Below are 72,089 nucleotides of genomic sequence, written 5' to 3'. Positions count from 1 at the left end.
CCAGCTATCACCTCAGGTACCAAATAACTACGTACCGACCCGACCTGCTTACTATCTGCCACACCAGCCTGATATGCGACCACCATTTACTCTCTACGACCCCAACCAAGCCTATCAATACACCTATAACCAACCGTGGAACCCGACCGATGACATGAACTGGAACCCCTATCCAGATTGATATAGTTCCGTTGGTGATTTCTATGATTTTTATCTTTTTATTATTGTTTAAACATATAATATTGTGATACTTTTATGTAAGTTTTAACATTTTTATTATGTTGTACTAATATTTCATATTTGATTTGAAAGTGGGATGTTAAGTCCCATTTCAAATTACCATGCATGTTATTATTTGTATGTATGTATGCATATTGTCAATTGTACACAACAGAGTAAAACAGCGAACTTTCAAAGACTGGCATTAAGTTCAGCAAAAGCTACTAATTTTGACGATAAAACGAAAAACAAATATGATGTAACAACAAGACGGAATGAACAAATGATGTACACCATTTATCATTCAACAAACAAACGCCAGTATGTTTGGAAACTTTGGTAAAATTTAATCATTTTTCTATGCTAATCACCCTCAATAATTTAAATTGTACTGATTTCTTGCAAATGAGGGCATTGCAAGATCTTAAGTGTGGGAAGGGGTTAAATTCTTTCAGAATTTTGAAAATTTTTTTGGTTACCATTAAAAATACTAGTAACGCAGTAGTTGTATTAGAATCTAGTGCTCTCTGATAATAAAGAATAGCCCTAGTCTTATATACTGACTACCCAATTCTAGTAAAAATTTTCAAAATTTTCAACTAAATGAACTCAAAATTATGTTTATACATATTTATAAACGATAAAACTAGGTGTTAACACCGAAATTATTGTTACCTCGTAAAGGACATAAATTGAGAAACAACTCAAAATGTTAGAACTCATTTAAAAAGGAATAGAGGAAAATAAAAAGGAAAAGAAAGGAAAATAAAAGCCAAGTGTGGGAAAAATTTATCAAGTTATTTAGAATATATGTCACATATTTTTGTACAAATAATTGAAGATACTTTTGTTTTGGACGATATTAATCAGTTTTACCCAGTTTATTGTAATATAAATGAAATTTAAAAGGAAGTAAAGTCTTCCGAGAGAAAAATACATGCGCTTCTTGATTTAGGTCAGGAAGTTGTCGTCCAGACCAGTTGTAGAGTCTACGAAAAACCTTGAAAAGTTTTCTCGAAAATCAGCTGGAAATTCACGGACCTCAGCATCAAACAGGGTCGCCAAGTGGTCAGACTTATCCTAACCATGAGAGGATCTGTCTCGTACAATGGGGGACACCGTGCAAATTAGCTTATAAGACTAATGAATCAGATCCCCAGAAAGGATAATCTCCTTAAAGATCAAAAATCAGCTTTTAAGACTGATATTACTCAATCCTTGAGATTGACCTTAAAGATTGAGAATTCAAACTCATGGAATTCGATGATATCTAAACTCGAGCTTGAACGAGAAAATATTTTGATCAAAATAAAACCGATTTGTTTTCTGAAAACCCATTTTCAATGCGTTCATTACCATTGAACGTAAAATCCTAGGAATTCACCTAGAATTCATTAGGTCACCTGAACCAAATCGGGTGTCAACCGTAAGAATGGTGGTTGCATAGCATGGTTGAAGACAGGATCGTGTGCCAGATCGAAAAATTACAGGGTGATCTTTACTATTGCTCCTACAAAGGATAGTAATTGCATCCGACACGATATAGACCATAATCAAAAGCATGTCACGGGACATTGCCTTAACAGTTGCTTGTTCAACACTTTCCTTTACAACCGGACGGTAGTTTACCGAAAGGTAATATACGGAGCAAGTAAACTGGACGTGTTGCTTTCCCAATACAAGGTTAGCAAGTGGGTGATACAAAACCATAAGTTTTGAGCTAAAATTTTCAAATCTGAAACCCACAAAACCCACAAAAACATTTTGCAAACACCGGTGAAGGGTTATTCCTGAAAACTTATCTAGGGTAAAAGCTAGATTGAATTTTCAAAAAGATCAAATATTTTCATAAAGATCCAATTTCCTTAAAGGATCTAAATTTTCATAGTCATGTGGGACTGTAAACCACAATGTTACGACCATTGTTCATACCGCCGTATAGAAATCACTGATGTATAAAGTGTGAAGAATAAAGAAGTGATTCTAGTTTTTTTTTTATTTTATTTCAAGACTATATTGCTTGAGGACAAGCAACACTCAAATGTGGGAATATTTGATAATGCTAAAAACGAACATATATTTCATAGCATTATCCCTCAAGAAAGACAAGCTTTTAGTTACAATTGTTCTATTTACAAGTGATATTCGTTTAAATAATAAAAGGGTGAAGACAAAAGACAGATTTGATGAATTGAAGACGCAAACGACCAAAAAGCTAAAAAGTACAAAGTACAATCAAAGTGGTTCAAATTATTGATGAGAAACGTCTAAAAATTACAAGAGTACGAGCCGTGAAACACAAAGTACAAGATATTAAATTGTACAAAGGACGTTCGAAAATCCAGAACCGGGACCAGAGTCAACTCTCAACACGCGACGCAACGAACTAAAAATTACAAGTCAACTATACACATGAATATAATATAATATATAATTAATTCTTAACATTATATATATATATATATATATATATATATATATATATATATATATATATATATATATATATATATATATATTATATATTAAAACCGTCGGCAAACTAAAAAACAAAGGATTGTGAGCTGGACAGAGGGGCCATGCGATCGCATGGCTTCTGTGCTATATCCCCATGCGATCGCATGGTGAACAGTAATTTGAATTTAGCTTATAAAAAGTCGGGTTCTGATCGAGCAAAAACACATCTTTTTCTAATCTCTCACACACGATATATATATATATATATATATATATATATATATATATATATATATATATATATATATATATATATATTATAATTTTAATTTTAATTTAAGATTAATAATAATAAGGTTATGTTAGCGAATGTTGTAAGTGTGTAAGTCGAAATTCTGTCCGTGTCACGCTACGCTATTAATACTCATTGTAAGTTACGTTCAACCTTTTTAAATTAATGTCTCGTAGCTAAGTTATTATTATGCTTATTTAAATCGAAGTAATCGTGATGTTAGGATAAATATTAAAGACGGGGTAATTGGGGTTTGGACCATAATTGGGGTTTGGACAAAAGAACGACACTTGTGGAAATTGGACTATGGGCTATTAATGGACTTTATATTTGTTTAAATGAATGATAGTTCGTTAATTTTATATAGAGATTTACAATTTGACGTATCCATAAATAACCATATACACTCGATCAGACACGATGGGCGGGATATTTATAAGTACTAATAATCGTTCATTTAACCGGACACGGGAATTGATTAATAGTCAATGGACTCATTAAAACAGGGCTGGATTACATGCAAGGACACTTAGTGTAATTGATAATAAAGTATTAAACCTTATTACAGTTTAAGTCCCCAATTAGTTGGAATATTTGACTTCGGATATAAGGATAATTTGACGAGGACATTCGCACTTTATATTTATGACTGATGGACTGTTATGGACAAAAACCAGATGGACATATCGAATAATCCAGGACAAAGGACAATTAACCCATGGTAATAAATTAAAATCAACACGTCAAACATCATGATTACGGAAGTTTAAATAAGCATAATTCCTTTATTTCATATTTCATCGCATTTTTATTTACTGTCATTTTATTTATTACATTTTTATTTATCGCACTTTTTAATTATCGTAATTTTATTTACCGTCATTTTATTTATCGCACTTTAATTTATCGCATTTTAATTATCGTCATTTACTTTACGCTTTAAATTAAGTTATTTTTATTTTTAATATTTTACATTAGGTTTTAATTGCGACTTAAATTTTAAAATCGACAAACCGGTCATTAAATGGTAAAAACCCCATTTTATAATAATAATAATAATAATACTACTTATATATATATATATATATATATATATATATATATATATATATATATATATATATATATATATATATATATATATATATATATATATATTTATGCAAATATAGTTTTAAAAATATAGCGTTAAACTTGGCTAGCTCCCTGTGGAACGAACCGGACTTACTAAAAACTATACTACTGTACGATTAGGTACACTGCCTATAAAGTGTTGTAGCAAGGTTTAGGTATATCCACTCTATAAATAAATAAATAACTTGTGTAAAATTGTATCGTATTTAATAGTATTTCGCAATAAAAATATAACTATTTTGTACCCCTCCGCTTTAACATCAATCATCAAGATACAAGGGAGGTTTAAGATGAAATCGAGTGGCAAGCTTGAAGATATTTTTAGTTTCATATGTTATAATCAATATTTTAATTCATTTTAGTTGTCCAATGTTGACAGTCCACAGTTAACAGTCCACAATTTGTAGTTCAACAATTCATAAAGTTTAATATATAATATTCGAATTAATTAATACATATCGTGACCGGTGTACATGTCTCAGACTCGATCACAACTCAAATTATATATATTATTATAGAATCAACCTCAACCCTGTATAGCTAACTCGATCATTATTGCATATAGAGTGTCTATGGTTATTTCAAATAATATATATAGATGCGTCGATATGATATGTCAAAACCTTGTATACGTGTCCCGATATTTGAAGTGCGTAAAATAAATTACAGAAATTATATGACGATAAATAAAATTGCGAGAGTATAAATTGCGATAATTAAATTGTGATAAATAAAATGTAACCAGTTAGCTAGGAACAGTTAGCTAGGAACAATTAGCGTGGATTCTTAACAAAGTTTTTCTCATATTTAATTTGTTTGTTTCTAACAAATTTTATTTTGTCCAACGTTTTCTTCATTATGCCACTTGTTGGATTCTGATAGGTCAAAATCCCAATATGAAATTGAATGAAAATGATTATTCTGCGGTGAACGGATATGTATATCGGTGGTTGTAAGTAGGATAGTAAATGACTATTGAATCAGCTTCGAAGAATTTACAGTGTAATTTATTAATGTGAAATCCAAATATTCCTCGGGTATTACCTACCCGTTAAAATATTTTTACCATTAACAGTTTGTACGAAAGAATTTTTAATTACAATCTTTATGAAAACATATATACATATATATTTTCTTCAGATGAAATCATGAATTTAATGAGTTAATATGATAATAAACTCATTTGGTTTACGGTTAGAACTAGAGTACATAATCTCTAAAACATTAGAGATTACATAATCGCCATGAAGAACGAAGATAATTGATGTAGAACGATACGTAGAATGATGATTATACTTGAGGTACAGAATGAGATGTTGAGGCATGGATTGTTGATGGTACTGGTGCTGTTATCGATGGTACTGTTGGTGCCGGTGATGTTGTTGAAGCTGGTACGTTTTGCACCATATTTTCCAAGGCTACAACTCGGGCGCGAAGCTCGTTGTCTTATTAATCCGGGATGGTTGTCGGTTCGGACGAGCGGATGAATAAGATTCAGAATTTGAGATAGTATATAATTATGGCGAGATATTCGGGAAATGAGGGTGAAAATGGTGTTTCGAATTGGTTCTCCGGTGAGTGCTTCAGGTTCATCACCAAGAGAAATTTGGTTGATGTAAAGTATCGCCTTCTTCTCATCTTCATTGATTAAATCGACTAAGAACTCATCAGATGAATTGGGGGTGGATGATTGGTTGATTCATTCTGGTGACACTGCTTTCGGAGCTTAGGTGAAACTCCATATCGGAATAGCTGTCGGAATCCGAGGAATTCGAACTGATTGAGGGATTCATCTCGTATGATCAGATGAAGGTAATTCGATAAGAAATAGATTATAAGATATAGATTAGTACCCTGCAATACATAATTTACATATGCATATATAATACTAAAATTCAATAAGTTACGGAGGAATCTATGAAAGCTGTCAGACAAAGGTAATAATAACATATACGCTAAGATATGAATTTATCTATACACTGTCTATGTAATAGAGGTAGTAAGACGTGTCTAGACTTTAAGGATGATAAGCAAATAATTTTTGACACTAAATGATAAGCAAAACTTTTGGCATGCAGACACGGTCGAAGTCCAGACCCACTAATGCATCTAAAGTATCAGTTAGACACACTAATGCAAGACCTGGTTCGCTAAGACCACCGCTCTGATACCAACTGAAAGGACCCGTCCTAATCCATCTGGACGAATACATTACATTTGGTTACATCGCGAGGTACTTGACCTCTATATGATACATTTTACAAACATTGCATTCGTTTTTTAAAAGACAAACTTTCATTACATTGACAGTTGACGGCATGCATACCATTTCATAATATATCCAACTATAATTGACTTAGTTATAATCTTGATGAACTCGACGACTCGAATGCAACGTCTTTGAAATATGCCATGAATGACTCCAAGTAATATCTTTAAAATGAGCAAATGCACAGTGGAAGATTTCTTTAATACCTGAGAATAAACATGCTTTAAAGTGTCAACCAAAAGGTTGGTGAGTTCATTAGTTTATCATAATCAATCATTTTCATCATTTTAATAGACCACAAGATTTTTATTTCCATTTCTCATAAATATACGTCCCATGCATAGAGACAAAAATAATCATTCATATGGTGAACACCTGGTAACCGACATTAACAAGATGCATATAAGAATATCCCCTATCATTCCGGGAAATCCATCGGACATGATAAAAAAACGTATTCGAAGTACTAAAGCATCCGGTACTTTGAATGAGGTTCGTTAGGCCCAATAGATCTATCTTTAGGATTCATGTCAATTAGTAGATCGGTTTACTAATTCTTAGGCTACCAAGCAAAAAGGGGCATATTCGGCTTCGACCATTCACCCATATAATGTAGTTTCAATTACTTGTGTCTATTTCGTAAAACTTTTATAAAAACGCATGTATTCTCAGTCCCAAAAATATATATTGCAAAAGCATTTAAAAAGGGAGTAATGAAACTCACAATACTGTATTTTGTAGTAAAAATACATATGATGATATTAAACAATGCAGGGTTGGCCTCGGATTCACGAACCTATATCATTTATATTTATTAATATACATAATGGTAATCGAACAAATATATTTATAAGTTTATTAGTTATATCCTTTTTATATTAAATATATATATGTTTCATATATTCATTTTGTACATAAAAAGATATTTAAATTTTTGTTAAGTGATATGTATTAAATATATTTATATAAATATCATTTTATTTGTTAAAGTAGTATTTTAAGATAATATTTTAAGTGATGACAATAATAATGATAATAATAGTACTAATATTAATAATAATGATAATAGTATTAATAATTCTATAAATGATAATATAAATGATAATTTTATAACAAATCTCATAATAATGATTATAATAGTAGTTTTTAATAAAGTGAATAATTTAATAGTAATGGTAATGAAAATAATGATTTTGATAATAATACCTAATAGTTAATAATAATAATAATAATTATAACAATCATATTATTAGTGGTAATCTTAATGATAATACTTTTGTTAATAAAAAAAAATTCTAAATGTTACTAATACTAATATCAATGGTGATTATAATAGTTTATATTATTTTCATATCAACAATAAAAATAATAATCCTAATCATAATAATAATGTTAATATTGATAAAAATAATAATAATAAAATATATAAAATTTTAATAGTGATAGCAATAATAATAAAATAAAAAGGTTGTATTATTTTTACAACTAAAACACTAATTTTGATAATAAAAAAAATTATGCTAATAATACTTATTAATAAATATATTAATGTTAATAATAGTAATAATAATTATAATACTTATAATAATAACAATAATAATAATAATAAAAATAATTATATAATACAACATTTGAAGAAACAAGCATTTAAAAGAAAAGCCACTGCCCGAACTCGAACCCGCGACCCCTCGGTCTTACACAACACGCCTAACCATAGCTCTGCTAGTTGCTTTTCTGATTTATTCTATACCTAGAATTTATTTAACCCGTATTACTCATCAGTTCTATTTCAGCCCAACCTTAATTTAGTTGGGTCTTGGCCCAACTTCACTTAATCGGCCCCATTACCACAAACAGCCCAACTGCAACTCACAGTCAAATAACCAAGCTAAATTCACTTATTGAATTCAATAGGCCCAAGTAGAAAATGGCAGACCAATCAACACCACACTTACGGCCCAACATGTTGCTCCAGTCCAATCTACAGGTTGGTTGCTGTTAGTTAAAAAAAATAACGCTGCAAGCTAGGATCGAACCCAGGACCTATTGTTTAACAAACCGTCACCAAACCACTGAACTATTCGTTACTTTTTAATTTGATTAGCACGATAAAATATTTTAACATATTAATGCCTGCTGCCTTCTTCTTAATACACAACCCAATTAACATCTTCATCGTTATATCATCATCATATTTATCAAAAACATCATCATCAATTCATAATCATCGTTCATCATTTCATCTTCATCACCTCTTCATCATTGATTAACAATATAAAATCATCATCATAGCCATGTTTCATTATCCTAATTGTAATAGACAAGTTACCGACAACTAATCTATAATACTTTGTATATTTAAATAACTCATAAGTATCATCTACTTACAGCTCATCATCAATCCTTATTACTATATTTATCATCTTTACGCGTAATTATCATCTTTTCATTGTTATGATTCAGGAATTAGAAACAAAAAATAAGCAGCATGCAGTTGAGCTCGAGCAAAAGAAAATATTCGGCCCACTTAACAAGTTCAAGGATCAAACTAAAATCTTAACTAGTCTATTAGTAATTTGATAAGCCCAATTAGGAAATTGATCCATAAGCCCACTAAAACTTTCCGTTATAGTTTAAATACAGAAATATTTAGATCGAGTTGTTAGTATTCATCACTCACCAAAACGTCATGGCTTACCTTCATCTTCACTGTTGTAATCATTATCATCAACATCACGTAACACTTCAACATCATTATTCGTTCTTCATATTCATTGACACTATTCATCGTCATTTTAAATGGGTTTTGATGTCTTTGAGTTTTTAAACAACAAAAAGAAACAATTTAATAGTAGTAGAAAAGACAGCTGTAGTGGACGGTTTTTGGGGTTATTTCTCATCTGCAAATAGCAGTTAACAGTGATGGTGATGTGGTGTTTTGAGTGGTTATTGACTGTAAGCAGAAACAGAATCCAGCGGTTGGCAGTTCCATGTGTTAAATCCCAAAACAGAAACAGATGTAGTAGGAAAAAATAAGTGCAGGTGGTTCATTTTTGTGGTGGTTCCAGGAGATCATGGTGGCGGTTTAGAAGTAGAGAGGAAGAGAAATAGAGAGAAGGATTTATATGATGGTTAGTGGTTCGATGGTGATGGTTATGGTGGTTATGGGTGGCCGGTGGCGATGGAGGTTGCGGACTAGGTGATGGTGGTCCGATTAGCAAGAAATCAACGAAGGTGTGCGTTTGTTCTTGAAGGTTTAATTCTCTGTATGCATAAATGTACATAGATATATAGAATTGATTATGGCATAAAGTATTATTATATTAATCATACAACAGTAATTTACATAATCTCGTGACTACATTTGGCTATATATTACCGACACTTTTAAAGGGTATTATATTGTACTCCGTTGTTAATCAGTGGCGGATAAAAGTGTTCAGAAAAATCCCAAATTTTTAGATTAACTATATTTATTTATTTTGGTCATTATGGTATAAAATTCAGTCCTTAATTTAATAAATAAAAATTATATCAACTGTCCCTCTCATTTATGGGTAAAATATAAAAAGTGTTAAAATTAAATAATTAGATCTTAAATATACTTTTAATAAGCCTATAACTTATATAACTCAATTTCGGATCACCTTTTATTTTAAAATCATATAAGTTCATTTTTAACTTAATTAATAACCATCAAGATGATAAACGAGTGCTACGAGCGTTTGTTAAATAAATTTTAAATTATATATAAACAATGTACTCTTCATATATAGATAGATTTATAGTAATGTCATGTATTATTTTATTTACACAAATAAACTAACTCATATAAGTTTCTATTTCAAATTAATATATATATATATATATATATATATATATATATATATATATATATATATATATATATTTATTTATTTATTTATTTATTTATTTATTTATTTATTTACAGATAATGGTTCGTGAATCATCGGAAATAGTCGAAGGTCAAATAGATATCTGAAACAGTTCAAAATTTTTGAGATTTAGTTTAACAGACTTTGCTTATCGTGTCAAAACATATAAAGATTAAGTATAAATTTGGTCAGAAATTTCCGGGTCGTCACAACTTAGTGTAATGTATGTCCTAGTATTGTCTTAGGATCATCATTGCAAAGTGTATGAGTCTTGTAACTTCAATTAGTAGAAGCATAGGCTAGCTTAGTGATCTACTTCCTTAAAGGGACTTAGGAAGTTGTTTAATCTTATTTGAATATTGATACTTATCCAAGGTGAAGACAAGTTGATCTAGGTTGGAGTTGGTCTTTCAAAGGGATATAAAGATTAGATTTGTTGTCTACCAAAAAAGTTGAAGACTTGTAAATCGGATTTTGACGACCTGGAAATTTCTGACCAAATTTAAACTTAATCTTTATATGAATTCGACACGATAAGCAAAGTATGTAATGTTAAGTCTCAAAATTTTTGAACTGTTTCATATATTCAATTGACCTTCAACTGTTTCCGACGATTCACGTGTGACGACCCGAAAATATTCGATCAAATTTAAACTTATTCTTTATATGATTTTGACACGATAAGCAAAATCTGTAATGTTGAGTCTCAAAAAGTTGTGGAACTATATTCATGTATTCATATAACCTTTGACTATTCTCAATGATTCACAAACTATTACATGTAAATAAATAAATACATATATACTTAAATATATATATATATATATATATATATATAATAATTTGAAATATAGATTGATACATATATACTTAAATATATATATATATATATAATAATTTGAAATATAGATTGATATAATGTATGATTTAAATTATAAAATGATATAGGAGATAATAAAATTTATTATTAAAATAAATCTATATATATATATATATATACATAAAAATTATATTAAATATATATTTTGTGATTTCGAAGTTATTTAGTAAACAACGGTAACGCTCGATTGTCATATTAATTGACCATAAACGAGTTAAAAAGAAACTTATGTGATTTTAAAATAAACGGTAATTCAAAAATGAGTTTTATAAATTTTAGACTTAATAATAATATATGAAGAACTTGTTTGTCAAATTTTAAAACTTTTTATTTTACTTGGGGGTTGGGAGTGAATAATTAATGTAATTTTTATTTAATAATTAATAATCGAATTTTATACCATAATGACAAAAATAAATAAATATGATTAATTTAAAAATATAGAATTTTTCTGAAGACTTTTAGCCGCCACCAACTAACAACGGAGTACGATACACTATTTCCTAAAAAATGTGTCGGTAGGAGAAGACAATAAATAGGGTATCTTTTCAATTCTCCTTTTCAAGTATCACATGAATTACTGTTATAGTTATATTATAATTATTAATAATTATTAGATTATTTTTTTAATTATAATAGATAATAGATGCATATATCTGTCTTCTATATATATATATATATATATATATATATATATATATATATATATATATATATATATATATATATATATATATATATATATATATATATATATATTACGAAACACATATATGATAGGCAAAAACACCCGATCTCTGCCCACCGTTTACAGCAACCACCGGCCACCACCTGACCGCCGTCACCTGCAATAACCACCGCCATCTCCGGCTATCTCCTCCATCAACCACGTTCGAACACCAATCACCACCGTGAAACACCACCATCTAACTATCATCTCGATCCTTCCCTCTCTATCTCTCTTCCCCTCTACATTTCTCAATCAATCACCACCACCACTGCAAACAACAACCGAACATTTCACCACCACTAAAACATCAACCATCACCACGTACCGCAACACCGTCAACCTGCTGCTACTTCGCTGTATTTTTTTATTTCTGTTGTCATTACAATAACGGAGATGATGATGATTCATTAACTTTGTTGCTTCGCTTAATTTTCTGTTCCTACTGGATTACAACTCACAAGGAAGCTGTATGTTTTCTGTTTCGGTTCAAGAACCACCCATATTTTTTTTATTCTATAACGATGACGTGAAGGATGAGGATAAACAAATGTATAACTTTTGTTTCTTGGTAGGTCTCACATCCCACTAACTCTTAATAAAAAGAAAAGAAAGAAAACATGTGTATGCTTAGATGGTGATAGGTTAACTTCGCTGGGTACAAACTGATCGATGGTATCATGTTATTTAATTCGGATGATAATTTATTCTTTGGGCTTATTCTATTCTAGGGTTTGGGCTTGTGAGGGAATTTTGGGCCTACGCAAGAACTAAAGCCCACCTGACCATATCTAAGGTCCAACGTATAACACTAGCAATTGTTACGAAATTTTGATGATAAATGGTGATCGACGTGAGAGTGATGAGGGTTATAGTACACGATGATCATAATGGCGATTATGTTATGATAGGTGATGGTAACAATGATGAACATGATAATTAAGAGAATGAATCGAAAAGATAAGTTAATAAGTAATAATGATTATGATCACGAAGTGTTATGTTGATCGTATGTCATAGATGATGATGATGGTATTATGATCGTAAAGAATGAATGACGAGATGATATTAAGATGAAGATGATGATCATGAATAAATGAAGATGTTATACGAAGAGGAACTATGATGATCATGATTCAAGATAAGGGTGATGATGTATTATACGGGTTATATATTATTAATAGTAACATTAAATTTGAAAAATCAAAGACAGCTGAATGGTTTGTGTGGGTGTCAGTATAGCGAGAGGTCATGGGTTCAATCCCTGACTGGAGCATTTTTTCTGAAAACAAAATAATGGGTATGAAAAAGAAAACAGTCGTGTTAGTCATAAGGATGTATTCCGTATATTTATTCAGAGAAACGGAATTGGAGCATTGGTTTAGGGTGTTGGCGGTATTCGGGAGGTCGCGAGTTCGAGTCCTGGCAGAGACAGTTTTATATTTTTTTTGGAGCTTATACTCTTAAGGTTCGTGAATCCGATGCCAACCCTGCACTTGTTCAATGTTGTCATATGTATTTTTACTACAAAATACAGTATAGTGAGTTCATTTGATTCCCTTTTACTCTTTACATTTTTGGAACTGAGAATACATGCGCTACTTTTACAACTGCTTTATTAAATGCTTTTGAAATATATTTTGAACTGTGAATACATGAAATACTTTTATAAATGTTTGACGAGATAGACACAAGCAAAACATTCCTCGAATGAATTATGTGGACGTGATAATTGCCACCATTGAATTATGTGGACGTGATAATTGCCACAATTGATATGAATATTTTTCCCCTGATTATTATTGCTTGGTAACCAAAGAATTTTGGAACATCACTAATTTTGAGAATTAGTGCACGCCTAATTGACGCGAATCCTAAAGGTAGCTACCGGGTTTAACACCTCCACCCAGAATGTTCACTAGACGGAAGGGCTAGTGGACGTGGTGTTTAGTACTTCGAAGTTTATATGATTATTATACAGACGAGATGTTCTGTTTTGGGGATATTATTATGCGCATTATATGTTAAGGTCGGTTACCAAGCCAAGCTATGAAAGCAATGAAAAGTGAATGTTATGTATCGAGAGAATGATTTTATACACAGGTTATGTGTATGTTATTTTTGTGCACGAGATATGTGTACGGTTACTAAGATTTATGAAAGATGATTTCGTATACGAGAAAGGTGTACTGTATTTAAAAGATATCGCAAGTACATTACAGGTGTAGTGACCCGAACTTTTCCATGTTTATATATATTAATTGAGATTGATATTTACATGATTAAATGTTTCCAACATGTTAAGCAATCAAACTTGTTAAGACTTGATTAATTGAAATATGTTTCATATAGACAATTGACCACCCAAGTTGACCGGTGATTCACGAACGTTAAAACTTGTAAAAACTATATGATGACATATATATGGATATATATATAGTTAACATATCATTAAGTATATTAACAATGAACTACATATGTAAAAACAAGACTACTAACTTAATGATTTTTAAACGAGACATATATGTAACGATTATCGTTGTAAAGACATTTAATATATATATATATATCATATTAAGAGATATTCATACATGATAATATCATGATAATATAATAATTTAAAATCTCATTTGATATTATAAACATTGGGTTAACAACATTTAACAAGATCGTTAACCTAAAGGTTTCAAAACAACACTTACATGTAACGACTAACGATGACTTAACGACTCAGTTAAAATGTATATACATGTAGTGTTTTAATATGTATTTATACACTTTTGAAAGACTTCAATACACTTATCAAAATACTTCTACTTAACAAAAATGCTTACAATTACATCCTCGTTCAGTTTCATCAACAATTCTACTCGTATGCACCCGTATTCGTACTCGTACAATACACAGCTTTTAGATGTATGTACTATTGGTATATACACTCCAATGATCAGCTCTTAGCAGCCCATGTGAGTCACCTAACACATGTGAGAACCATCATTTGGCAACTAGCATGAAATATCTCATAAAATTACAAAAATATGAGTAATCATTCATGACTTATTTACATGAAAACAAAATTACATATCCTTTATATCTAATCCATACACCAACGACCAAAAACACCTACAAACACTTTCATTCTTCAATTTTCTTCATCTAATTGATCTCTCTCAAGTTCTATCTTCAAGTTCTAAGTGTTCTTCATAAATTCTACAAGTTCTAGTAACATAAAATCAAGAATACTTTCAAGTTTGCTAGCTCACTTCCAATCTTGTAAGGTGATCATCCAACCTCAAGAAATCTTTGTTTCTTACAGTAGGTTATCATTCGAATACAAGTTAATAATCATATTCAAACTTTGGTTCCATTTCTATAACTATAACAATCTTATTTCAAGTGATGATCTAACTTGAACTTGTTTTCGTGTCATGATTCTGCTTCAAGAACTTCGAGCCATCCAAGGATCCGTTGAAGCTAGATCCATTTTTCTATTTTCCGGTAGGTTTATCCAAGGAACTTAAGGTAGTAATGATGTTCATAACATCATTCGATTCATACATATAAAGCTATCTTATTCGAAGGTTTAAACTTGTAATCACTAGAACATAGTTTAGTTAATTCTAAACTTGTTCGCAAATAAAAGTTAATCTTTCTAACTTGACTTTTAAAATCAACTAAACACATGTTCTATATCTATATGATATGCTAACTTAATGATTTAAAACCTGGAAACACGAAAAACACCGTAAAATCGGATTTACGCCGTCGTAGTAACACCGCGGGCTGTTTTGGGTTAGTTAATTAAAAACTATGATAAACTTTGATTTAAAAGTTGTTATTCTGAGAAAATGATTTTTATTATGAACATGAAACTATATCCAAAAATTATGGTTAAACTCAAAGTGGAAGTATGTTTTCTAAAATGGTCATCTAGACGTCGTTCTTTCGACGGAAATGACTACCTCTTTCAAAAACGACTTGTAACTTATTTTTCCGATTATAAACCTATAATTTTTCTGTTTAGATTCATAAAATAGAGTTCAATATGAAACCATAGCAATTTTATTCACTCAAAACGGATTTAAAATGAAGAAGTTATGGGTAAAACAAGATTGGATAATTTTTCTCATTTTAGCTACGTGAAAATTGGTAACAAATCTATTCCAACCATAACTTAATCAACTTGTATTGTATATTATGTAATCTTGAGATACCATAGACACGTATACAATGTTTCAACCTATCATGTCGACACATCTATATATATTTCGGAACAACCATAGACACTCTATATGTGAATGTTGGAGTTAGCTATACAGGGTTGAGGTTGATTCCAAAATATATATAGTTTGAGTTGTGATCAATACTGAGATACGTATACACTGGGTCGTGGATTGATTCAAGATAATATTTATCGATTTATTTATGTACATCTAACTGTGGACAACTAGTTGTAGGTTACTAACGAGGACAGCTGACTTAATAAACTTAAAACATCAAAATATATTAAAAGTGTTGTAAATATATTTTGAACATACTTTGATATATATGTATATATTGTTATAGGTTCGTGAATCAACCAGTGGCCAAGTCTTACTTCCCGACGAAGTAAAAATCTGTGAAAGTGAGTTATAGTCCCACTTTTAAAATCTAATATTTTTGGGATGAGAATACATGCAGGTTTTATAAATGATTTACAAAATAGACACAAGTACGTGAAACTACATTCTATGGTTGAATTATCGAAATCTAATATGCCCCTTTTTATAAAGTCTGGTAATCTAAGAATTAGGGAACAGACACCCTAATTGACGCGAATCCTAAAGATAGATCTATTGGGCCTAACAAACCCCATCCAAAGTACCGGATGCTTTAGTACTTCGAAATTTATATCATATCCGAAGGGTGTCCCAGAATGATGGGGATATTCTTATATATGCATCTTGTTAATGTCGGTTACCAGGTGTTCACCATATGAATGATTTTTATCTCTATGTATGGGATGTGTATTGAAATATGAAATCTTGTGGTCTATTGTTACGATTTGATATATATAGGTTAAACCTATAACTCACCAACATTTTTGTTGACGTTTAAAGCATGTTTATTCTCAGGTGAATACTAAGAGCTTCCGCTGTTGCATACTAAAATAAGGACAAGATTTGGAGTCCATGTTTGTATGATATTGTGTAAAAACTGCATTTAAGAAACTGATTTCGATGTAACATATTTGTATTGTAAACCATTATGTAATGGTCGTGTGTAAACAGGATATTTTAGATTATTATTATTTGATAATCTACGTAAAGCTTTTTAAACCTTTATTTATGAAATAAAGGTTATGATTTGTTTTAAAAATGAATGCAGTCTTTGAAAAACGTCTCATATAGAGGTCAAAACCTCGCAACGAAATCAATTAATATGGAACGTTTTTAATCAATAAGAACGGGACATTTCAGTTGGTATCCGAGCGTTGGTCTTAGAGAACCATAATTTTGCATTAGTGTGTCTTATCGAGTTTGTTAGGATGCATTAGTGAGTCTGGACTTCGATCGTGTTTACTTGAAAAATGATTGCTTAACAAATTTTGTTGGAAACTATATATTTTTAACATGTGAATATTATGTGATATATTAATCTCTTAACGCGTTTGATATTATGTGATAGATGTCTACCTCTAGAACAAGTCCCATTGACTCACCTAATAATAATGAAGAGTCAAATGTAAATTGGAATGATTCGTGGACTGATTCACAAGTTCCCGAAGAGGAACCGGAAGAAGAGTCGGAACCGGAAGAAGAATCGGAACCGGAAGAAGAGTCGGAACCGGAAGAAGAATCGGAACCGGAAGAAGAATCGGAACCGGATGAAGAAATAGAACCGGTGGGGGAAATAATAAAACGGTTAAGTAAAAGAAAATCCTCAACCAACCGACCAAGGTTAATTATGGTCAATGGTGTTTCCGCTAAGGAAGCAAAATATTGGGAGGATTACCAATTCTCCGATGAATCGAATTCCGACGAGAATTCTGATGATGTTATAGAAATTACCCCAACTGAATTTAAAAAGGCAAAAGAAAATAATAAGGGAAAGGGCATAAAAATAGAGAAATCTAATTCCAACCCCGATGAACTTTATATGTATCGTCAACCCCCGAAGTCCTTAAGTTGTAACAATGACCCGGGAACCTCTAAACCACCAGGTTTTTCTAAACCAATGTGGAAAACGACGGCTCGTATTAGGGGAACATCATATATCCCTAGAAATTTGGCAAAACGAACCAAAACCGAAGAAGAAGAAACAAGTGAGTCGGAATAAGATAGTTGTATTCGTGTGGTGTAATATATGTAATATAGTGTGCTTATGCTTTATGATATATGTAAAAATTGCTTGTATTAATAAGTATTTTTTTTATGAATCTAATTCTTGTCTATTTTACAGTATAAAAACACAAAATGGATAGACAACCCAATATTTTAAGAGACCTACCCGGAGACATGATTGATGAAATCTTGTCTAGAGTCGGTCAGAATTCTTTGGCACAACTATTTAAGGCGAGATCAGTTTGTAAGACATTCGAAGAACGTTCCAAGAATGCCTTGGTTTATAAAAGGCTTTCGTTCGAAAGATGGGGGATATCACATTGGGAAATCCATAAGTTACGATGTGTTTACTTTGACGCATATATTGCGGGGAACCTAAATGCTATTTTACGCAATGGGTTAAGAAATTATTTTGACTCAGTATATCCGAATATTGGACTTCGTGATTTAGAAAAAGCGGCTAACATGCAACATAAAGAAGCATGTTATGCTTATGGATTAGTAATGTTCGCTTCTCACCAAAGTGAGAACAAGAACATCGGGCTACAACTATTAAACAAAACATTCCCATAAGTGACGGAGTCGGTAATTGGGGTAAGAAATGAGGTTTTTAGATTGTTACGGGACTGTTGGACATTACGTAACCCTCGTCCCTTTGACGACGTTACAACACACTGTCTTATCAACGGCCATAACGGTTATGTTCCACAAGACCAAGGATGGGAAGTAATCCTAGTAAAACCAGAATGCATGACTTGTTTCTGGACGTATGAATTACGTGTCTTTATTGCCTTTGCTGAACGACTTGTGTACTAGCTAGAATTATCTTCACAACCATCTTGTATCAAATTTATTGTGTGCTATATTTCATGCTATATGTAAAATAAGCGGTAGTGTAAGTTTGTAAAATATTGTGTAAAAGTTTGAACGCAAAATATTATTATAATCAGTTTTTCATATAGAATTGTAGTAGTTGAATTGTATATTAGCTACTAAGTATGAACTTAACGGGTAGGTACTACCCGAATTTAAACTTATAAAACGCTAATATGAAGAAAAAGCTTTTATAAATGAGTTCATATTATGCTACGAAATACTATTAACTACTCTTAATATTCTGTATGATTAACTTGTTCTATTTGACTATTTTGAAGGAAATGGCACCAACTACTCGACACACCGTGAATATGAATGAAGAGGAATTCCGTACTTTTCTAGCTTCAAACATAGCCGCAGTACAGGCTGCGCTACATACCAACAATAACCTTGGATCTAGCAGTACAGGAAATCGTGTAGGATGCACCTACAAAGAATTCACTGCCTGCAAACCTTTGGAATTTGATGGAACCGAAGGACCGATCGGATTGAAACGGTGGACCGAGAAGGTCGAATCGGTGTTTGCCATAAGTAAGTGTACTGAATAGGACAAAGTGAAGTACGCTACGCATACCTTCACAGGTTCTGCGTTAACATGGTGGAATACGTATCTAGAGCAAGTGGGACAAGACGATGCGTACGCACTACCGTGGTCAGCATTCAAGCACTTGATGAACGAGAAGTACCATCCCAGAACCGAGGTCAATAAGCTCAAGACAGAACTTAGAGGGTTACGAACTCAAGGATTTGATATTACCACGTACGAAAGACGATTCACAGAATTGTGCCTATTGTGTTCGGGAGCATTCGAAGATGAGGAAGAGAAGATCGACGCGTTTGTGAAAGGATTACCGGAAAGAATCCAAGAAGATATAAGTTCACACGAGCCCGCCTCCATACAACAGGCATGTAGAATGGCTCACAAACTAGTGAACCAGATTGAAGAAAGAATTAAAGAACAGACTGCTGAAGAGGCCAATGTAAAGCAAGTCAAAAGAAAGTGGGAGGAAAACGGTGATAAGAATTACCAATACAACAACAACAGCAATTACAACAATAATCGCAACAATTATCCCAACAATCGCAACATCAATCGCAACTACAAAAAATGGCCCAACAACAACAACAACAACAACAACAACAATAACTACAACAATCATCCCAACAACAATAATAACCGCAACAACAACAACAATCAGAAACAGCTATGCCAAAGGTGTGAAAAGTATCACTCGGGGTTCTGCACCAAATTTTGCAACAAGTGTAAAAGAAATGGTCATAGCGCAGTGAAGTGTGAGGTCTACGGACCAGGGGTTAATAGAACGAAAGGAACAAATGGTGTCGGAACGAGTAATGGCGGAGCAAGTAGTGTCGGAGCAAGTTATGCCAATGTAGTTTGTTATAAATGTGGAAAACCGGGCCACATTATTAGAAATTGCCCGAACCAGGAGAACACGAATGGACAAGGCCGCGGAAGAGTTTTCAATATTAATGCGGCAGAGGCACAGGAAGACCCGAAGCTTGTTACGGGTACGTTTCTTATTGACAATAAATCTGCTTACGTTTTATTTGATTCGGGTGCGGATAGAAGCTATATGAGTAGAGATTTTTGTGCTAAATTAAGTTGTCCATTGACGCCTTTGGATAGTAAATTTTTACTCGAATTAGCAAATGGTAAATTAATTTCAGCAGATAATATATGTCGGAATCGAGAAATTAAACTGGTTAGCGAAACATTTAAGATTGATTTGATACCAGTAGAGTTAGGAAGTTTTGATGTGATAATCGGTATGAACTGGTTGAAAGAAGTGAAAGCAGAGATCGTTTGTTACAAAAATGCAATTCGCATTATACGAGAAAAAGGAAAACCCTTAATGGTGTACGAAGAAAAGGGCAACACGAAGCTACATCTTATTAGTATTTTGAAGGCACAAAAACTAATAATAAAAGGTTGCTATGCTGTTCTAGCACACGTCGAGAAAGTACAAACTGAAGAAAAGAGCGTCAATGATGTTCCCATTGCAAAAGATTTTCCCGATGTATTTCCGAAAGAATTACCGGGATTACCCCCACATCGATCCGTTGAATTTCAAATAGATCTTGTACCAGGAGCTGCACCAATAGCTCGTGCTCCTTACAGACTCGCACCCAGCGAGATGAAAGAACTGCAAAGCCAATTACAAGAACTTTTAGAGCGTGGTTTCATTCGACCAAGCACATCACCGTGGGGAGCTCCTGTTTTGTTTGTCAAGAAGAAAGATGGTACATTCAGGTTGTGTATCAACTACTGAGAGTTGAACAAACTTACCATCAAGAACCGCTACCCACTACCGAGAATCAACGACTTATTTGATCAATTACAAGGCTCGTCTGTTTATTCAAAGATTGACTTACATTCCGGGTATCATCAAATGCGGGTGAAAGAAGATGATATTCCAAAGACTGCTTTCAGAACATGTTACGGTCATTACGAGTTTATGGTCATGCCGTTTGGTTTAACTAATGCACCAGCTGTGTTCATGGACCTTATGAACCGAGTGTATGGGCCATATCTTGACAAGTTTGTCATTGTTTTCATCGATGACATACTTATTTACTCAAAGAATGATCAAGAGCACGAAGAACATTTGAGAAAAGTGCTAGAAGTATTGAGGAAAGAAAAACTGTACGCTAAGTTTTCAAAGTGTGCATTTTGGTTGGAAGAAGTTCAATTCCTCGGTCACATAGTGAACAAAGAAGGTATCCATGTGGACCCGGCAAAGATCGAAACCATTGAAAAGTGGGAAACCCCAAAAACTCCGAAGCATATACCTCAATTTTTAGGATTGGCTGGTTACTATAGAAGATTCATCCAAGATTTCTCTAAAATAGCAAAATCCTTGACTGCATTAACGCATAAAGGGAAGAAATTTGAATGGAAGGATGAACAAGAGAAGGCGTTTCAATTATTGAAGAAAAAGCTAACTACGGCACCTATATTGTCATTTCCTGAAGGGAATGATGATTTTGTGATTTATTGTGACGCATCAAAGCAAGGTCTCGGTTGTGTATTAATGCAACGGACGAAGTTGATTGCTTATGCGTCTAGACAATTGAAGATTCACGAGCAAAATTATACGACGCATGATTTGGAATTAGGCGCGGTTGTTTTTGCATTAAAGACTTAGAGGCACTACTTATATGGGGTCAAAAGTATTATATATACCGACCACAAAAGTCTTCAACACATATTTAATCAGAAACAACTGAATATGAGGCAGCGTAGGTGGATTGAATTGTTGAATGATTACGACTTTGAGATTCGTTACCACCCGGGGAAGGCAAATGTGGTAGCCGATGCCTTGAGCAGGAAGGACAGAGAACCCATTCGAGTAAAATCTATGAATATAATGATTCATAATAACCTTACTACTCAAATAAAGGAGGCGCAGCAAGGAGTTTTAAAAGAGGGAAATTTAAAGGATGAAATACCCAAAGGATCGGAGAAGCATCTTAATATTCGGGAAGACGGAACCCGGTATAGGACTGAAAGGATTTGGGTACCAAAATTTGGAGATATGAGAGAAATGGTACTTAGAGAAGCTCATAAAACCAGATACTCAATACATCCTGGAACGAGGAAGATGTACAAGGATCTTAAGAAACATTTTTGGTGGCCGGGTATGAAAGCCGATGTTGCTAAATATGTAGGAGAATGTTTGACGTGTTCTAAGGTCAAAGATGACCATCAGAAACCATCAGGTCTACTTCAACAACCCGAAATCCCGGAATGGAAATGGGAAAACATTACCATGGATTTCATCACTAAATTGCCAAGGACTGCAAGTGGTTTTGATACTATTTGGGTAATAGTTGATCGTCTCACCAAATCAGCACACTTCCTGCCAATAAGAGAAGATGACAAGATGGAGAAGTTAGCACGACTGTATTTGAAGGAAGTCGTCTCCAGACATGGAATACCAATCTCTATTATCTCTGATAGGGATGGCAGATTTATTTCAAGATTCTGGCAGACATTACAGCAAGCATTAGGAACTCGTCTAGACATGAGTACTGCCTATCATCCACAAACTGATGGGCAGAGCGAAAGGATGATACAAACGCTTGAAGACATGCTACGAGCATGTGTTATTGATTTCGGAAACAGTTGGGATCGACATCTACCGTTAGCAGAATTTTCCTACAACAACAGCTACCATTCAAGCATTGAGATGGCGCCGTTTGAAGCACTTTATGGTAGAAAGTGCAGGTCTCCGATTTGTTGGAGTGAAGTGGGGGATAGACAGATTACGGGTCCGGAGATTATACAAGAAACTACCGAGAAGATCATCCAAATTCAACAACGGTTGAAAACCTCCCAAAGTCGTCAAAAGAGCTACGCTGACATTAAAAGAAAAGATATAGAATTTGAAATTGGAGAGATGGTCATGCTTAAAGTTGCACCTTGGAAAGGCGTTGTTCGATTTGGTAAACGAGGGAAATTAAATCCAAGGTATATTGGACCATTCAAGATTATTCATCGTGTCGGACAAGTAGCTTACCGACTTGAGTTACCTCAACAACTCGCGGCTGTACATAACACTTTCCACGTCTCGAATTTGAAGAAATGTTTTGCTAAAGAAGATCTCACTATTCCGTTAGATGAAATCCAAATCAACGAAAAACTTCAATTCATCGAAGAACCCGTCGAAATAATGGATCGTGAGGTTAAAAGACTTAAGCAAAACAAGATACCAATTGTTAAGGTTCGATGGAATGCTCGTAGAGGACCCGAGTTCACCTGGGAGTGTGAAGATCAGATGAAGAAGAAATACCCGCATCTATTTCCAGAAGATTCGTCAACACCTTCAACAGCTTAAAATTTCGGGACGAAATTTATTTAACGGGTAGGTACTGTAGTGACCCGAACTTTTCCATGTTTATATATATTAATTGAGATTGATATTTACATGATTAAATGTTTCCAACATGTTAAGCAATCAAACTTGTTAAGACTTGATTAATTAAAATATGTTTCATATAGACAATTGACCACCCAAGTTGACCGGTGATTCACGAACGTTAAAACTTGTAAAAACTATATGATGACATATATATGGATATATATATAGTTAACATGATACTATGATAAGTAAACATATCATTAAGTATATTAACAATGAACTACATATGTAAAAACAAGACTACTAACTTAATGATTTTTAAACGAGACATATATGTAACGATTATCGTTGTAAAGACATTTAATGTATATATATCATATTAAGAGATATTCATACATGATAATATCATGATAATATAATAATTTAAAATTTCATTTGATATTATAAACATTGGGTTAACAACATTTAACAAGATCGTTAACCTAAAGGTTTCAAAACAACACTTACATGTAACGACTAACGATGACTTAACGACTCAGTTAAAATGTATATACATGTAGTGTTTTAATATGTATTTATACACTTTTGAAAGACTTCAATACACTTATCAAAATACTTCTACTTAACAAAAATGCTTACAATTACATCCTCGTTCAGTTTCATCAACAATTCTACTCGTATGCACCCGTATTCGTACTCGTACAATACACAGCTTTTAGATGTATGTACTATTGGTATATACACTCCAATGATCAGCTCTTAGCAGCCCATGTGAGTCACCTAACACATGTGGGAATCATCATTTGGCAACTAGCATGAAATATCTCATAAAATTACAAAAATATGAGTAATCATTCATGACTTATTTACATGAAAACAAAATTACATATCCTTTATATCTAATCCATACACCAACGACCAAAAACACCTACAAACACTTTCATTCTTCAATTTTCTTCATCTAATTTATCTCTCTCAAGTTCTATCTTCAAGTTCTAAGTGTTCTTCATAAATTCTACAAGTTCTAGTGACATAAAATCAAGAATACTTTCAAGTTTGCTAGCTCACTTCCAATCTTGTAAGGTGATCATCCAACCTCAAGAAATCTTTGTTTCTTACAGTAGGTTATCATTCTAATACAAGGTAATAATCATATTCGAACTTTGGTTCCATTTCTATAACTATAACAATCTTATTTCAAGTGATGATCTTACTTGAACTTGTTTTCATGTTATGATTCTGCTTCAAGAACTTCGAGCCATCCAAGGATCCGTTGAAGCTAGATCCATTTTTCTCTTTTCCAGTAGGTTTATCCAAGGAACTTAAGGTAGTAATGATGTTCATAACATCATTCGATTCATACATATAAAGCTATCTTATTCGAAGGTTTAAACTTGTAATCACTAGAACATAGTTTAGTTAATTCTAAACTTGTTCGCAAATAAAAGTTAATCCTTCTAAATTGAATTTTAAAATCAACTAAACACATGTTCTATATCTATATGATATGCTAACTTCATGATTTAAAACCTGGAAACACGAAAAACACCGTAAAATCGGATTTACGCCGTCGTAGTAACACCGCGGGCTGTTTTGGGTTAGTTAATTAAAAACTATGATAAACTTTGATTTAAAAGTTGTTATTATGAGAAAATGATTTTTATTATGAACATGAAACTATATCCAAAAATTATGGTTAAACTCAAAGTGGAAGTATGTTTTCTAAAATGGTCATCTAGACGTCGTTCTTTCGACTGAAATGACTACCTCTTTAAAAAATGACTTGTAACTTATTTTTCTGATTATAAACCTATAATTTTTCTGTTTAGATTCATAAAATAGAGTTCAATATGAAACCATAGCAATTTGATTCACTCAAAACGGATTTAAAATGAAGAAGTTATGGGTAAAACAAGATTGGATAATTTTTCTCATTTTAGCTACGTGAAAATTGGTAACAAATCTATTCCAACCATAACTTAATCAACTTGTATTGTATATTATGTAATCTTGAGATACCATAGACACGTATACAATGTTTTGACCTATCATGTCGACACATCTATATATATTTCGGAACAACCATAGACACTCTATATGTGAATGTTGAAGTTAGCTATACAGGGTTGAGGTTGATTCCAAAATATATATAGTTTGAGTTGTGATCAATACTGAGATACGTATACACTGGGTCGTGGATTGATTCAAGATAATATTTATCGATTTATTTCTGTACATCTAACTGTGGACAACTAGTTGTAGGTTACTAACGAGGACAGCTGACTTAATAAACTTAAAACATCAAAATATATTAAAAGTGTTGTAAATATATTTTGAACATACTTTGATATATATGTATATATTGTTATAGGTTCGTGAATCAACCAGTGGCCAAGTCTTACTTCCTGACGAAGTAAAAATCTGTAAAAGTGAGTTATAGTCCCACTTTTAAAATCTAATATTTTTGGGATGAGAATACATGCAGGTTTTATAAATGATTTACAAAATAGACACAAGTACGTGAAACTACATTCTATGGTTGAATTATCGAAATCGAATATGCCCCTTTTTATTAAGTCTGGTAATCTAAGAATTAGGGAACAGACACCCTAATTGACGCGAATCCTAAAGATAGATCTATTGGGCCTAACAAACCCCATCCAAAGTACCGGATGCTTTAGTACTTCAAAATTTATATCATATCCGAAGGGTGTCCCGGAATGATGGGGATATTCTTATATATGCATCTTGTTAATGTCGGTTACCAGGTGTTCACCATATGAATGATTTTTATCTCTATGTATGGGATGTGTATTGAAATATGAAATCTTGTGGTCTATTGTTACGATTTGATATATATAGGTTAAACCTATAACTCACCAACATTTTTGTTGACGTTTAAAGCATGTTTATTCTCAGGTGAATACTAAGAGCTTCCGTTGTTGCATACTAAAATAAGGACAAGATTTGGAGTCCAAGTTTGTATGATATTGTGTAAAAACTGCATTTAAGAAACTGATTTCGATGTAACATATTTGTATTGTAAACCATTATGTAATGGTCGTGTGTAAACAGGATATTTTAGATTATCATTATTTGATAATCTACGTAAAGCTTTTAAACCTTTATTTATGAAATAAAGGTTATGGTTTGTTTTAAAAATGAATGCAGTCTTTGAAAAACGTCTCATATAGAGGTCAAAACCTCGCAACGAAATCAATTAATATGGAACGTTTTTAATCAATAAGAACGGGACATTTCAACATGTGGATATAGGATTCGGGCCCATTTGTACCATGGAGCATTTAAATCTTGTGGTCTATCAAAATGATGAATTCTATTGTTTTATGATAAACCTATGAACTCACCAACCCTTTTGGTTGACACTTGAAAGTATGTTTATTCTCAGGTATGAAAGAAATTCTTCCGCTGTGCATTTGCTCATTTTAGAGATATTACTTGGAGTCATTCATGACATATTTCAAAAGACGTTGCATTCGAGTCATTGAGTTCATCAAGATTATTATTAAGTCATTCATAGTTGGATATATTAGGAAATGGTATGCATACCGTCAACTTTTGATGTAATGAAAGTTTGTCTTTTAAAAACGAATGCAATGTTTGTAAAATGTATCATATAGAGGTCAAGTACCTCGCGATGTAACCAAATGTAATGTATTCGTCCGGATGGATTAGGACGGGTCGTTAGATCACGAACAACTAATTGTAAATATATATGTGTGTGTATATATATATATATATATATATATACATGGTAATTGGAATTATAATTTGTAATATTATATGTTGTAATATATATATATATATATATATATATATATATATATATATATATATATATATATATATATAAGTAAGTAATAAATATTAAAGATTCAATATATTATATAATTGGTAAATAGTAATAAATTGTAATATATTAAGTCTAGTTACAAGTTTGAATGTAATTATCATTACTTTCATTATTATTATCAATAGTAATATTAATATTAAAATCAGTATTATTAATATTATTATTTTTAATATACAACATATAGATATGAAATTTTTATATATAAATTGTTATAGTATTATTATTACTAAATCTTATTATTATCATTAATAATATTAGTATTATTATAATTAATATTATTATCAATATTATTAACTATTATTAATCTCAATATATAATATATGGATATGAAGTGTGATAAATATAAATTGTTATAACATTATTATTACTAATATTATATTCATTAATATTATTAGTAATATTATAATTAACATTATTATTATTATTATTATTAATATTATTGTTATAAATCTTATAGATATTATTATTATCAATAATATTATTATTTTTATAAATGGTTATTAATATTTAATATTACTTATAATATTAAGAGTATTAATATTATAGTATTAATAGTATTAATATATTTATACTTGTTAATTATCAAAATTTACAAATTATATATATATATATATATATATATATATATATATATATATATATATATATATATATATATATATATACAGTTATATGAACAGGTATATAAATGCAAATATATATATAAATACATATACATATACAAAATACAGTAAAATATATATAAATACAGATAATTACATATTTATACATATAGGAATCAAAATCAGTTTCCTATCATTATCTAAACTGTGTAATTTGTCTGCTAAGATATCTGTAAATTGTACGAATCAGATTGCTATCACTCTCAGCTCCATTTTTTTTCCTGTCTTCTTGCTCTTATCGTAATTCTGTGTCGACATCTCTTTTGGCTATAAAACAATCAACAATCTTTTCATATTGGAAGAAGTCCTTCGAGTTACCCCACCATCGATATCAATTATATGAATTCATTTTTATCTGGAAATAAAGAAACAGAAAATTTGTACGAAAAGTGTTAGCTTTCACTGTCTATTAAATTATTTTTCCTATCCTTTTTCTTCATGGTTGAAATTTCCTGTCCTTCCTGTCTGATTCTTGTTACACGTCTAAATCGCTTCACAATGCAAACAAATTGATCATATCAACTTCACTAAGCTCAATTATACGATTATTAACATCATATAAGGCTATTCCCTTCTACAATTCGAAAAGAAAAATGAGAAAATACAAAGGAACCAAAACCATTTTCTCTCTAAAATTTGATCATGAACCACCCGCATTGATTCATCATCTTTCGAACCCACTTTCTTTCCTGTGTTATAATTCAAACAAACACCCGAACCTCACTTCAATAATATATAAACATATACATATACATACGTATAGAAACACGAACCTTTCTCTTGCGTTCTGTTCGAATACCACCAGCTTTACAAATCTCAAAACACCACTTTTATTTCCGTTTCACGATACACGAATCTCTTTTTCTGTTTCCCGTTTCTATTCCAGTGAACCACTAAACCGCCACCTTATAACTTCCGGCCACCATTATCATCCAAAGCTCCTACATTATTAAGTAATAGTCACCATCTAATCTCCTTATAAATTACTACACTTCAACCGTGACAAGCATCATTGTTCTTCGGTTTACTGGTCTTATCTTTTCCTTCGAACCATCATTTTTTTTTGCTGAAAACCGTCAACCAGAATGCCAGCGAATGCTTTAAGTGTGGTTCGCTATGTAATAAGGTATATATAAATAAACCTTTGATTATAGTAAACAATATAAAAAGTCACTTTTGAATTGATTAAGGGATTGATTGAGAAGTGGCAGACAAAAGCAATTGCTTTCTTGAAAACTAGTACATTAATATATTATATGGGGTATATGATAGAGATACAAAAGTGGTTGTAATCATATAAAAAAAATTTCGAATAGCTTATGGAAGTGGGGCAGTTAAATTATTCGGCCGACATTTAGTAAACTTGAATTGGAATTGTTTCGGACGGTCGAAATTATGAGGATTAATGGAATATGACTCAGGATGAGCTGGTAAACGAATTCTTTTATCACTAGCATTGGGCCGATTAGGATTTAACTAAATTTACATAATGGGATTTGATTTTTGGGCTTAATGATTTTAATACTTGGGTCGTGATCTATGTTGTGTGGTTGGGCCGAGAGATATGTCCTTGTTTTGGGCCGTAAGAGTGTGGCTTTCATGGCAGCCATTCTTGTTTCTTGTACGAGGTAAATGATAACACTTTAAGGTGTTGATTAAGGATAGATATAATTAGGTGATGATAGATATTATGTTAGATGATTTCATAAAATAATGATAGTGATGAATAGAGTATTGGTTAAGGATGTTATCGGGTTAGCGGGACGTCGCGGGTTCAATCCCGAACTTGAGCATATCTTTTTAAGAGCTATTCCTTTGAGGTAGTTATTACTAATACTCTTATTATTATTATTATTATTATTATTATTATTATTATTATTATTATTATTATTATTATTATTATTATTATTATTATTATTATTATTTCATTATCATTATTATTGTTATTATTATTATTATTATTTATTATTGATTGTTATTAAGTAGTTAATATTATTACCAAAATTAGAAATAAGATTATTAGTATAATTAATATTATTATCATTTTTATTAAAATTATTAGTATTACTAACATTATTATTATTACTACTACTATTATTTTTACCATTCTTATTATTAAAATCATTATTATTATTATTATTATTATTATTGTTAGATTTATCATGATTTTTAGTATTATTTTTATCAATATTATTATTAGTATTATTAATATATCAAATAAAGATTTTTTTCTATATAAAAATATATTTATGACATAAATCATGACTATATTAATATTTTAGTAATAAATATTAACTACCTAGTTAAAGTATATAAAAATAAATATATCTAATTAAGTTATTAATGAAACATTAAAATAACAACTATATCACTAATAATACATAAATTTATTCGATTATCATAATATGTGTTAATATATATACATGATATAGGTTCATGAATCCGAGGCCAACCCTGCATTGTTCAGTATCGTCGTATGCATATTTTTACTACAAAATATCGTACCGTGAGTTTCATTTGCTCCCTTTTTAAATGCTTTTGCAATATATATTTTTGGGACTGTGAATACATGCGCTACTTTTATAAATGCTTTACGAAATAGACACAAGTAATCGAAACTACATTCTATGGTCGGATTATCGAATCGAATATCACCCCTTTTAGCTTGGTAGCCTAAGAATTAGGGAACAGACACCCTAGTTGACGCGAATCCTAAAGGTATATCTACACGCACTAACTCCCCCCATACTGGAAAATGGTATGCTTTAGTACTTCGAGTTTATATTATACAGACGAGTTTCTGTTTGGGGATATTCTATATGCATTATGTTAATGTCGGTTACCAGGTGTTCAATCCATATGAATGATTTTTAAACACTTGCGAGTGTATGATTATTGAATAAAGGAAATCTTGTGGTCTATTAAAATTATGAAAATGATTGATTACGATAAACTAATGAACTCACCAACCTTTTGGTTGACATTTTAAAGCATGTTTATTCTCAGGTTTGAAAGAAATCTTCCGCTGTGCATTTGCTCATTTAGAGATATTACTTGGAGTCATTCATGACATATTTCAAAAGACGTTGCATTCAAGTCGTTGAGTTCAGTAAAGATTATGATTAAGTAAATGACCGATTAGTTGGATATTATGAGATGGTATGCATGCCTGTCAGCTTTCGATGTAATGAAAGTTTGTCTTTTAAAACGAATGCAATGTTTGTAAAATGTATCATATAGAGGTCAAATACCTTGCAATGTAATCATATGTTATTGTATTCGTTCTTATGGATTAGGACGGGTCTTTACACGGATCTCCACCGAGTTTGGAGAAAAGTGCTTAGTGAAGCAAGAAATCCCGATTAATGTAATCGATGAGTGGATTAAGGTGGATTAGTTAACATCCACCCGAACCACTATAAATCCTTGTATTTATGTTCTTTACATTACTTTACGTATCATTTAGAACATACACATCACACACATCAAGTTTGAGTTGAATTAGTTGATCATAGTTAATCAAATTTGGTGATCAATCGAAAAAGTATTAAAAACGTATCAAGTAACTATTCACCACCCTCTAGTTATTTACATTCCCGTTGATACATTGCATTTAATTACGTAATTCATGCTTTGATATAAATAAAAGATTTTTAAATAGAAAATCTAAAAACAAAAATCTAATAAAATTAAATCCATACGAATCAATATTATATGTTGATACAGATTTAAATCAAAATATGTATTATTATTATTATTATTATTATTATTATTATTATTATTATTATTATTATAATATTATTATTATATTATTATTATTATTATTATTATTATTATTATTATTATATGATTATTTATATTTATGTTAATTATTATTATTATTATTACTAGTTAAAGACCCGCGTTTATTAAAAAACAAATTATATAAATGAACATTGGAGCTATTATGATAGAATCGATTAATCTTGTAATCGAAAAGTTAAATGATGAATTGCAAATAAATTATATAATAGTAATAAAATCAAAATTTAATACTTATGAACCACAAAAATCTAATTCAAGTTCCTAAATGTGTTAAAACAAATGTATATGAATGAACATTCAAATGTACATAAAATATAAGATAAATATAACTTGTTAGAAACCTCAAATGTTATAAAGTACCGGTACAATTAAGGATGTCAGTAGTGAGATGAAGTGATAAAAAACAGTGTTTCCAACTCATTGGATGTAATAAAATAAATAACATTACCCGAGGCACCAAGCCTCCGCATGAGCTCGATACATTTAATGTAACAACCCGTCCCACATCGGCTACATATTGAAAGTATTGGTCCCTTATAAGCTTAGAGTTGTGGCTAATTAGTATCTCCTACCATAGTTTTAGTTGTTAACCTGAAGATACCCGGTTAGTCTACTGCTTTATCTTATGAGGGGCGATTGTGTCTCGGGTTGTGATGAGCACCCGGCTCGTGCATCTCTTAGGGCCGATTTGAGGGTCGTTTCATTTGGTATCAGAGCCATAGGCCTCTCGGGATGTGACAGACACTCGGTTCGTGCATCTCCTGAGGTATCCTCACAGGGTGTGACGCGCACGATGCTCGTACATCTCATGGGGTATGGATCCTGGGTATTAAGAATGTTTCGGCCTGACGAGGAGGTCATGAATATAAGTGGGGGAGTTTGTAACAACCCGTCCCACATCTGCTACATATTGAAAGTATTGGTCCTTTATAAGCTTAGAGTTGTGGCTAATTAATATACCCCGCCATGGTTTTAGCTATTAACTTCGAGATACCCGGTTGGTTCACTACTTTATTTTATGAGGGGCGATTGTCTCTCGAGTTGTGATGAATACCCGGCTCGTGCATCTCTTGAGGTCGCTTTGAGGGTCGTTTCATTTAAGCTTAGTCATATAGTCATCATGAACATACGCATGTGAGTTCTTCCCAAAAACATGCTCCAAATCATACTGCAATTTGAAAACATTACTTGTATGTTAGCAAGGCACGCAACATTATTACACCAATATATTACATTTCATTTTAATTTCGTTCCACAAGAGCATTTTTGATTGTTTATAAAAGGACGGTGGCTAATGAAATCGAAACTTGGGAATTCGCAACATAATAACAAAAAACACTAATATAAATAAAAATAACCATGTAAGACAAGATGAAGAATTTTTAGTTACTTTATCAGAACCTGAACAGTCCGATACATAAAATTAAATATTGGCAAGTAAACATTCAGATACCTCTTATATATTCCACTGCTTTAAAGAAGGGAAACGACACAACCACTCAGGACAATGCTTACTCAAATTAGGACTTTAATACACTACTCATCAAACCATGGTTTGAACATATTTTAATTGGGCACAAAATCATTGTTTTAAGACTTGACAGAACATATAGAAACATCCAATAGAGTTGTTTAGTTCCAAACCTGTAAAAATAAATCAACAAATCATAAAAATAAACAAATACCATCGGTATAACAGAACAATTGAATGAATCTAAAGTATCGTATTCGAATAACTGATTATGAATTATATACCATCGCTATATATGTTTGTAATGACCAACCCGCCCATTTTGCCACATTGAGATGAAATGAAAAGCAAGAAGCTCAGATGAAATTACCAATCACTCACTCTTCAATACGCTTATACGCCCATCATATGACTGCTCTTCGGTGATTAAAATACCATTCAAATTCTAACGTAATTAATACATATGTTTCTTTTTCTTTTTTTTAAAGAATGGAAGCTTACCAGGGAAGGAAGGTTGCCTTCAGCATATGAAATCGAAAATAAATAATACTGTCGGTATAACAAAATAATTGAACGTTTCTGAAGTATCGTATTCGAATAACTGATTATGGATTATATACCATCGCTGTATATGTTTGAAATGACCAACCCGCTCATTTTGCCACCTCAAGATCAAATGGAAAGCAAGAAGCTCAGATGAAGATACCAATCACTTGCTCTTCAATACGCTCTTCGTATGAGTGATCTTTGGTGATTAAAAAACCTTCAAATTCTAACATAACTAATACATATGATTTTTTTTTTAAGAAAAAAGAAAAGAAAGGAAGCTTACCATGGAAGAAAGGTTGCCTTCATCGTATGCTTGAAAAGGATTGAGATCATTCTAATTTTCAAAGAGACGCCAACACATTTTGTTCTACTGGATTGAAATCTAAATACACAAATAAATTAGGCGCAAAAGATAGTTAGAGAAATTTTAATTGTAATCTAAATTATTGCAGATTTCCAGTTTATTAGTATATACACCAAAACGCATAAAAGTAAAAAACAAAATAATTAAATATAGTCAACAAATGTGAAACAAAATATATTACATTTCATTTTAATTTTGTTCTACTAGATTGATAGTCATATATAACGGGTCAACTAGTGAAATGACCCGTGGAACCACTGGTTTGTTTAAACGAAACAGTTTAATGATATGTTTTAAGTATTAAGTGAACGTAAATGCTAAAGTAATTTAGTTTAATGACCCGTGGAACCACAAAGTTCGACTAAGAAAATCGTCAGCTGAACATTTCATCAAAACCTAAAATGCATATTAAACAATCTACATCAAATCATAAGAGATAATATCGATTGTCATTTTATTTTAAAAGTGTAAATTAAAATATAAATTTAGAATTAGTTTCTTCTACCTAGCTTTTATACCTTCTCGTACTTAATTCAAAATAATTAATTAAAATAATTCAAATTTATTTTAATCTTAATAATTAAAATAATTATTAATAAGATTTAATAATAACAATTACTTAATAAGATTTAATTTTAATTCAAAATTATTTAGATTAATGACATCACACACCATGCTTAGAATTTTTTTTTTTTTTTTTGATTTTTTCTTAACAAATGAATTAGCCTAATAATGACATCATTATTGTAGAATTTTAATATTAACTATAGATGACACTAATATTATAACGTAGATTTTTTTACCAACTCGTGAATTCACGGGTCAATGAACTAGTTATAGTCCTAAACCTAAGATAATTCCCGTTGATACATTGCATTTAATTACGTAATTCATGCTTCGATACAAATGAAAAATTTTTAAATAAAAAATCTAAAAATAAAAATCTAATAAAAGTAAATCTGTACGGATCAATATTATATGTTGATACGGATTTAAATCAAAATATGTATTATTATTATTATTATATTATTATTTATATTTATGTTAATTTTTATTATTATTGATAGGGATTTAAATCAAAATATGTATTATTATTATATTATTATTATTTATATTTATTTTAATTATTATTATTATTATTATTATTATTAATATTATTATTATTATTATTATTATTATTATTATTATTGTTATTATTATTATTATTATTATTATTATTATTATTATTATTATATGTTGATACTGATTTAAATCAAAATATATTATCATTATTATTTATGTTAATTATTATTATTATTATTATTATTATTATTATTATTATTATTATTATTATTATTATTATTATTATTTATTATGTTAATGAGTAATATATGTAAAAAAACTTTTTATATGGGTACGGGTCGAGTAAAAATATACATCCGTTGATGGATCACAGGCAGGTCATGGATATATCATATATCCGATGGGGACAGAATTTGACTACTGGATCCGTAATATGTGTTTGAATAATTCGCGAGTATACCTATTAAGTCACATACTTTTATTAATTTACTCATTATTATACTTATATTTTTTAAACCTTTGCATAAATTTCTTAATTTTTGCTGTGTTAATTTTTTTATTAGTTACATTGTATATTTTGATAAATTGTGGGTCTTCGTATTCGCGGGCTACATAAATGAAAATTTTACCCGTTGACGAGTACATGATATCATTTAACTTCAACATTACATGTACTTTTAAACGTATGCATTTGTTACAACAATCTACCTAATTTGCTATTAAACTCTATTACAGTCCCGCGAAATCGCGGGTTATAATCTAGTTATATTTTAATACATCATCATAATACTCTTAACTTACAACAAAAATCCACACCACCATTTCTCTACACCAAAAACTTAAAACTCACACTGCCTAATCATTTAAAAAGTGTTTAAAAAACTCACACTACTAACTCACGCCCCTCTCCAGTCCCCATTACAAATGGTCTGACAGTTGAATGAGATTGGAAAAAAGTTATACTCATATACATACACTACTAATTCACGCCTCCTGTCTCCATTACAAATGATTGACAGTTAATGAGATGGGAAACAAATTATACTCATATAACTAGGGCTGTAAATGAGCCGAGCCGAGCCCGAGCTTGATAGTGTTCGAGCTCGGCTCGTTTGATTTTCAAAAAGCTCGAGCTCGAGCTCGGCTCGGTTCGAGCCTCAGATTTTAAGCTCAAGCTCGGCTCGTGAATAATATAAAAAGCTCGAGCTCGGCTCGAGTAAAGCTCGTTTTTATCCAAAAAGTTTATTTGAACTTAGCTCGAAATAAGCTCGGCTCGAGTAATGCTCGTGTCATCCAAAAAGTTTAAATGAACTTAGCTCGAAATGAGCTCGGCTCGATAAAAAAAACGTAAGCTCGTTAGTTTATTCACTTTACGACATATAAATTGAGCAACAAATATAATACACAGATATATTTACAATCAACCATCGAACATTCATCGAACATTTTAACACCTTTACACAGACTATTTCTTATTGTTATTGCATGTAAATGTGATTAAGGATCTATGTTTACAATCAGCTTCAGCCATCCCAATTAAAAGAAACCCAAATTCAAAGATTCATGCACTTTTACACCTACAATAATCAATAATTATGATAAAATACTACTTATAAAGCATTTAACACAACTGAAGACACTAACAAGAACGTATTATATATAGATCTAGTAAGTTACAGTGATATTGTAATGTACATTCAGAAACGATGTAGTATCAAACATATAGAAGAGAAGAAGAAAGGAGGATGATTAGTATAGATAGACCTGAAAGTCTATTTCTTGAGAGTAAAAGGAGTTAATATCTGTCAATTAAGAAAAAAATAGACTTGTGGTTTTTGAGCTTGCCGTGGGTGAAGACAAAAGCTTTCTTTGGGTGAAGAAAAAATCAATTACTCTGTTAACCTCGTGGAACACGTAGTTATGAAGTGATATTGATTTTTATCGAGGTAAATTACTATTTGAAACTAGAATGAATGGAATATAAAACGTTGTTGTTTGACGTGGGTAATTAAAAATTTGCTGTGTGTCTATTTTTAAATTTAAACTATGATAATTAATCATTTAATTATAGTTGATATTACTTAATATATATATATATATATATATATATATATATATATATATATATATATATATATATATATATATATATATATATATTTATAAATATACAAAGCTCGTTTAGGCTCGCGAGCTTAGACGAGCTCGACATATAAAGCTCGAGCTCGTTTATTAAACGAGCCTTCACTTAGGCTCGAACTCGAGCTCGAGCTCGTTTAGGCTCGGCTCGAATCGAGTTTTTAACGAGTCGAGCTCGAGTAGCTCACGAGTAGCTTGACTCATTTACAGCCCTACATATAACCCATTATATTTTTGAAGAGTGTTTTGTTATTAGGGGCTATGTTTAATATTTTTTTTTATAAATATATTATTGTTTTAAAATATTCGGACACAATACCAAATACAAATTGGTATACAAAGTAATTAAAATCATCTTAAATTTTGTTCTTAAACGTATTCATAACAACTATGTTTAGTAAATACTTAGCGTAATACTCCCCGTATTTAACTTGGAGACCAAGTATCCTTGATGAGATGTGTTGGAGAACACTAATACTTGATGACCAAGTATGATATTTATATAAACAAGACTTTGGATCAATTTTTAATCTACGTAAATCCAAAACAAAAATAGAAGAATAATAGACGTTTGCAGAAGATTAAAAAGCACCAAGTATAATTGAATCTAATTAAGAAGGCTGAGTACAACCGCAAAAGTCAAATGTGAGTTTTAATCTGTTTTTAAAAAATTAAAATTTTAATATTTATGCAATGTATAATTTGTAAATATGTGATGTACGTACGAAGATGTATTATCATAATCATATTATATTATAGTTGTGTAATATTGAAATATTTTGAATTTGTTTTTCAGAAAGGTGTTACTCTGTATTATCTTTCGAACAGTCATAATAAAGATTATACATAAAGATTAGTCCCTTTTTTCAAAGAAAAAGAAAATTGTAAACCATCCATCATCTTTAAAAGGAATTTTAAAGATTTTGATTTTTCCTTAAATAATACGGAGTACATGAGTTAACTAGGTAATGATCTAAAGAGGTGTTTGTTTTATTTGATTTTGATGACTAACATCGTAATAAGGTAGAAACCGATTACCATACTCGGATTTTCTCACTTGAAATTTTATTAGATTTTTTAGTCTTTATTTCTCAATTTTGACTTTAAATTATGTTATATAATATTTAATAAAAAATATATTTACGAATGAAATTTTATATGTACTTTTTTATTTGTATGATTTTCATGAACTATTATATAACACAAATTGAGATAAAAGTAGAAAAGAAAATTTTGAAAAGTCAAAACAGTCACTTATTATTGGGACGAATGGAGTAGATATTTGATATGAACCATTAACCTTAGAGATCATGAGTGTATTCCGCTTACATTTGTTAGGTTCTTTGATTATGTAAGTTTGTCTTGTTTAAATTAGGGATGACATCGGGTCGGGTTTGGTCGGGTATAGGCAATATCAAACCCAAACCCAAACCCGATTAAGAAACTCACTCCCAAACCCAGTACCATACCCGACGGGTAACCATTAACTAATTAACCGTCGGGTAACGAATTTCCCCACGGATAATCGGGTAACCATTTAATTCAAATCAAATTAAATTAAATGTTAAAGAATTTACAAACTACATTACTAACTGAGATTAAAATGTTAAAGAATTAAATGTTAAAGAATCTTGCTGTGCAGCTTGTTCATAGTATCATACAAGGATTAATTTCAGTTACATGTCTGTACTCGGATGTAATGTATGCATGTTTTTCTTGTCCATTTTGGTGGGCCTTATGAAGTGGGCTAGTACGATATAAGCCCAGGTTGGTATTTGTTTGTAACTTTCAATGTAATATATTGAATAAACTAATCGGGTATATGGGTCGGGCATACGGGTCGGGTATATGAGTTTTTATTTAAAACCAAACCCGAACCCGAGCCCGCGAAAAAAATAAACCTATACCCATACCCGACCCTAAACCCATATAACTGAACCAAACCCGGACCATAATATCGGGTTTCGGGTTTACCCATTGAGTACGGGTATTTTTGTCATCCCTATGTTTAAATTGCACGAGAGCGCCTTATTTGGATGCACTGACTGATTATAGTTATGAAATGGCATTGATAGCCTCTACTCTTGTCTTATGAACTTTTTTTAAAAGGCAAACTCACACATGCATCTAATACTAACACGAATACATACACCACAAAATGTGTTAAGCTAGACTTGAACCCTCAACTTCGAGGTTGTAAGGGTGACCTCGATACTGTCAAACCATTGACTCTTTGGTCTTGTCTTGTGAACTTATAATCTATAATGTGATGATTTTCTTACGTCTCATAAAAATCGTTGTTTTAGATGATGCATAAAGAAGCACTAGGTCTATCGTCACAACCCTAGCATTTGTATTTGAGCGTAAAAGTAGCCAGTGGCGAAACTAGGATTTTTTTACACTGGGGGTAAAAAAAAAATTAACCGGTAGCAATTTTTTTTTGACAAAATTTGAAGATTTTGTGGCAAAAGTTGAAGATTTTGAGACAAAATTTGAAGGTTTTGGAGTAAAAGTTGAAGAATTTTGGGCAAAATTTGAAGGTTTTGGGGCAATATAGGTTGGTTTTGGGGCAAAAGAAAATTCACCGGGATCAAAGTCAAAAAACCCAAAATTTTTACAATGAAAAAAAAAATGCACTGCCCGCCCCCACACAGTTTCGCCCCTGAAAGAAGCTGCTTTTAAGGTTGGATATCTACCGGGACCATCTATTTGATTTGAGTTAGTCATTTCGTAGAACTAATTTAATTCAACTTTTTTTTTTTTTTTTTTTTTTTTTTTTTTTTTTTTTTTTTTTAAAGACAAACAAAATCAAGTAGCCTAAAAAGCCTATATTAGCTTAACCAAAAAGCTCATGAACCAACCCATCAACAAGTTATGCAATAAGCTAAATCCAAAGAGAAACAGCCAACGCTTCTCACTTATCCGAACCAAAAATAAATCCCCCTTGTTTTCTTCTTCGTTCTTCAACTGTTAGAATCTGACAAAAACACTTCCAAAATGAACAACTAATAACAGAAAACAACCACCAATTGTATCCATTACCACCATCTATAATGGCGATGCAAACTTCTCACTCCGTAAGTACTATTGTTATCAACACATGTTTGTATCTTCGCCTTCCTAATTTCACACTTCGCATCTAAATTTAGGTAATTTTGTTGTTAATTGAGATGCATGCCAACTGTTCGATAAAATGTCTATGAGAAAAAGTGCTTCAAATTGCTCATGTTAGTGATACTTTATGAAGCAATTTCAAACTAATACAGCAGCCCTGGATATTAGCTATCCAGTAACGATTAACAGTTCAATTTTAATGCTTATGTTAATGATAAATGCATTTATGTTGTTCTCTTTAAAATTTATCTTAAGAATATGGACTTTATATTCATATAAGTTATATATTTTGACCATGAATGTGGTTTTCATTTTAATTAGCAATTAGTAATAGGTTATGTAATATCTCTATAAAAGATAAGGTTTTGATTATGTTTTATGTTCCATGGATTTTGTGAAAAGATTCTGACAAAGTTTCACAATTATTGGTGTTCTAAGTATATTTGGACCCTTAACCTCTTAAAAAATACATCTTAAAAGTTGTCGGTTTCTTAGTCTTTGCTTAATATTATTATCTACGAAAACTCTTCAGGTTCTGTCATTGAGAAGGTGCTCGCCATTTACGAAATCATCTTCTTTTAGCATCGTTGATCTCCATAGATGCTCGTCTATTGAGCTCTCATCTCTCTTCCATTTTACAAAATTTTATATTTATCCAAGAAGTACCTTTTGCACTCAGTCAAAACGAAGGTCTCGTGGACCTGTAATGGCTGCCAAGAAAGAATCCAAAGGTACATAATTGATCACATTTTTACAGATCTTTGTATTCAGTAATGTGATAAATATAAACTCGTAAAGATAGGAAAAATATAACTGATTGATATATTCTATTACTTAGGAACAAAACAAGGAGATGGAAAGTACAAACATACTGTTGATCTTCCTAAGACAACTTTTGGTATGAGAGCAAATTCTGCAGTAAGGGAACCTGAAATTCAGAAACTTTGGGATGAAAATCAGGTTTTCAAGAAAGTTTCTGAAACGAATAATGGGGTTAGTTTTAAGCTTATTTAATCCCTTATATTGTGCTACAAATATGTGCTTTTTTTGAAAAGCAACATCTTTACTCTATCTAATATTACTTCTGCTTATAATAGGGAAGTTTCATTCTTCACGATGGCCCTCCATATGCTAATGGTGATTTACACATGGGACATGCGTTAAACAAGATCATTAAGGATATTATTAACAAGTATAAGGTCTGATTACAACTTTCACTCTGATGATGCACTTCATGTGATTTATATGGCTATAGAAGCTAAAATATAATGAATAAGTTAATAGTGTATATGACTGGATGATTTATTCAAATTTTGCTTTCATAACAGCTTCTTCAAAACTGTGAAGTTCGTTACGTTCCTGGTTGGGATTGCCATGGTCTACCAATTGAGTTGAAAGGCAAGTGACATTTGTGCTGGTTTTGTTAGTTTAAAATTTTAAGGTACCTTTTACTTTTACCATTGTTTATAATCTTTTGTTTGATTATCTTAGTATTGCAGTCACTAGACCAAGATACCCGAAATGGGTTAACACCAATTAAATTGAGAGCAAAAGCAGCTAGATTTGCCATAGCAACTGTGAAGGCACAAATGGCGTCATTCAAGGTCAGTTAGTACCACAAGTCCACATTTATTAAAAAGGTGATGATCTTTACACCACCAACTTTTATTCATACACCACAAAATATGCTTAAGGGGTTGTACTGTACAACATCATTATGCATGTTTGGTGGTGTATGGACAAAATTAATGGTGTAAGGATCTCTACCCATATTAAAAAGGGTAGCATTTCAACTTTATTCCGGCTTTCATTATTTTTTTTCATAAGGTCATGTACATAATTTAAATTATTACTTATTGGAAATTATATTGGGTATATGCTACAATTGTTGTTTTCATTATTGTTGCTATTATATGTAGATCATTAAGTATCTTTATGATCTTTGTTTACAGAGATTTGGAGTATGGGCTGACTGGGATCATCCTTATCTTACTCTTGATCCCGAATATGAGGCAGCTCAGGTAATGAGGCTAAATTTTACAGTCAAACTCAGTATTACAAGTAGTTTTCTTTTATATGCTAATTTCTTCTACTTTCTTCTTCTAACTGTATTATTATTTTACTATTATGATGATGATGATGATGATGATGATCATGATCATGATCATGATCATGATCATGATTGTAATTTTGCCTTTGTAGATCGAAGTATTTGGGCAAATGGTTTTTAAGGGGTACATATATCGAGGTAGAAAGCCAGTGCATTGGAGTCCTTCATCTCGCACTGCTCTTGCAGAGGCTGAGTTAGAGGTAACTGGATCACAGACTATTCTTTCGCTTAAGATTAAATCTTGCAACATGACATATAAACACAAACTTGCATTTAATCAGAGTTATGTTTATTAAATAAAAATTTCCATACAGTATCCAGAAGGTCATGTTTCAAAGAGCATGTATGCCATATTCAAAGTATTAAATACTCCAAGTGAATGTGGTTTACTAGATGAATTTCCCAAATTGTCCCTCGCAATTTGGACCACAACACCCTGGACTATTCCCGCTAATGCCGGTAAGTGTTCATGTCTGTTAGTTAATAAGGTGGTGTTTGTTTTTCAGTTTGCAGACCTTATTATGTCTTATGTGTGCGCGCCCGCAAACGTTTTTACTGCAGATTGTTTGTTTTTCTGAAGGCATAGGATAAATTAATGTCTTCTTCTATCTGCAATCTCGCAGACTTAGAAATGTGCTTCTAAGTGCTGCAGACAGAATTAAGTTATTCTGCAGACATAAAAACAAACACTCTTCACTATTGAGCATACAGACCTTGATACCACTTCTTCTTTACAGACGTGGTCGGTCTGCAGATCTTCTGACAAAAACATCTTAAAAAACAAACAACACCCAAGTGTATCCTAAATATAATCACATGTTAATGTGTTCCTACTTTTGTTTTCCAGCTGTTGCAGTGAATTCTAAGCTCGAGTATGCAATTGTTGAAGTGCAGTCCCCTTCGGATGTTGACTCGTCTTCTGAAGATGGAAAGAAGAGGTTTGGTAGTGTTTTGAAAAGCCAAGAGAAACCGTTTTTTATCGTTGCACTCGACCTCGTGTCAACGCTGGAAGCCAAATGGGGTGTCAAGCTTGTTGTTAAAAGAACAGTTTTGGGTTCAGATCTTGAAAATTGCAGGTACTTGACCATTTTAGTTATGGGTTGATTTAGGTTATTTTTTCTTGCTTTCCCTGATGGGTCAAAAGTTTAGTTTTTTCTTAAAATATAAGCCTAAATGCAAATAGGTGCAATGATCTTCAATTAGAAGTCACTTAAAGTCTATTTTTAGTACACTAAACTTTTTTTTACTCAAACAATTATATTGTTATTGATATAATATAATTTATGTAATCATACCTGATGCTCTAATTGGGCGATACAAAAATCTTGACAAAATTGACCAGGCCCATTTTGTTCATCATTCAACACCTCTATTTTGTATTAACTTAATTTGCTTTTATAAAATGCGTTACTAATCTAGTTATATTCACATATAGATATGCACACCCAATTAATGGGGAAGAATGTCCTGTTGTGATTGGAGGAGATTATATTACAACAGAATCAGGAACTGGGCTGGTCCACACAGCCCCGGGTCACGGGCAGGATGATTATGTAACCGGGTTAAAATACGGGTTGCCTTTAGTATCCCCAGTGGACGATGAAGGAAAGTTCACCGAAGAAGCCGGCGTGTTTAGTGGGCTTGATGTATTAGGCGATGGTAATATTGCTGTTATAGATCATTTGGATCAACGCTCATCAATTGTCTTGGTGGAACCTTACAGTAAGTCATATCATTATCATTCATCATCCATTAAATTAAAATTTAAAAGTTTTTTTTTTTTTTTTTTTTTTTTTTTTTTTTTTTTTAATGATAGCATTACATGGGTTAAACTTAAATGTATGATTCTTGATTTACTAGAGCACAAATATCCGTATGATTGGCGAACAAAACAGCCTACAATTTTTCGGGCAACTGCGCAATGGTTTGCATCTGTTGAAGGATTCAGGGATGCTGCTATGGAAGCAATTAATCAAGTAAAATGGACCCCACCTCAGGTACATATTTTAGCTAGTTTGCTTATTTATATGTATTTTGCTCCATATTATCTAAAATAAAAACTATTATTCAGGCAGAAACCAGAATATCTACAATGACTTCAAGCCGTTCAGATTGGTGTATATCTCGTCAAAGGACATGGGGTGTCCCAATCCCAGTCTTCTATCATGCAGAGACAAAGGAACCATTGCTAAATGAAGAGACCGTTGAACATATCAAGTGTAAGGGCACATAAACTTGGTTGACTTTTTAACACGTATAAACTTATATTTCTGTAACTTGCATTTTGCCTGTTTATGCAAAGAAATGGGATTTAACATAAAACAGAGTTTAGAGTGAACATTTGTTCATGGAATGCACCTTTTGATTGTTGTATTTGGCAGCAATCATTTCCCAAAAGGGTAGCGATGCGTGGTGGTACATGTCTGTAGAAGAATTGCTTCTGGAGAAATATCGTGATAAAGCATCGGATTATGTGAAGGGAACTGATACAATGGATGTTTGGTTCGATTCAGGTATTTTATATTTTACTTTTTAATAGAGACTGATTTTAAACTTTTCAAGTTCCCTAATTTTCTGCTGCCAATTTTATTGAAATCTTCTCTAAACTGAGTTTTTGGAGACCAGAACACTGAGAAAAGTTTTACAATTTCTTGGTGCCAAAAAGTTTATATGAATTACATCAATCATGTTACATACATTATAGAGTGACAAATAAGTAGATAATCATATACAGTGACGTCATCCTACTAAACATGACTTATTTTAGGTTCTTCTTGGGCTGCGGTTTTGGGGACTAGAGATGGCCTTAAATATCCTGCAGATTTATATGTTGAAGGAACCGATCAGCATCGGGGTTGGTTCCAAAGTTCTTTATTGACTAGTGTCGCAACAAAAGGTACACTGTCTACAAACATTTATAAATCAACAGTGTCCAATATGTTATGTTATCATTCTTTCTTGAATGTTCTTTTTTGATTTATTATTATTGTTGTTGTTTTGATAAATATGACAGGAAAAGCTCCATATAAAGGAGTTATAACCCATGGATTTGTGTTGGACGAGAGGGGTTTCAAAATGAGTAAATCTTTGGGTAATGTCGTCGATCCCCATACTATCATTGAAGGGGGCCCGAATAAAGAGGTTAGTGTTGTATTGCATTTACAGATATAACTTTATAATTTCTATCTTATAACATTTTTTTTCATTTTTTTTTTTTCAGCAAGCACCATCATATGGAGCAGACGTACTTCGGCTTTGGGTCTCGAGTGTAGATTATACTGGAGACGTTTTGATTGGTCAACAAGTCCTGCGTCAAATGTCAGACATATATAGAAAACTAAGAGGAACTTTACGGTTTCTTTTGGGGAATCTTCATGATTGGAAAGTATGCTATGTTTAACAGAATCGATACTGATAGTGACTTTTTATATGTGCGAACTTATATTGTGAATCTATTTTGCAGACTGAAAATGCTATTGCATATGATGAACTCCCTGAGATTGATCAGCATGCTCTATATCAGCTTGAAAGTGTTGTGACAAACATTAAAGAAAGCTATGAAAGCTATCAGTTCTTTAAGATATTCCAAGTAAAAATTCATCTACTTTTTTAAATTTTCCATAATAAAGGTTTCTTATTGTTGTGTAGTAAATGTGCTCGTTTCATTTCAGGTCATTCAACGATTTGCCATTGTTGATCTTTCAAATTTCTATTTCGATGTTGCCAAAGATCGCCTTTATGTTGGGTATAACTAACACATATTTTTTTTTATATTCTTGTATGACTATCAGAATTTTTTTAGTCAAATAATCGTATGCTGATTTGATTATATTTCAGAGGTGCTACAAGTTTTACAAGAAGAAGTTGTCAAACCGTTCTTGCAGTTCATCTACTCTCGTTAGTGAAAGTAATTGCTCCAATATTACCTCATTTAGCCGAAGACGTTTGGCAAAATCTCCCTTTCGGATATAATATCGACAACACCGACGTAGCCAAATTTGTTTTCGAGTCGAAATGGCCCGCGGTAAATGAAAGATGGCTTGCGTTCCCGGAGGAAGAAATTGATTTATGGGGTAAAATACTTGAGGTAATTGTGATTTATTTTTTTCTTTTAGTTTACTTATTAAATTATTAAAGGTTGAACTATATTGTGACACTATACGTGCATCTTCTTTTTATGAATCTGATATAGTTGAGAACCGAAGTGAATAAAGCATTGGAAACTGCTCGAACTGGGAAGCTTATTGGATCCAGCCTGGAGGCAAAGGTGTACCTTTACAGCTCAGATGATAATCTTGGTGTGAGATTAAGGAATATGTGTGAATCTAAAATTGATGCTGACTCACTACATCGCATATTCATAACGTCTCAGGTACTTTTTTAATCTTAAACAAGCTAGCAAGATGGGCGACACAAATGGTTTGGATTTTTAGTACCTGTTGAAATGGGTTGGTTAACCTGCAAAAAACAATGTTAATCTTTCAACAAATAATCGAATAAAAAATGTTGTAGGAGGAGATTGTGTGGATTGAAAATTGACTATTGGAAACTTTTAACTCGTTTGACCCATTCCCCTTCTATTATCTTTTTTTTTTTTATGTAGCCTGTTTGAGATAAATGACAACCAAATTGTCCCATTTGTATATAAATGGGTCAAATTTGCAACTCCTACTATGTTGCATACGAGACAGGTTCAAGGTCAATTTAGTTATACGGTTCATTGCTCATTCATTTTTAGAAGTTGTATTTATTTTTGTTGGTTTACATACATATGGCACTTAATCGACAGAATTTCTTCATACTTCTAAATCCAATTAATAGATGTCACTATATTTTAAAAATAGATGTAACATAAATGTGATGCTAAGATTCTAAATATCATTATTGTAATAAACCAAAATTGTTGTTATCCTTATTTGACTATCATATTAAGCGTTAATTCATGCTTTTAAATGTACCGCAGGTTGAGATTCTTTCTAACTTGGAGGATGCAACTGGCGAAAATATTCCATATACTGGAGAATATGTAATTGAGGGAGAGAAGAAAATATGGATTGGCGTATCACGTGCAGAAGGTTCCAAATGTGAACGATGCTGGAACTTTTCCACTCAAGTTGGTTCTTTTGTCGATCACCCAACGCTTTGCAAACGTTGTTATGATGTTGTTGCTGATCAACCACTACCTGCACTTGCAGCAGTGAGTTGAGCAGTAGGATATTTCTCTACGACACATAAATTTATATACTTTATAAACCATCTTTTTAGAAAGAGGTGAAAAAGTTGATTTTGTACCTGTCGGGTAGACCCAAGAACGCTTGTTGATTTATTGTCCAGCATTATTGAATTGACTAGTGCATCAAGTGATTATAATAGTTAAATATCGTTCGATAAAAATCTATATCTTTGAATGAAATGATTTTGGAGGTTTTATATATAATAACATCTTGGATTAATCACGTTTGATTTAGTTTAGTGCGGTTATTTGATCAGTCTAATAAAGATAGTTATAATGATGTTCAATTGTTTTGCTAATTATATCCATTTTATCTGAGGGGTGGTGATATATACCACCAATTTACTACATCCACCATAAATTATGCATTAACATGTTATACCGTACGATCTGTTAGTGCACAGTTTTGGTGAATGTAGTAAAAAGTACTCCGTATTGTGTATATATCAATGCCGAGTCCAACACACTTATGTCTGTACATCAGCGAACATACTTCACTGTTCACTCATGTTTGACCGCAGTTGGACGACGGCAGAATACTGCAGTTTCCACCTACTCGACCTCTATGCTCTTTGATGATACCGACATAAAGGTTAAATAATCTCAGTATGAATACTTTCAAAATTTCTAATATATTTGCAAAGTTTCAAATATTGTCATCATAGACTGCCAAACAAGAGCGCACCACCTTATGTATTATTACTAAATTGGTTAAACGTGTTTACTTACAACCATTATGTATTATTTCTAAGTTGGCACAACACAGGTCACATCCCGATGAAGTCGCAATTTGACAATAGGTCAAACAGACATCAAAGGCATATGTACTTGTGATAACCACCAACTGCAAGAAAGAACCGTGTAAAGCAATAAAACTAGTTGAAAACCTGGCTTGATCCAAACAACGGGTACCTGGTTAGCCGGCCTAAACCAGTCTCAGCCTAGCTGGCTCAGCCCCAACTGCACAGGCTATACTGGACCTAAATGGTCCATCTCTTTTGGCAAAGTCCTCATTCATAAGGACGTTAACTGACCAAAAAAGTAGTAGTGATCATTGCTCTTGACGGAGTAAAAAATGTGATCAATTAAGGACTTCATTGGCATATAATAGTAAAGTACCTACCTCAAGAAGATGGAAATAAATTATTAGTCAACTTTGTGAACACAATGTATAGGGAAGGTTCTAAAAAATAAAAAGGTCAATCTAATTTACAGGCACTAGAGCGATACATAAAAGTAAATGGCAGTCTTGTAAACACCAAGCCTGACGTTTCATGTGCCTTGTATAATGTTACACGATGGATCACGTTGACCATTTGTGAATCTCAAATGTTGACCATTTGTGGATCTCAAATGGAATTCGTCACGTTGACTTGACTCAAAGAATATGGACGCTGGAATCGTTTGATGGTGGTTGGATGAAATCTGACCCATCTTCATCCAAAGAGGGAAGATGTAAATCCTGAAATTTCAGCCACAAATATCAAATCAAAATACTAAATAAGTGATTATCATTACTACAGATGGAACTCTAGGCGGAGTTACAATCAAACAAATAAAATCATAAAAAACTGTTTTAGGTCCAAAGAGGTCATGAGCAAACCTTCATTTTTCAAAAAAATAAAATAAAAAATGATCATTAAATCATAGTTTTTCTTTGAATAAAATACCAGATATAATAACTCCATCCATGCCGCTTTTATAGGAAAAATGGGATTTATGATAAGCTGACAAAATGTTAGTATACCTTTATATTCAAGGCGGGTTAGATTCGAAGCATTTAAGGAGTTATTGAGACTAACATACGAGGGTAAATTTGGGAGTTTAGTGATTTTTTTAGTTAATCTTTGCAAGTGAGCGATATTTTTGAGACAAACAAAAATAGTAATGTGAACAATAAATATGGGACGGAGGGAGTATTAATTATTAAAAATGGACAAAATGTGTTTTGGGCCAACCAGAGATATTACAATAAGGGCCCAGTTTGACCCATTACCCAACCCGCTCACTTTCAACAGCTCCTTCAACTAAACAATCAATGTTGAAGTCAACTTCATACTTTCAAAAGTTGCCCCATGGAAATTTTGAACATTACAAATCAATACTTGATGTCAAAGAAACAAAAATGTACATTTTTCTTCAATATAGATGTTTCAATACGCAGATAGAAACATAATCAAGTGTTTGACACAAAATAGTGATAGTAAAGCATTTTTAAATAAATTTTGAGGCTTTGACACAATTGGTCTACATTATATATCTATGCAAACACCCCTTCTATATGACACGAGCAAAATTTAGGTCAGATTCGGTTCAGTAAATGTGGCTTGTGAGCCCTTAAGAAATTGATTGCACCTGTGATTGTAACAGCTGGTTAGGCTGCTGCTGATCCTGGGCCGTTGTTGTGTAGGCTTGTGGTTGAGACATACGATAGTACGGCTCTTTCAGATCAAGTCTGCAGCTTGACGTTTGTAGTATTCCACCTTGTTCAGCACCAGGCCCCCACATTTTAGCTACACACCACATATTGCAAACGGGTCATATAGGATTGTTTGACCAATCATTTAAAAATAGTAACTTATATTCATAAAAAAAACTTTCTACTGTGGTCAAATCAGTTCCAATTCTGATTATTTAGGGGTTAACTAATCAATTTAATATCAACTGCAATATGTAAGGGAAGCTAAATTACCTATTTACTGATCTTTTATATCCATTTTATTGAGTTAAAAAACTTAATACCCACCCTCATATTTATTTAATAAAATTGTGAAGGAAAAATATAGCTGCTCAAAATAACTTATTACCCACAAGTATACTATATGCAACATACTTTTTTGTACACTCAAAGTCACTCTATTATTTATACAAAAATTCCATTATTCTGCTTATATACAGCAAAACATTACAACAAGTAAAAGAGAGTATGTTGCGTAAACAAAATAAACAAACAGTTTTGTAACTAACCTGACATGGTTAGGTTAATTGTATAACTCTGAGCACTGTGCGCGATCATGTGAAGATGACCAGTAATTTCTTGCCCAGACATTACGTAGATGGGTTGAGACAAGACACAACGTAGTTGATACCAGTGAGTTGTTGGTGCACCAGGAGCTGTTGTCAGCCACCGTTGTGTCGTGCTGTAAGTAAAAAGTTTATGCCTTTTAGTGTTTCGTGAAGATAATAAGTAATAGAGGTCACAATTTCAACGATTTACTTGCAACATCGAATGGGTCTATAGAATATAATGGGCTAAAATTTTATTTTCAAAACTAGTTTATCAATGTAATAAATATAGTTCTACTGTTATATTGTAAACACTAATAATTCACAAAAAGAAAAGAGAACATTATTTCAATGTGCACAAAATATTACCCAGTTTGACCCATGCCCAACCCGCCCTTTGCCACCACTACGTAAAATGAAGGATCCGGGTTATCCGGTTATGTAACAGATAGAAGCTACTTCATTCGCATAAAATTATCACCTGCCATTGAACAGAACATCAAACCAACACGCCAAACCATGTATTCTTGTGCCCACAGAAGCTGTGAATTTCAATGGTATGTTAATTTCATACAGGTCCTCTTCCTGAAATATAAAATTACAAAACATGTATCTTCATTTGCGCCAACCATTAATCAAAAACTGAAAATTGTCCAAATAAAAATTATGGCAGGTCAATGTTCATGTACTCGAGGTCATATGAGAACTAGAGCACATGTATTTTAACTCTGAAGGTCATACACTCACAAATATCTATAATTGATAGCACATTGTAGTTCTTAATATAGCCAGAATGTAAAAATGCAAACATTAAATGGTATTATTAGCAATTAACAAAAAGTGAGGCACCTTCACGGTAGTAAAATTGATGACATGGGAAACTGCAGGAGCCACCAATAATCTTGGATCAAACGCATCAACCACTGGCTGAAACAGTATAAAATGCAATCTTATTTGAGACATGAGAAACAAACAAAATATAAAAAAAAAAAAAAATCTATATTGACCCAGCAACAGCTTTCTGTCCAATTATTTATAATTTTATTATAGATCAGTCATGCATTATTAAATATCAATTAGAAAAATTATATTGCCAAAACAAGGAATAAATTTTCTTAATTGAACGACCTAGTTGATCAAAAAACAATGAATGCACTTGAGAAGATTTTTGACATTTGACCTATTTCCTTATAGCTATTTCCCCAACAATCCCCTATTTAAATTTTAAAAAATTCCATATTAACGGAAGGAAATTGCCACCTAAATAACAAACTAATCCAGCTGAAAGGCCATCTTCTCAACAATTCCCCAACCAGTGTTAAGTGTCATTCTAAAGAATGAATAACTGATCCCAAGTAATAAAAGATGTGTATTTTAGCTAAATCATCACCTCTAAAACTATAACTATAATAAGTATGTTAAGAGCTCAATATGATAATGCACTACATACAAAATTTAACTGAATCAACTCTATGTAAGGTTTAAATGACACACATCGCCTATTTGTTCCCGCCCAAATTAAATGATACACATACACTTCTCCAGAACCAAATTAATAAACGATGGTAGTATTAATCATATTAATAAATGTAATTATGTTATAGATATGATAATAACAAATATTTAAATATTATAAACTAATAACATTACTTCCCAAATAAATTTTTAAAAATGTATATAAAGAAGGGTACTACAGAATATAATCACATGCTTCTCAGAATATACATCTATTTTCTATTATATGCAAATAAGACAAACCTGTGAGAAGTATCCTTGAAATGCTGTTCCATGTAAGGCTGTCAAATCAACCCCATAATAGTTCTGTTGTTGCCAAAATAGTGCCTGCATGACAAGAATTATATTATATTATATATACATCTTATATAGCATTAAGATATACAAAACAATCATTATAATCATCATGATACTCTTGAAACAAACAAAAAGAAAACAGAGGACTATAACCTTGTTTGCAATTTCAACATATAGATATTCATCGCTGAATGGTGCCATGTGAATCCTACAATATTATAAGTGAACAATAAGGAATAATATGTGAATATTTTTTCACTGAAAATATATCTTACTACATCACAAATGACAATATCATCCAGATTAAAATGAAATAAGTAAAAGAGTTGGGTCTGCACCACAAATCAAAAAAGAAAGTACCCATGCTAATAGCCTAATATAGAATGGATGAAGGTTCCTAGATTTCTTAAATATGTAAAAAGAAATGCAAAAACATTTTTAACGAAGCATAGAGTCAGACATCAAGTTAGTAATTATAATTTCGATGTCACATCTCCATAATCATTAAAACATGAAAATGTATGTAGTTTAAACTGTAAGAATCAAATTATATTCACCTTCCAACAGTTGGGAACATTTTCCCATTATGGACAAGGAATCGATCTCTAGCAATAACATAGGACTCGAGCATTCGTTCATTCACTAACAAGGTGCCTGCAAGAAGTAACAGATTATAAGAAACTAGCGTTAGTCATAGCAAGATCTCATAAAAAATGAATAATAGCATAGCAAAAAAAGATAAGACTAATAATTGAATACAAAAACTTGACACGGTGAACTTACCCATAGGCTCTGAGATCAATATGTCGGCTTTCTCAGGCAACTCTACATCTTCAACTTTTCCCTTAATAACCTACATTTTAATGGCAGTGTGGGCCCCAAGAATAAGACATCCAATATTACCAATAGTTTAGTTTGTACTAGAAAGGGTACTAACTGTGATTCTTTGTGCCAAGATAGGATTCCCGGCAATAAGCTTCTGAGCATAGTCAGCCATTTCAGACGCTTCCACTGCATAAACATGTTTTGCACCAGCCTAACAATTGCCAAGTAGGAACAAAGAGATACATTAGAAATGTGTATTCATTATATTTGACATCATTAAAATCGTAATGCACATGTATTATAGTGCGAGATGTTTAAGTGTGTTTTAGTCATTAACCAGGTTAATTGTTTGGGTGAAATGGTACACAATTTTTGCTTTTGATAGTATGAATAGTTAGTACAATAGTTTTATACCATGAAAAGATGAACTGGCTATTTAACAATAAAATTACACATCTAAAATTATCATTTTCTTGTCATAAATAAAATTACTGAGTAATCAGAAATTGCAAAAACCCGATTATTTAACATTCAAACAGAAAGAATACATCGAAAAACAATGACCATTTGGTTGCAGCTGATTACCTGAGCAGCAAACAACGATAGTATGCCACTTCCGGCACCAACATCAACCACTACCCGGCCCTCAAAATCAGCTTGATTCTCAATAACCGCAGCATAGTATGAACCTACAAAATAAACATTTAACGCGTATTTAACCTCCATAAATTCCAAAATAAATAAATAAATAATTATAGAAATCGTCTCAGCCATGCTTATTTTGTACATGCTAGCAGCACAATGTGATACATGTGCCTCAAAAACTAACAAGAAGGTGTTATATTGACCTGTCCTCACATAATCCTGCAACATATTTTGCTGATGAAGCAGTTGCCCATAATAATGGAAATACATTTTAGCAGACGATGCTTCTATTTTATCATCGAACTTGCTTTTAGAAGACAAAACTGTTCCATTTGGTAATGTTGATCCTGTAAAAAAAACAACAGATAATCAGGTCTATTTTGTGACAGAAAACTCGGTCTAATATATACTTAGACACACACACACTCTTAAGAATAAGGTGTTTACATACCTTGAATAACCACTTCTGTTTTCCATTGCTCGAATGCACCATGAAAGGAGCTACTTTCCCCCTCCTCTTTAAAATGAATAGTGATCCCCTTTGAATAAGCTCTCTGATTCAAAATTAAGAATATTACTAATGTAAAACATAGTAATCTGAAAGTGATACAGATTAATCACATTGCACATACCTCTTTAATGGTTTCAGAACCTTCACCTTCTGATACACAAAGTGATTGCAATTCACCTAATCTGAAAAGCTGAAACCCCAAAAACAAAAAGAACTTAATACGTGAATGCAAACCGAAAAACAAGTCCATGTCATTCATTTATCACTATCAATTCTATTAAAGGGACCCACAAATTAGATAAGTTAAATCGAATAAAATCATTGAAACTAAAGAAAAAAGTGGTCAACTAAACAGGACAATTAGCATATACTTTGCAAGGTGGATTCTGACAAAAGAAACACTCAATAACAATGTTTCAAAGTTAAAACACATTCAAAGTATCAAGATATCACAAAACAATATCGAACCCGCCCTAGTGGTCCAGTAGTTCACCCCTTTTCACTTGTGTATTGGGATGGGGGTGGGGAGGTCAAGTTCGAGTCCCCTCCCCTTAAATATATCAGTGGGATTTATTCGGGATGGTTTAAGGTTCGGATCCCTGTAATGCGGTCCGAGTTTCTGCCCGAAAGCGCGTGCGTGTCAAATGCAAACAACTTGCCTTTAAAAAAAATCACAAAACAATATCACAAACAAACCCTAATTTAAAAAGTAAATATGATAAATGCCATATTACTTAAACTTACCTCGGATTAACTAATGTTTAAGCAATAAACATAAGTTTTACAACTATAAACAACAAATCAAATAAAAGAAGATATATTTACATATATATGTGCATATGTATATATCTACCTGAGTGGTGCGAAGGTCGAAGTTAAGAGAATGTTCACCATCAGGTTCAAGGAAAAACTGGAGCTCCGGGAAACCGGAATCGGATCGGAAAACCGCCGACAACGGCCCGGCAATGAGTTTGGGAGGATTTGATGCAAGCAGATTAATAGAAGAAACAGTGAAATTCTGAAGGTGTTTCAAATTTTCACTTGGTAGAGTATTCATGGTGGAATTGTAGCTCAATCTGTTTCAGTTTAGAGAATGATTTTGTATACGTAAGAATATATAGATATAGGGTTTAGATATATGTATATAAAGTGAGCGTGGGGGGTGGAAGTGAAACTGAAGCTAGGGTTTATGAGGGTGAAACAAAGTGGGGAGATTTATGGGGCTTTACTTCTTTTACTTTTGTTTTTGCTTTCTGCCTCGGTCTTGATCTTTAAATTTTTATTAATTATTAATAATATAATTTGCAAAAAAAAAAAAAAAAGACAAAACAAAACAAAAACAAATACTCCAACTTACTTTAGCAACTAAAAGTAAAATGTACTTGAATAATATGCTCTAAAATCAATCATGAACATAGTTAGGATTTGTGTACTTTGATATTTATTAGTATGGGGTGAAATAAAAAGATTGTGATCATTGATATTTTGTTTACATTTGCTATTGGATTTATTGGTTTTTGCCTTTGCCTTTGCATTTAAAATAAGATTATATTAATACTATCTTTTTGAAGATCGTGTATTTAATTAATCTTATTTGACAAGTTAAACTTAAAATCAATTAATTGCAATTTGTGAGACTTTCAACACAATGAAAAAACGTGTCACTCATTAATGAAGCAAAATGTGATGATCTTTTTTACGCATTTTTCGCTCTGAATTTATCAAATAATTTCTAACTGCAAAACACCTAAAACCTGATTATTTGATTATTGCGTTATCGAACAAAATAATCAAATAAAAACACCATTAATAAAACAGTTTTGTTACATCTAATTATCTAATTCTGATTATCTAAACGGCATAATCAATTTTTAAAATGTAAATCCAACACTCCTAGTCTAGTTCAAGTTTGAGTGATTCAGTTTGAAGCTATCAATTTTAGGACAAGTTCGACTTAAGAAAGATTCTAAAATCACTTCCTATAATAATTAATATATCTGGTTTGTTAAAAAAAAAACGAAACTTAGTTGAACTCGTGAAAATACAAAGATGTTTAAGAAAAACATATAAAAGATTAATTAAAGAATTTAAATTTATATAATAATTATAATATAATGAAACATGCATTATTATTAAAATTTCAATTGCAACAATGTAAATAGAGTTTGATACACATAAAAAACCGAGTAAATTTGAATTATGTGAATGAATGATAAATGAATAGACATTACAATACTTGTAATATTTTAATTACAATAATACATATAGAGTTTGGTACACTTAAAAACTAATAAATAAAATTATGTGAATGATAAATGGATCAACGTTGCAATACACAAGTGAATCCCAACTTTTCAAACCTACAAAGTAGATCCAAAACATATAATTAAAATATGTGTTTTATAAGCTAAATCCAACAATTAAATGGGTCCAATCGAAAGTTACTAAAATTTTACCATGTATCTTTTTTTTTTTTTTAACAGCAGTTAGGATCACCCAGGAGACTAAACCACCCACGCGATCATCTTCCGCAGTTGCATAATCCACCCCTAACTGTTGCCTTAGAGGAAACTCGGACCAATCCGAGGGCATGGCCGGTAAAAACCCCCTCCCGGTGCCCCGCAACGCGATGTGCGAAAGGCGACCTTGAGTGAAATTCTATAGTGGAAAAAAAATTAACAGAAAAAAGAATACATAAATATAACAAAATTCCTTAGCAAGCAGCTAGGAAAGACAACCTGCTAAAATTACAACGGCTTAGAAAATCAAAACTTTCAACATATGTTATATCTACTTGTACCTCCAGCCTATTTATAAGATACCATACGAATGGATAAAAATATAATATAATGAAAATGAATGTTCATGTCATTCTATTCTTCATGTAATCTATTCTTCATGTCTGATGTTCATGTCATTCTTTAAATCACGTTTTCCCAATCGTAGTTAATGAAAATGAATGTGAAACCATCTAGGCCATGAGCTTTATTACTCCCACACACTCATACCACCTCTTATTTCATCTTCGTTAACCATCCTTTCCAAAGATCTATTATCATCATCATTGAGTCGGCCATTTGAAGTCAAGGGATGAGGAATCATCCTGTTAGCATGTCTCAAGAACTTTTGTATGAAGAAATCTTGAAACACGTTTTTAATCAACGATGGCTCCATCACTCATTCCCCATTAATCGATATTCCTTTAACCATTTGCCTGTTTCTTCTTTGTTTCAACATCAAAGAACATAAATATTCGTCTTCTTAAACATCCCATTTAATTATTGCCTTGTGAAGTAAATCCATATCTTCCACTTTTTGTAGGTTATCCGATTCATGTATGAGATTTAGATGTTCTCCCAATTCAAATTCATACATAGTTTGCGCATCAACTTTAAGCTCAATCTCGTTCATTCTAGAGAGCAAATATCGTTTTTGTTGATCTTGTAACTTTCACCTTGATCTTTGACTCAACTTGATTAAGGTTATCATGTAACACCTTATGTTGTTACTATTTACCACTGCGAGACATGCTTCTACTAAGTTTTGAATCTAAAACCTCTTGTAAACATATCATGACCACAATCAGTAGACTATCTTGTAATGATAATATTTTTTAAAACTACTTTAAAAGTTAAAACTATTTGTAAGCTCATTTCTTCAACTTATAAAATCAAAAATTTAGGTTAGAAAACCTAAGTTTTACATATTCATAAAGTTTTTTCAAATTTATATTAATCATATCATATCATATCACATTCACCATAATAAAAAGCCTTTTTTGCTTTGGTAGTTTTGTTGTCGCGGTCAAAGTTTGAAGTGTTCGCCAGCATTGCACTAGCTACGATGAGTAGAGAATGTCTACCGTTGATAAGTGCATATGAAAGCAGATGAAACAAAACATAGGTTCGACAAGTGAAAGCCTGAAATTACAAAACCGCCTCCATATATCAAGGAAGAGGAGGGTCGATAAGTTGAATACACCAAAACACGCCCTACCTACGAATAGTAGAAAACGACATCTGAACCATCAAACGACATTCGGTTCATCGATGAATAGTACGGAGTATATAAAACTTGATATCGTAGCAACGAATTAACGATATATAAGATCTGACCTGACAGTTTTATCACGCGTCTAATCTTGAACATATGCGGGACAAACTAAAATCGTCAAATGCAGATGCGCATTTTTTTATTTATTTTTTGACTGATGTGAAATTGTATTAAGCACTCTCCAACAAGGAGTTGAAAGTGGGAAAGAAAAGAAATTACAAAAGGCTTTAATCTCCATTGTTCCGGCCTATGTTAATTAGGGACTCTATGACCTCCATATTTTAACCAACCACAAGAAGAAGGAAAAAAACGAATTGAATCGAACAATTGACTCCTGTTCAAAGTGTTTGAGTGAAAATGGATGTGGTTTTAAAATCTCTAAAGAATCATGTTGATCTCTAGAGAGCACTTACTGCGTGATTAGATCCGAAACCTACCCATCGACTTAAATCCAAGAAAAGTGCTCCCTTTGTCATAATTTACTAGTTCGCTTTCCTTTTTAGTGATCAAGTTTATCGTATTATCACTACCATAATTAATAAACATGTATACTTGAAAATTAATTAGATTAATAATAATAAATAACAAATATAGTGATATATTTTGAAAATTTATAACCTTAACATATGTTAGAGAACAAGTTAGCCCAATCTCATATTATAGTTACAGAAGTGAGAAGAATCTTATGTTAATTGATTAAGGGTAATATCCTTATTACATATGTAAAGTAAGTCCATTTATCTGGAAGAATGATTTTGGAACGGTGGGAGTATATAATATAACAAGCATAAATTTTAAATTTCCATCAATCAAGATCTCATCTAAGTTTAAACCTGGTCAACCATCATTGCAATGAATCAAGATCTCATTTGAGTTGACTACGTGATCACCATGTTCTCTAATTTAACAAGCATTAGGTATAGCCGTATAGGTATGATGTAAGTCTTATAACAACTTGTAATATCTTATAATTTGATATTCTTTCTGCGTTGGATCCTTCATCGTTTCACAAACGCCATCTTATTCCTATTGCTAAAGGTGTGTCCAAGATCCTCAATTATGGATGCTAAGCCAGCTTTAGGTATATGCTAAAAAGTTTGATGCGTCGGTACGCTCTTACCTAAGAACTCAAACCCGAAAGGCACGCAAAATTTGCTTCAATTAACGCAAAATGATGTTAACACATTGTCATTAACAAATTCATTCCCACATACAACGTAGTCTCCATCCAAAATTTTCCATCATAAACCAAGTCATAATCAAGTTAACCGAACCAATCAAAACAAAATAATAAGAAAGAACAGGAATGATGACATTTGGCATTAACAAACCATTATATGACCAGGATTAAACCAACTTATGTTTAAATTAAGTAACAATCTCATGACGTGTAAAAGTTGGCTCAAGCTATTTGTTTGCCTATCATATAAACTGAACATGGCTAATAACAAGAAAATTTTCAATACAATCAACAGGCTATAACAATTGACAAATAAAAGAACGATACAAAATCCAAACGTATCATAACTTAGAGCACAATACGAATTCATGAGTGGAAATATCAAGACCTAACCAGTAAGTACTCAAGCCGATGATGATACCTTAACAGCTTTATATGCAGGGTGAAGCAAACCAAGTTCATCTTTCACTTCAAGAGGATTATTAGTATCATTTCTAGTTCGCTTCACCCTCCTGCTAGCAAGCGACTTATGAGTAAACCCATACATCTGCAAAATCTGATTATCTCCAAAATTAAACGCGCGATCCATTTGTTTCAAACATCTTTCAACAGGGTAATCACCGAATTTTCCACAAGGTTTACACCCGACAAAATGAGTAACAAGCGGCCATCTATGATCACCAAGACCAGGATGGTAACTCGCAATCATTTCTTCATACTTATCAACCAAAATCCCCCAATAACCATGAAGGTAATAATGATTCTCCAAATAAACCTTATTCGCCCATTTATCCTTCTGCGAAGCCAATATCCAAACCATTGCAGACTGATCATCCGCTTCAAACACGGGTCGATCTTTAAGCTCTCTAGTCAAAAGCTTCCCTGCTTCAGTCCTGATCTTCCCTTTCGGACCCATCGGGGCCCACACGTCCAACAAATCCAACGACCACTGACAATTTCTTAACAAGAAACTACCCGTATTCAACCCAATCCAATTCTTTTCATCATACACCATTTCGTTCCAACCGTGCAACACCAAGTTCCGATCTTTATATCGTTCCCACGGTACCTCAAACGCCATATCAGTAAACATAGCATCACTATCCATCCACCATAAGAACTCAACTTCAGGATGACTCAACAAAAGTTTCCTAATCAACGGCAATTTCGCCCAAAATCCCGCCATTTCGGCGTCGAGTAACGCCATATTATAAAATATCTCAATCCCATGAACCCTACAGTAATCAATCTTATTCTTAATTGATTTCAACAGATAATGATCACCAACCGGATTCTCACACGGTTTGGGCGATGATCCAGTAACCAACAAAACCCTAGGCTTATTCTCATTTACAAAATTAGGAAAATTAGGGTTTTGTTTCAACCATTCACTTCTTTGTTCATCCCAATCTGATATTTTAGGTCCAATACTATAAGGCAAATTAGGATCCTTTTTCACATCATCTTCTTCATCAACAAATAATTTATTAATATCAAATTCAGCATAATTATTAGTATTACCCTCAGACGACGTCGTTTCAGTTTGTATTTCTTCTAAAACACGGCGAGGTTCAGTGCGCTTACCTCGGTACTGATAAAACGTTTCTCGGATCTCTTTAAAATCCTGCTCCGGCGTACCGAATTTTCCGGCACCGAGGTTGCCACGTAGGACAACGATCGTGAGAACCAAACATAGTATTGTAACCTTTCCGTTACGTAGCAGCCGTTGAATTTGACGTGTCCGGCGCGTACCGAATACACGATCCAGCATCTTGTGTACCGGATTCGGATCTAGAATCGGGTTGGAACCAAATTGAATGATGTTTTTAACCGATTGTTGGTTTATTGGGATGGAATTAAAGGAAATGGATACATAGATTTATAATTGTCGGTGGATGAAGAAAATGGTGGTACGGTAGTTGCTGGTTAGGATGATTAGGAAAGTATATATTTACACTTTTGGTACATGAAGTTATGTATAAGTGATATTTATGGTCCACTAACCGTATGTTCTTTTGAGTTTAGAAGTAATCAAGATTTTTAATCAATGCTTTATTTAATCAATGCTTTATTTGTTCGACGATAAGTGTCTTATTTAGGTTTTGAGTGTTAAAATGGGTTATCATTGATTATAAATCTAATCTTATGAATTTTAGAATTAGACATATTTTCCATTAATGCATTTGTATATTTTTTTCAATTTCATTTGTCTTATTTTTTTAACGACTATATCGATATCGAATGTTCTAATTTGTCACTCACACACGCATTAGGAGAAAAATTAAATTCGCGACGATGTTGGCAGTATCATCGAAGGTTGGAAAAACACCTCAGAGACCTTATCAAATCTCATTAAAGTTGACAGTACCATTAAATGTTAAAAACTCACTCCTTGAAGTGAAAATCGAACCTGAATTGGCAGTACTTTAAGTTAAATCTCACCCCATATCACTCAAGCCAAGCTTCGGTGCTCATTTATTTATATCTTATTTGTTTTGCAAATGCATGAAATGAATATATATAAATCGGATATTTGATAACGTATAGTCGATTCTTCACGGTAGTTGAATACATAGCTGTTGTGTTTTAGCGCACTTTCAAGACCCGAGAAATTAATAGAACAATTAAGCAATAAATAAAGACACAAGGATTTACGTGGTTCGGCGTGAGGCCTAGTCCACGGGCGGAAGCAGAGATGAATTTTACTAGCAAATATGGCAAATCCGAGGTTACAATGTATCACTCAAATCTAGGCTCCGAAAATACTAATGAAGTATTTGGACCACTCACTAGATTATTACACTTCCCTCACTCTATAATGTTTCTCACAAGAACAAGAGTAATCAACTCTTTCTCTTAATACTTTTACAAGAGTTCTTTAAACTCTTTCAAGTATTGGGATATTTTGGATGATTTCTAAATGCAATACATGACATCCTTTTATAGTTGAAGTAATGGCATGCATGGAAATAAGAATTGTCAGTAACCTACTCTCATTCATTTTTCACATACGTTGAATGAAATTTGAGCCACAATAAACATGTGGTCAACAATCATGGTAGGTGGCCTCCAAAGCAATAGTGAAGTAGACTTTTAATTCATCCATGGAACATGTGTTTTATTCCACCGTCCAACAAATCTCCACCTTGGCGAACATTTCATTCATTTGCTATCTGTTATCAATCTCTGCTTCCTGTCAGCCCTCTCGGGCTCATCACTTTCTTCGAACGCCCACCAAGTCCAAACAATGTTCGAACTTGTTTGTAGTAACGGGCTTAGTCAACATATCTGCCGGATTATCTGTTGTACTGATCTTTCTCACAATTATAACCCCTTTAGATATTACTTCACGAATAAAGTGATACCGTACATCAATGTGTTTGGTTCTCTCATGATACACTTGATTTTTAGTCAAATGTATGGCACTCTGGCTATCACAATGCACCACAGTTTCATTCTGTTGCAAACCCAGATCACCAACCAAACCCCTCAGCCACTTTGCTTCTTTCACACCCTCAGTCATAGCCATGTATTCCGCTTCAGTTGTCGACAAAGCAACAGTCGATTGTAATGTTGCTTTTCAACTAATAACACATCTTCCGAGAGTAAAAACATATCCCGTCTGAGACCTTCTCCGATCCAAATCACCAGCATAGTCTGAATCAACGTATCAGGTAACATTAGTATTACCACCGCTATCAAATACTAAGCCAATATCTGTTGTCCCTCTGAGGTACCGTAGAATCCATTGCACCGCTTTCCAATGAGCTTTCCCTGGACAATCCATATATCTACTCACCACGCTTACCGCTTGTGCAATATCCGGTCTAGTACATACCATAGCATACATGATGCTACCCACATCACTAGCATATGGAACATGTGACATATGCTCCACCTCCTCCTCAGTTTCCGGTGACAACGCCGATGAAAGTTTGAAATGTGCAGCAAGTGGAGTACTAACCGGTTTGGAGTTATCCATCCCAAAACGCTGAAGAACCTTCTCAATATATTTCTTTTGTGACAAATACAATTTTCCTTCACGTTTATCTCTGATAATCTCCATTCCCAATATCTTCTTAGCTGCACCTAAATCTTTCATCTCAAACTCACTTTTGAGTTGAGATTTTAACTGATCGATCTCAGACATGTTTTTCGAAGCAATCAACGTATCATCCACATATAACAGTAAATAAACGTACGAGCCATCAGGAAGCTTCTTGTGATATACGCAACTATCATAATCACTCCGCGAGTAACATTTACTAGTCATGAATACGTCAAACCGCTTATACCATTGTCGAGGTGATTGCTTCAAGCCATATAATGACTTTTTCAGCAAACAAGCATAATCTTCCTTTCATTTGACCACAAATCCCTCTGGCTAGCGCATAAAGATCCGTTCCTCCAACTCACCATGTAAGAGTGCGGTCTTGACATCTAGTTGTTGCAGCTCCATATCAAGTAAAGCAACCATGGCAAGTAACACGCGAATAGATGTATGCTTTACGACCAGCGAGAAAACTTCATTAAAGTCAACTCCCTCTCTCTGAGTAAAGCCTTTTGCTACAAGGCGTGCTTTGAACCTTTCATCTTCTACACCCGGAATTCCGTCCTTCTTCTTGAAGATCCATTTGCATCCAACAATCTTCTGACCTTTTGGCGGTTTCACCAGCTCCCACGTATGATTCTTATAAAGATACTCCATCTCTTCATTCATAGCTACAGACCACTTTGCAGATTGCGGGCCACTAATAGCTTCACGATATGTAGCAGGTTCTTGGACCTCTATATCTTCTGCCATACTCAGGGCATAAGCTACCAAATCTGCATGCCCGAACCGTTGTGGTGGTTTTATTGCTCGTCGTTCTCTATCTCTTGCTAGATTATAATTCTGTAGATCATGTTGCTCATCTGACTGATCTTCTAGTGTCATTTGATCAACACCAGAGTCATGTACGTCTTCTACAACGGGCTCGACAGGAGTATCTTGTACTAATCCTTGTGGAACTTCTATTTCTTGCTCCACCTGCTCTTCAACTTCACGATCTTTTCCAGCAACTACTTGTTTCTCCTCTGTCTTTTTCAACATAGAAGACTCATCAAATGTCACTTCCCTGCTGATGAGAAATCGGGATGATTTACCATCAGGGCACCACAATCTATAACCCTTCACCCCGTCTCCATACCCTAGAAATATGCATCTCTTTGCCCTTGGCTCAAGCTTACCATCTTTCACATGAGCATAAGCAGGACAACCAAAAATCTTCAAATCACTATAACTTGCAGGGGAACCTGACCATTTCTCCAAAGGAGTTTGACAATCAATTGCCGTTGATGGAGACCGATTTACCAAATCACAAGCTGTGTTTACAGCTTCAGCCCAAAATATATTTGATAATTTTGCGTTCGAGAGCATACACCTTGCTCGCTCAAGGAGCGTTCTATTCATCCATTCTGCAACGCCATTCTGTTGTGGTGTAAACCGCACTGTGTGGTGTCTCACAATGCCTTCGTTCTTGCAGAACTCATTGAATTCGCCTTTGCAGAATTCCAGTCCATTGTCCATTCTCAAGCGTTTGATGAACTTTTCAGTCTGCTTCTCTATCATCATCTTCTATTGCTTGAAATTGACAAAGACTTCATCCTTACGTTTAAGGATATAAACCCACACTCTTCTCGAATAGTCATCAATAAAGGTTAACATGTATCTTGCACCACCTTTTGAAGGAACAGGAGATGGACCCCAAAGATCTGAATGGATATAATCCAAAGTACCTTTAGTCCTGTGAACGGCTGTGCCAAACTTTATTCGGCTCTGTTTTCCGAATACACAATGCTGCAGAATTCCAATCTTCCGATATTCTGACCGCACAACAAACCTCGTTTACTAAGCTCCATCATTCCTCTCTCGCTCATGTGCCCAAGGCGCATGTGCCATAACTTGGTGGTATCTACATCTTTAGCCGATGAAGAAACTCCAGATGCACCAGTAACCATGCTACCTTTTAACAGGTAAAGGCCGTTACACCTTTCACCTTTCATCACGACAAGTGCACCTCTAGAGACTTTTAGTACTCCACCTCGGGCTCGATACTCGCAGCCGATGGAGTCCAGTGTACCCAAGGAAATAAGATTCTTCTTCAATTCTGGAACATGCCTGACATCTGTCAACGTCCTCACCGTGCCATCATACATCTTGATTTGGATCGTTCCTATACCAACAACCTTACAAGCTACATCGTTTCTCATAAGGACTTTACCACCATTTATTTGTTGATAGGTAGTAAACTAGTCCCTAATAGGACACATATGATAAGAACAACCCGAGTCAAGAATCCACGCATTACTTGAGAGGCCATCGGTAACACTAAGAACATTTGCACCATCAGAATCATTTTCTGCAACCGCGGCAACTTTATCGGCTCCCGCTGCATTCCAAGTCTCTCTTTTTCCTTTTAAGTCTGGACAGTCTCTACGCATGTGACCTTCCTTGTGACAATTGTAACACTTGATCTTTCTAGATCTTGGTTTCGATCTAGAACGACCTTTGTTGTTACTACTTGATGCTCTATCGTTACGTCTTCCTCTTGCCACCAAACCTTCTGCACTTTCTTCCAGATAATCCGCTAAGGATTTCTTCCTTAACTCGCTAGAGTTCAAGGTAGATTTGATATCCTCCATGGAAATAGTTTTTCTACTATATAGTAGAGTTGTAACCAAATGCTTGTACGATTTTGGCAAGGAACATAAGAAAATTAACGATTGATCTTCATCATCAATTTTCACACCAATATTATTCAAGTCCAAAATTATTTTATTGAACTCATCAATGTGATCATTTAGTGAACCTTCTTTCATCCGAAGAGTATACAACCGTTGTTTCATATACAACCGGTTCGTGAGACTCTTAGTCATATATAGAGTTTCTAGCTGTTTCCAAAGTCCAGCCGGTGTGGTTTCTGCCGCAACTTCTCTAAGCAGACAATCGGCAAGATTTAGAATAATCATGCCGTGTGCTTTTTCCAGAAGTTCATCCTTTTCTTCATCTGTCAACTTTTCGGGTAGATGTTCTCTCCCTTTCAAAGCTAACAAATAACCTTGTTGGCTCAGTAGAGCCCGCATCTTCATTCGCCAAAGACCAAAATCGTTCTGGCCATTAAATTTCTCTACGTCGGATCTTATTATCGTCATCTTGTATATTTAATCACAGCTATAGCTCTGATACCAGTTTGTTGTGTTTTAGCGCACTTTCAAGACCCGAGAAATTAATAGAACAATTAAGCAATAAATAAATACACAAGGATTTACGTGGTTCGGCGTGAGGCCTAGTCCACGGGCGGAAGCAGAGATGGATTTTACTAGCAAATATGGCAAACCCGAGGTTACAATGTATCACTCGAATCTAGGCTCCGAAAATACTAATGAAGTATTTGGACCACTCACTAGATTATTACACTTCCCTCACTCTATAATGTTTCTCACAAGAACAAGAGTAATCAACTCTTTCTCTTAATACTTTTACAAGAGTTCTTTAAACTCTTTCAAGTATTGGGATATTTTGGATGATTTCTAAATGCAATACATGACATCCTTTTATAGTTGAAGTAATGGCATGCATGGAAATAAGAATTGTCAGTAACCTACTCTCATTCATTTTTCACATACGTTGAATGAAATTTGAGCCACAATAAACATGTGGTCAACAATCATGGTAGGTGGCCTCCAAAGCAATAGTGAAGTAGACTTTTAATTCATCCATGGAACATGTGTTTTATTCCACCGTCCAACAATAGCAAAACTACTTTCATTTTTAATATTTAGAAAATAGAGGTTTTACGGTTTGTATTATGCTTAGAGATTCATCAATATATACTACGGTTCAAATATATAAGTTTTGGTGATTATCTATATTTCATTTTTTAGTTAAAGTAAAATTGAGGTTTTCATGATTACATTATATTTCTTTTTATTTCTTCTGCTATTCTTTTTTTGACAGCGATTGTCATAGATGTCTTTGAGTATAGACAAGATAGGCAACCATCTAGGACTCAATAATTTAGAAGCGCCCAAACTTCTGAATATGTAAATATATTTAACTATATATTTAATTAAATCAAATAAAAATTGTCAATTAAAGTTAAATTACCTTGTTTTTAATAGTTAAATACAATGTAAGTTAATAAATAGATAAATTGAAGTATTATTTTTTTATGCGTAGTAAAAAAATTTATACGTATATGTGGGCCCATTTTTAACCCCGCTCTCATCGCTGCCCGGGAGAATACCTTGAAATCGATCTAAGGGCACGGCTGTGACGACCCGACAATTTCCGACCAAATTTAAACTTAATTCTTATATGATTCCGACACGATAAGCAAAGTCTGTAATGTTGAGTCTCAAAAACTTTGAATTGTTTTGTATATTCAATTGACATTTGACCATTCTCGACGATTCACGAACAACTATATATAAATAGATACATATACATTAAATTGAAAATATTATTTGAAATAATATATGATTTAATTGTTGAAAATAAATATGAAAAATAATATGCGATGTAATGAAAACTATTATTATAAATATATAGATATATATTTATATATATAAATATGTATATAAATATTACTTGTAAATATATAAATTATATTAAATTCAATGGTTTAAAGATATATAATATATTTATTTAGTAGTTAAACTTGCTATTTAAAACTCTTTATATATAGAAAGAGAATATATTAAAAATAAATGATTTTGAGTCTAATTAGTAAACATCAGTAGCACTCGGTTGACGATTTGTTAGATTTAACACAGATATTGTACATGTCCATGAAGGATTGAAATAAAAGATGAGCTGTAAATTGATTACGAAGATTTTAGATTTGTCAAAAATATTTTTACCCTTTTAAGATTAAATATTAGCACTCCGTACATATAAATTGGAATATAAAATAAATAATTATTGAAACTTTTTGATCAGGTTTCAAACAGTTAATGAGTGAAATAATTAAATATAGTTAATCTAAAATTTTAGATTTTTTTTAGAACACTTTTAAATGTTAACTGTTTAGCAATGGACACAATATAATACTCCATGAATTAGATATTATTATTAAAGAAACCATTATTTTTTATCATTAATAATATTATTATCATTTTTTATGATTTTTGTATCATTATTACTTATTATTAATATGGATATAATGATGATGATGATGATGATTATTATTATTATTATTATTATTATTATTATTATTATTATTATTATTATTATTATTATTATTATTATTATTATTATTATTATTATTATTATTATTATTAATATATTTATTAATTATTAATATTAATCTAATTAAAAAAAAAGTCAAGAACTAGTACCATTCCGTTACCCATTTCAATCCAACTTTTTCAAATTTTGTTTTCTGTCTGTAATCTGTTAGAAGTCCATTTCACAACTCAATTAGGATCAATGCAATCACTCTATAAAAGAATTATTCTGCAATTCATTAAGTAAAACATAAAAATCATAAAATAAGCTCGACACTCTGTACATTCATCTTTTTCACCATATTTTGATTTCGAATGAATTTCCAAAATGTAATAATGCAGTCTTGTTAGGAATCGTCTATCTAAACTATCTGTAAGTTTTCAATCTTCAATTCTTTCTATCAATTTCTAATTTGAGAGTCAAAGTTTTGGTTTTCAAAGTCAACTAAGTGTTCTTGAATCAAATTCGAGTTTGTTTTGATATCTCCAGTTAATTTGATGATCCATAAAGTTTATAGGAATGATTTGCAACACAATTCATGTTGTAATCATAACCTATAACACTCTTAATCTAAAAATCAATTTTTGGAGTTCTTGAGTTCTTCACAGTGATATACACTAACGAGAATTCGAAACAAATTTCAAAAACTAGAAATGTAGAGTTGTTAGGAATCATTTACTTAAACTTCTTGTAAAATCTCAAGTTCCAATTCTTAATAACGAAATCGAATTTGCGAGTCAAAGTTATTTTGTCAAAAGTCAAAGAAAGTGTTCATCGCGAAATTCGTAATCATGTTGAAGTTTCCAGTTAAATTGATGATTTAGATAGATTTTAGGAATGATTTGAAACATGTTTCATGTTGTAAAGATTGTCCAAAACGAACTCAAAATTGAAAACAAAATTTTTTTTTTCTTGGCTACGAGCAATCAGTAGGATTTTTTTTTTGTTTTTTTTCTCATTTTTTTTTTATATATCATGAACACATTTTTTTTTTTGTTTCATGTTGTTTACAAGTCATAAATAAAAACCCGTTCGATTGTTGTTGAGTTTTTGCCCCTGTTTGATTTTAAACTTGGTGAAGAAGATGATGAACATGGCTAAATGAAATACTAGATATATAGTTTGGGTTGCCTTATAAATCAGATAAACAAGACAGAGGGAATGGTTAAGTGTGTTTGCGGGTGAGCGGGAGGTCTCTAGTTCAAACCCGGTTCAGGGCATATTTTTTTTAGAAAGGCTTTGGAAGGTAGATTTCATTACCAAAATTATTATTATTATTAGTATTGTGATTATTATTATTATTATGGTTATTTTTAGAACACTTATTATTACTAATACAAGTATTATTATAAAGATTATAATTTATTATTATAATTATGATTATGATTATGATTATTATTATGAGAATGATACAAATTATTATTATTTTCATTAATATTAGTACTTGTAACATTTTATAATTATTAGTGTTATTATTATCATCCACATAGGTATTATTATTAGTATTATCATCATTATTATTAATATTACAAAGTATCATTAATAGACTTATCATTTAAACATTAATATTAGTGATATTGTATAATTACTGAAAATTTCTATTAAAACTATTAAAAATTACCATTATTATTATTAGTATTATTTTTTTACTAAAACTATCATTATTATTGATATCAGTATTATCTATGTCATTATTATTAAAATAATTACGATTATAAAAAATAAAAGTTTTAAAGACGTTATTAAAATTATAAACATAAAAATAAAGATTTTATATATAAATATATATTTAATACACATAACTTAACTATACTAATATATCTATATATATAATGAAAATATATATAATGAACCTATTAGTCTACTATATATATAAATTACATCACTAATAATAATATAAATAAATATATTTGTTCGATTACAAGTATGTGTTTTAATAGAAATGCAATTAATATAGGTTCGTGAATCCGAGGTCAACCCTGCATTGTTCAATATAGTCATATGTATTTTTACTACAAAATACATTAGGTGAGTTTTCATTGCCTTTTTACCCTTTATATTTTTGGGCTGAAAATACATGCGATGTTTTTATAACTGTTTTACGAAATAGACACAAGTAATTGAAACTACATTATATGGTTGAATGATCGAAATCGAATATGCCCCTTTTTATTAAGTCTGGTAATCTAAGAATTAGGGAACAAACACCCTAATTGACGCGAACTCTAAAGATAGATCTATCGGGCCCAACAAGCCCCATCCAAAGTACCGGATGCTTTAGTACTTCGAAATTTATATCATGTCCGAAGGAGGATCCCGGAATGATGGGGATATTCTTATATACATATTGTGAATGTCGGTTACCAGGTGTTCAATCCATATGAATGATATTTTTGTCTCTATGCATGGGACGTATGATTATGAGAAATGGAAGTATGAAATCTTGTG

The 72,089-nt window shown here is 32.3% G+C and overlaps 4 protein-coding genes across 4 annotated transcripts; 1 reads left to right on the top strand and 3 right to left on the bottom strand.

Moving 5' to 3' along the window:
- The first annotated feature begins 40,781 nt into the window (after window positions 1-40,781).
- Window positions 40,782-48,365, top strand: LOC139891389 (isoleucine--tRNA ligase, chloroplastic/mitochondrial). Its single transcript, XM_071874350.1, has 22 exons — window positions 40,782-40,958; window positions 41,528-41,726; window positions 41,834-41,988; window positions 42,093-42,194; window positions 42,324-42,393; window positions 42,487-42,599; window positions 42,948-43,016; window positions 43,198-43,305; window positions 43,420-43,564; window positions 43,953-44,181; window positions 44,541-44,827; window positions 44,966-45,102; window positions 45,177-45,324; window positions 45,487-45,618; window positions 45,873-46,001; window positions 46,119-46,246; window positions 46,326-46,490; window positions 46,569-46,694; window positions 46,777-46,850; window positions 46,943-47,192; window positions 47,298-47,477; window positions 48,069-48,365. Exons 1-22 carry the CDS (start codon window positions 40,935-40,937, stop codon window positions 48,309-48,311), a joined length of 3,213 nt encoding a protein of 1,070 aa, XP_071730451.1. The 5' UTR covers window positions 40,782-40,934; the 3' UTR covers window positions 48,312-48,365.
- Window positions 48,366-49,668: 1,303 nt separating this feature from the next.
- LOC139891388 (probable histone-arginine methyltransferase 1.4) lies at window positions 49,669-56,326 on the bottom strand. The gene is made up of 15 exons (XM_071874349.1): window positions 55,991-56,326; window positions 55,259-55,327; window positions 55,078-55,180; window positions 54,830-54,973; window positions 54,567-54,670; window positions 54,094-54,192; window positions 53,940-54,009; window positions 53,714-53,810; window positions 53,310-53,364; window positions 53,103-53,186; window positions 52,194-52,271; window positions 51,826-51,929; window positions 51,306-51,478; window positions 50,694-50,851; window positions 49,669-49,800 (listed from the first exon to the last, which is right to left on the bottom strand). Exons 1-15 carry the CDS (start codon window positions 56,192-56,194, stop codon window positions 49,717-49,719), a joined length of 1,626 nt encoding a protein of 541 aa, XP_071730450.1. The 5' UTR covers window positions 56,195-56,326; the 3' UTR covers window positions 49,669-49,716.
- Window positions 56,327-60,521: 4,195 nt separating this feature from the next.
- LOC139891387 (xyloglucan 6-xylosyltransferase 2-like) lies at window positions 60,522-62,288 on the bottom strand. The gene has a single exon (XM_071874348.1). The coding sequence runs from the start codon at window positions 62,139-62,141 to the stop codon at window positions 60,774-60,776; it is 1,368 nt and encodes a 455-aa protein (XP_071730449.1). The 5' UTR covers window positions 62,142-62,288; the 3' UTR covers window positions 60,522-60,773.
- Window positions 62,289-66,178: 3,890 nt separating this feature from the next.
- On the bottom strand, window positions 66,179-66,622 carry LOC139888264 (uncharacterized mitochondrial protein AtMg00300-like). Its single transcript, XM_071871283.1, has one exon. It carries the CDS (start codon window positions 66,620-66,622, stop codon window positions 66,179-66,181), a length of 444 nt encoding a protein of 147 aa, XP_071727384.1.
- Window positions 66,623-72,089: the final 5,467 nt, after the last annotated feature.

The sequence above is a fragment of the Rutidosis leptorrhynchoides genome, chromosome 2, assembly GCF_046630445.1.
Source record: "Rutidosis leptorrhynchoides isolate AG116_Rl617_1_P2 chromosome 2, CSIRO_AGI_Rlap_v1, whole genome shotgun sequence".
In the NCBI taxonomy this organism is placed as follows: Eukaryota; Viridiplantae; Streptophyta; class Magnoliopsida; order Asterales; family Asteraceae; genus Rutidosis; species Rutidosis leptorrhynchoides.
This window is presented reverse-complemented; position numbering and strand designations above follow the sequence as displayed.

Coding starts and splice junctions, on each gene's coding strand:
- LOC139891389 (XM_071874350.1), top strand. CDS start 40,935: ATGGCGATGCAAACTTCTCACTCC. Junction 40,959..41,527: donor CGATGCAAACTTCTCACTCC/GTAAGTACTATT, acceptor AAAACTCTTCAG/GTTCTGTCATTGAGAAGGTG. Junction 46,851..46,942: donor AAAGATCGCCTTTATGTTGG/GTATAACTAACA, acceptor ATTATATTTCAG/AGGTGCTACAAGTTTTACAA.
- LOC139891388 (XM_071874349.1), bottom strand. CDS start 56,194: ATGAATACTCTACCAAGTGAAAATTTGAAACACCTTCAGAATTTCACT. Junction 55,328..55,990: donor TCGACCTTCGCACCACTCAG/GTAGATATATAC, acceptor TTGGGGTTTCAG/CTTTTCAGATTAGGTGAATT. Junction 54,193..54,566: donor TATCGTTGTTTGCTGCTCAG/GTAATCAGCTGC, acceptor GGCAATTGTTAG/GCTGGTGCAAAACATGTTTA.
- LOC139891387 (XM_071874348.1), bottom strand. CDS start 62,141: ATGCTGGATCGTGTATTCGGTACGCGCCGGACACGTCAAATTCAACGG.
- LOC139888264 (XM_071871283.1), bottom strand. CDS start 66,622: ATGAGAAACGATGTAGCTTGTAAGGTTGTTGGTATAGGAACGATCCAA.